At 36.7% G+C, this 72,089-nt stretch overlaps 2 protein-coding genes and 1 long non-coding RNA gene across 7 annotated transcripts; 2 read left to right on the top strand and 1 right to left on the bottom strand.

The window, feature by feature from the left end:
- The first annotated feature begins 29,966 nt into the window (after positions 1 to 29,966).
- On the top strand, positions 29,967 to 34,289 carry LOC133801050 (uncharacterized). Its single transcript, XR_009876715.1, has 2 exons — positions 29,967 to 30,086; positions 34,059 to 34,289. It is a non-coding gene; the product is annotated as an uncharacterized LOC133801050 (long non-coding RNA).
- A 7,685-nt stretch (positions 34,290 to 41,974) lies between these two features.
- Positions 41,975 to 44,967, top strand: LOC133801775 (developmental and secondary metabolism regulator veA-like). Of its 2 annotated transcripts, none has more exons than XM_062240027.1 (2): positions 41,975 to 43,617; positions 44,188 to 44,967. In XM_062240027.1, the coding sequence occupies exons 1-2, from the start codon at positions 42,805 to 42,807 to the stop codon at positions 44,689 to 44,691; spliced, it is 1,317 nt and encodes a 438-aa protein (XP_062096011.1). In that variant the 5' UTR covers positions 41,975 to 42,804; the 3' UTR covers positions 44,692 to 44,967. The 2 variants fall into 2 exon arrangements, with proteins under 2 accessions (XP_062096011.1, XP_062096012.1); XM_062240028.1 differs by having other exon boundaries at positions 41,975 to 43,621; positions 44,204 to 44,967.
- A 13,604-nt stretch (positions 44,968 to 58,571) lies between these two features.
- On the bottom strand, positions 58,572 to 69,541 carry LOC133800704 (uncharacterized). Of its 4 annotated transcripts, XM_062238733.1 has the most exons (5): positions 68,786 to 69,541; positions 67,593 to 67,661; positions 65,281 to 66,443; positions 59,451 to 59,519; positions 58,572 to 58,833 (listed from the first exon to the last, which is right to left on the bottom strand). In XM_062238733.1, exons 3-4 carry the CDS (start codon positions 66,431 to 66,433, stop codon positions 59,452 to 59,454), a joined length of 1,221 nt encoding a protein of 406 aa, XP_062094717.1. In that variant the 5' UTR covers positions 66,434 to 66,443; positions 67,593 to 67,661; positions 68,786 to 69,541; the 3' UTR covers positions 58,572 to 58,833; position 59,451. The 4 variants fall into 4 exon arrangements, 3 of the variants coding, with proteins under 3 accessions (XP_062094717.1, XP_062094718.1, XP_062094716.1); XM_062238734.1 differs by lacking the exon at positions 59,451 to 59,519 and having other exon boundaries at positions 68,786 to 69,539; XM_062238732.1 differs by lacking the exon at positions 58,572 to 58,833 and having other exon boundaries at positions 58,834 to 59,519.
- Between the last annotated feature and the right edge of the window lie 2,548 nt (positions 69,542 to 72,089).

Raw genomic sequence — 72,089 nt, 5'->3', positions numbered from 1 at the left:
GAAGGCTAGTTGGGTCAAAATAGAAGTAATAAAGGATCATGCTCAGTTTCTTCATTGTAAAATTCAGATTTGGGCTATAGGCTAGTCTTTTTGTCTCACAGTAGTGTATGGCTCTAACCAGTTGGAGGCTAGGAGAGTTCTTTGGTCTGAATTATCTGCTCTAACCTTCCCTGTTAAGCCATGGTTAATTGTTGGAGATTTCAACGCTGTCTTTGACTCAGCAGACCGAATGGGGGGTAAGGCCATATCTCTTAAAGAGCTAGAGGATGCTAGACAATGGCTTGATCTCGGTTTAGTGGAAGAAATGAAGATTATGGGTTCCTTTTATACTTGGTCGAACAATCAAGATGGGAACAATCATATTTTTTCCAAGTTAGACAGAGTGTTTTTTAATGAGGATTGGCTCGACTCTTTTCCTAATGTCAGTGCCATAGCAAGTTGGGAGGTAGTTTCAGATCATTGTGCTATATTTTTGAAGCATATTCCAGTCCAGAATAAGGGAATGCGTCCTTTTCGGTTCTACAATATGTGGATTAGCCATCCTAAATTCAAGTCAACTGTTTTGAATAGCTGGAATAAACCTTTAAAAACTGAGGGTTGCGGTCTGGAATAGATTTCCAAGAAATTGCATCAGCTTAAGTTTTAGTTGAAGAGATTCAATTGGAGGGTTATTGGAGACATTGTCAAAAATTATGAGGAAAGCAAGAATACTTACCAGCAAGCTAAAATTAGTCTTTTTTCTGACCCGACCAATCAGGCCTTGAGTGTTGCTGAGAGATCCTCTTATCTGGAGTTTAAGAAACAAGAGGCTGCTTATGCTAGTTTTCTGTACCAGAAGAGCAAGATAGATTAGATCCGATTTGGTGATGAAAACTCAGGCATGTTCTATGCTAGTATGAAGAAAAGGAAAGCCCATAACAGAATTGTTTCTTTTGTTTCCGACAATGGTAGAGTTGAAGCGGATTACCCAAAGGTGATTAATCATTTTATTCATCACTTTCAATCTTTCTTGGGCTGTTCTAGGGCAGCTTCTGGACATATTGAATCTTCATTCGTGAACTTAGGTCCGTTTCTGAGTCTAGATGACCAAACTGATCTGATTAAGCCTTTCACTTCTCAAGATGTCAAAACAGCCATGTTCAGTATTAAGGCTGTTAAAAGTCCTGGTCCAGATGGTTTTGGAGCTGGTTTTTTCAGAAGTTTATGGTCTGTCATAGGGAAAGAGGTGTCCATTGCAGTGCTTGAATTCTTTGACACAGGTTATATCCCGAAGGCTTTGAATAATACCATTTTAACTCTTATTACTAAAGTTAGTCAACCAACTAATGCCTCAGAGTATAGACCAATTGCTTGCTGCAATACTCTGTACAAATACATATCTAAAATGCTTTGTAGCAGATTGACATCTATTCTTCCTAAGTTGGTTAATCAAAATAAAGAGGCTTTCGTTAAGAATAGATCTCTTGCCCATAATGTCCTTATTCTTCAAGATCTTCTTAAGGGTTATAATCGCAAACGAAGTTCTCCTCGTTGCTTAATGAAGATAGATATCAGCAAAGCCTATGACTCCATTGATTGGGATTTTTTAGAGAACCTGTTGAATGCTTACAAGTTTCCTGGCAGATTTATTAGGTGGATTATGATATGTCTAAGAGGCTCCTCGTATTGCATTCTCATGAATGGTCAGCTCCAAGGTAGTTTTAAGGGGGGTAAAGGGCTTCGTCAAGGTGACCCCATCTCTCCCCTTCTCTTTGTTCTAGTCATGGAATATATTACGCGAGCATTTCATGGGGCTGCTAAGGACAAGAAATTCAGGTTCCATCCGTTATGTAAATCATTGAATTTAACTAATCTTTTCTTTGCGGACGATTTACTTCTTGTTTGTAAAGCTCATGCTAGTTCTATTCAGATTATTCAACAGACTTTTGGTTCCTTCTCAGCTGCTTCTGGTTTGTACATCAATAGTTCCAAGTCCCGCATCTTTTTTGGGGGTATCTCTAATACTGAGAAGGAGTATCTGCTGAGTCTTTCTAAGATGACTGAAGGGAGTTTTCCTTTAGTTTATCTTGGCATGCCTTTGAGACCTACAAAATGGAAAGCTATGGACTGTGATCTCATTATTTCGAAAATTAGGCAAAGATTACATGGTTGGGCTAGTCGTAACTTGTCTTATGCTGGTCGTGTGCAGCTTATTCAGTCGGTCTTAATGGGGACAAGGAATTATTGGGTGAGCATTTTTCTTCTTCCTAAAAAGGTCATCAAAGAAATAGACTATCTTTGCAGGAACTTTTTATGGGGTGGTACAAGCACTAGAAGTAAGCTCCATCTTTGTAACGACCCAAATTCGCTATTAAGGCTTAAGGGCCTTGAGTAGTGTGCCTGGAGGGCATAATGGGATTCTGTGTGTGAATTCAATGAGTTTAACGCATGGTTATGATTTAGAGCATGTTATATGACTATTTGATTATTTGAGATGCATGACTATGTGGTTAGTATGCATGTTTAGGTAAAATAAATATGCATGGGGACCCTGTTTGTGTGATAGGGGTAAATTGGTAATTTTAGCCCGCTGAGGGCATATATGTGATAATTGTATTATGTGATCTGTACCACGTGAGTGTGGTATTTTTATTGCGATGCACGTACCGAGACGGTCCTAGAGAGAAAGTTAACTTAAAAGTCACAACGGGATTTTATACCCGGCTCGGGAGGAGCCTAGGGGTACTTTGGGAATTTTGTGGTTAAGTAGAGAATTAGCGGTTAATGGTTATTGGTGATTTAGTAACCTGGGTAACCATTAGTTACTGCTGAGAGTAACAAGTTTAGGTGAAAGAAATGGTAGAATTGCAATATAGGAGAAAGGACTAGAGTGCCCTTGAGGTTTAGTTAGCAAAGGGTTTTGATGAAGGGGTAAAATGGTCATTTGGCTGGGAATTAGATATGTTGCAACTGGGTAATAAGGGGTACGCGGTTTGGGGCTTGGTCATATTTTGGTTTTGTTAAAGAATAGAGAGAAGAAAAGCTAGAGGAAAAGCTAGGGCAAGAAGGAGAAGAAGATGAGTGGAGGAGCTGAAATTGGAGACTTAGGAGATGAAGGAAGCTTAGGGTTGGATTCTTCATTCAAGGTAAGGGTTCTATGTAATTTAAGGCTTGTTTCTGTTATGGTTTGAGGAATTTAAGCATGGTTTAAGTTTGAGTTTTGGGTTTTTATTTTCTGAAGTTGAAATCAAAGATGTGGATTTTTGGGGATTTGATTGTGTGTTTGGGTTTCTTTGATGATGTTTCTGAGTTGTTAGATGGTCTGTGTGGGGTTTTGATTTGGTTTTGGGGCTTGGGTACCTGCTTGGGATGATTTGGAGTGGTGTTAGCTCGGGGAAAATGCAGGGAGAAACCCAGAAATCTGGGTTTCGCGTAGGAGCGCCGCGGCCCTGTTCTTGGGCGCCGCGGCGCGAGGCTATTTCTAGGCAGAGGGAGGCTTCTGACCTGCTGGGCGCCGCGGCCCTATTGGGCAGGGCGACGCGGCCCTCTTGGGTAGTGCTGCGGCGCTAGGCCATTTTCAGGACTTGAAATTTTGCATTTTTGAGCTTTTGCTCCGGGGGTTCGGGGGATGTTTCCAATGATTTGTTTTAGGAATTTGGGAGTCCCGAGAGTGTGGGATTGGTCCCGGGAAGTGGTTTTGAATTGATTAGTATTAAAGGATGTTTTATGTGTGTTGTGACTAGTCTATTGGAGAGGCTCGTGCTAGAGGACCGTGCTCGTGACTTTGGTGCATTGTGAAGCTCGGGATACAGGTAAGAAAACTGTAGCACCCGAGAATAGGGCATGGGCCCATAGTGTTATTACAGGGCATGGCCCTAGATTGTATTGTGTGCTAATGTATAACCTTAAATGAATTATTATATGTTGAATGATTATTTTGAAATGTATTATATGTGTGATTATAGTGCAATGAACGGCTAAGGCCGAGAGCGGCAAGGCCGAGAACGGCGAAAGGCCGAGAACGGCAGTGGGGCCGGAAGTAACACTTAGCACCTGGGATGCTTATAGTCAGGGTAGGACCTAGTGGATAAATGTGATATCCTTACGGTGAGGACCGAGACCCCAGGCTTTGGTAAGGTTTCAGGGGCGGCACGGCCGTGTTTGCTTAGTCTAATGGTTGACCTGTTTATCTGTGGACTATCTGGTATGATTAACTGTATAATTTGCATATGTTATGTGCTGCATGAGTTTTCTTGCTGGGCTTCGGCTCACGGGTGCTCTGTGTTGCAGGTAAGGGCATAATTTGAGTCAACCAGCCATGAGTACGGAGAGCGTGAAGCGACGCGTACATGTTTGGCCTGCCCGACTGCTTTGGTTGGGGGTTTATTCGAGAAATGGCTGTAATAATCTATGATTTTTATAACTGATCAACTGTAAACTTATTTCAAGATGTAAATAGTTTTCAAACCTTATTTTGGGATCCCAAACGTTTAATGCTAGAAGTTTTTAATGAAACAGCACATTTTTAAGGATTACAGCCTTATCTTTTATTTAGTCACACTTTCATTTTAAAAACCTCGGTTAGCAAGTCTTTGCACACTGTTTTGTCTTAAAACTCACTTGGTAACGGCTCTAAGGAAGTAGGGCGTTACAATCTTGCCTCTTGGGATCTTGTTTGCAGACCTAAATCTTATGGTGGTTTAGGATTTAAAGAGGGTTCTCTCTGGAATAAAATCAATCTTGCTAGATTCATTTGGGCTATCTCTACTAAGCAGGACATCCTTTGGGTTAAATGGGTTAACAGTATCTATTTAAAAGGAGTCCAGATTTGGGATTATGTGTTACATATAGATGCTAGCTGGTACTGGAAAAAATTGATTAAGATGAGCAAATTTCTGTCTAACTCGATATTGAATGAAGCTGTCATACAGGGGAAATTCCAGCTGGGCAAACTGTATTTAATGTCTATTCCTGGTACCCCTATTAATAGTATGAAGGCTGTTTGGTGCAAACTTTCAGTGCCCAAACATAGGTTCATTCTTTGGCAGGTTATTAACCAGAAGCTTCTCACTAGGGATCTATTGCAGCACTGTCACATACCTATTCTATCTCCGTACTGTCCGGTCTGTGAGGTTGAGCTGGAATCTCACTCTCACCTATTTTTTGACTGTATACTGTCCAGAAGAGTGCTTCAAGCTGTAGCAGGCTGGTTGTGTGGTTTAATATGGCCTGAAAAGTTCAAGGACTGGAGCAATTGGCTGAATGATTCCAGGAATGGTTGCTTGGCTCGGGTAGTCTCAGCCACTTTGGCTGCAACTGTGTACTATCTTTGGCTTAATAGAAATAAATGCTGGTTTGAAAGGTTCTGCTATTCAGTGTACCATATCGATTTTCTTATTAAAGAATCGGTTAAAGCTAGAGTTCTTAGCCTAAGTTTTAGTGCTAAAAAGCTGACTTTGAGGGGGAAATTAATGATCCATTTTTTCTCTAGTTTGTAATTGAGGGGGAGTGATTTGCTCCGGCCTTTTGTTTGTATCAGTTAGTTTGATCAATAAAATTTTCCTTTTCTTGATAAAAAAAAAAAGATTACAAAGAATTTGGATTTTAATTATGGCATAAAACCCCAACATATAATTGTTTTTAATCACTATCTATATAGTTATTTTTAGTATTTTTTACATGAAAAAGTTGCAACTCTATTTTTTTTTACATGACGATATATAGTGTAGTTACAAGTAACTTCTTACAGATTTTTAGAAAATTATGAATAATTAAAAATGTTGAAATTAGGATTCAAACAACTTGTTGGACGTGTGCTTGTTTCGATATTTATACACGCGTGCAACATGTTATTTGAATATTGATTTCGACATCCTAAATTATCTAGAACTTCTTGAAAATTTGTGGAAGGTCCTCTTTAACTATGTTTTACACTATTATGTAAAAATAAAATAAAGTTGCAACTTATCCATATACCGAAAATACTAAAAGTACCCATAGATAGTGATTAAAAACAATCACTACCCAATAATTTTCCTATATATTAATGTGATACATGTAGAAGTATATTATAGGAATTAGAATCCTAACAAATTAAATATTTGCTTCCTTGTATAGCTAGCTTCTTCTTTAAAAAAATAACTAATATAATGAGATATGTTTTTATCAGAGTAAAATAAAATATATATATTAGTGTTGGTGTAGTTTCATCTAAGAAATGGAAAATTTACGTTTAGTAAATTAGTAAAATATTTTACCATTATTTTATGATGGTTATTATTTGACACCTTAAAGTATCCAATATTACATAAGGTAACACCTTATGAGTAGTTAATAGTTTTAATATTACTATTTAAATTTAAATATGTGAGACCTGATATTGAATTGCATCAACAACTATATAACATCTCATGTAATGTTGGGAACCACTAATTAATACACCACTCTTATTGTAGGGATGTCTTAGTTAAGCATCAATAGTGAACAAACTAATTAAGTATAATTTTTATATAATAATGGTGAAATGCTAACATATAATATGATTTTGTTTTTTGTTTTTTGGATAAAGATCTCACCTCAAAAGAGGGAGCAATTCATTAGATAAAAACAGTATCAACTATAATACAATCAAAAGGCCAAGCCGCAGAAAGGTAGCCTAAACCAGTAACACAATAGTAACTAAAATAGATAACAAACATCAGCTCTAAAACTAGACTTCAACAAACTAGACCATAGCAAAATAAGTGAAACAAACACAACACCTGAGAGGCAAAACTAGAAAGAAAAAAATTCATGTTATGGAGGATAGTAAGCCTTATAATCATTGAAGATCTCCCTATCCAGCCTCTTCCATTATTCAACTTTGCCAATCCATTGATTCTTCCTAGCAACCACTACTAGATTATGCGGAGCAAAATTGGATTCCCTCGGGATTTTGATCACTTCCCAAAGCTTCAGTTGGTTACAATGAGTTTTGAATTGCACTTCAAGGTCTTCCAAAAAAGATGATTTCATTTCAACCTTAACCTTAAAAGAATCTACATCCCAAGCGTAGTCACTCTTAAACACCACTGCGTAAATATCCAACTCCATTGCCACTCTAGCTGCCAGAATTAGCACAAAAGCCTTCGTCGACAATGGATCCATTTGAGGGACCTTGTCAACCATTGCATGAATTATGCTGCCATCACTGTCATGCCCAAGAGCTTCCAGATACGTTCCAACTTCTGTAATCGCTACATCCATTGAGAAACAAATCCAGCCATGGAGGGATTTGACTCCCAAAGGTCCTGCTCCATTTCATGCAAAGCACCCCATTCTTGAATGTTTCTACTAATTAACCCACTAAGCTTGTCAAATGGAAAAGCGGGATCGCCATGAGCTATTGAGTTTCTTTCCCTCCATATCATAGAAACTATCGCTGAAGCTTTTAGCATGAGGTCATTGAACGAGAGTGTGGAAGGTCTGTTAGAACCATTACCAAGGAATTGGAACCAGTCCTTTCAACTAGATAAACTCAATCTTTCAGCGCTAAGGCCCCAACAATTCAGAAACCACAGTTTTGCCGAGATTGGGCACAACCATAACAAATGGAAAGTATCTTCTCCCGCTTGCACTACAAGAAAAAAGATTATTTGTGGCGAATATATATCGCCGCATATAATAATGGTTTCCGCCGCAAATATAAAAATTATGAGTTAAGGGTAATATTAGCAGCCATATGACGTTATTTGCGGCAAAAATATTAGCCGCAAATAATAAAAAAATGGTAAATAATATTGGAGGGAAAATCTCGCGGTCATTTATTCAGCAATTATTTGCGGCAGTATTATTATTATTTGAGACGAATTATTTCGCCGCAAATACATTTAGGGTTTCTAAATGAGTTATTGAAACGACGTCATGTGCCTTATTTGTAGTTTTTTTTCCTTGGTTATTTGCAACGAATAGGTTCGCCGCAAATAATGGGTCGCATAAACAGAACTGCCCCCCTTGTACTTCCTCATTTCTGAAACTTCTCTCTATCTCTCTCTCTCTCTCTGTTCGAGTGCCCCACGACCGCCCCTAGCCACCGCCCCCACCGTGGAGTGCCCCCATGACCGCCCCAGCCACTGCTCCCACCACTGCCCCAGCCACTGCCCCCACTTCTCTCTCTCTCTCTACACTATTTCTCTCTCTCTCTCTGTCCGAGTGCCCCACGACCGCCCCCAGCGCCCCACGACCGCCCCCAACGACTCTTTGGGTATATATTTTTAGTTTTTAAATTTTGTTTTGTATTTTTCTCTCTCTAACTCTCCCTTTTCTCTGTATTGGCATAATCGACACCACCCACCACCACCAGCGGCTCCGCCTACTAGACAAAGGTATATATATATTTTTTAAAATTTCTTGTGTTTTTTTTAATTGTTAATTTTAATTAAAATAAATAATATTAGTTATATTGTAATTAGGTTGTGAGAAATTTTTGTGGCAATAATATTTTAATGTTGTTAAATAATAAATATAATTAGAGTTACAAAATAAAATAATGAATTAGATTATAAATTTTTGTTGTTGTTAAAGTTAGAACACATGTATAAGTTTTATTTGTTTATTGTTGATTTGAATGTTTTATATGTTAATTAGGTTTTTATTAGTGCATGTTAGATTCTTTTTTTGTTTTTATATATGGTATGTAATATTATTGGTAAATGTATATTGTGATTATATCCTTGGACTGTTCTGTGACTGTTATTAACATATTTTAAATTTTTGGTTAGGTTAGAATATAGTTGTTATGCTACTAAAATTTTGGTAGGTTTAGAAAATTTAAAAATTTAAATTAATTACTTTAATTTATAATTAATAAAATTGTAAGAAAAAAAAAAGATTAAATTGTAGGTAATAAAAGTTTGACTAAAAAAATAATAATATCTTGTTTATATTATTAGTTAAATTACACAATAAAAAATAAAATTAATTTTTTTAATTCATAATTAACATTAACAAATAAAATTATCACTAAACATTTATGAAAACTATTATTACAGATTAATACAATGTCACATCAATTAATAAAAGAACTAATTTATTTTCAATATATAATTAAACTTTAACAAATAAAATAAGTAACAAAATTAAACTATAGGTAGTAAATTTGGACTATCAAAATAAAAATAAATTTGTTTTGCTTTTCTTTGATGATAAGACTTTTTTTTTTTATAACCAATTTATAAATGTCATAAAACTTAATAAATCATAAGACATCATAAAACCATTTTTTATTTGTCTTAATTTTTTTGGTAGTAAGATTTTATTACTAAAGATAGAATAGAACGACTATTATCACATAGTGATAATTTTTTTAATTATTTGTAATCACTAAATACTTTAGACCCGTTCGGAGAGGCTGAGGCAGTATACCTTTCCGACTTATCCATGACTTTTTTATCCGCATGGATAGTTTGGGTATGTACTCTTAATATGAAACAATATTAATTATGATTTATTCGTGTATCGTAGATGTCGATCGATAAGAGTTGGGCATTTTTGAGAAATTGTAATAGTGATGAGTATTGGAACGGTCTCCAAGTATTTATGAATTTGGCGAAGCAACACAAAGACTATGACGGAAATATTAGATGTCCATGTCTGAAATTCCTAAACTTGAGGTTCCATTGCCCGGATACGGTAGAGGAGCATATCTTTCGATGGGGTTTTTAAGAAAGTTATCAACAGTGGATTTTCCATGGAAAGTTGAACGAAGTTGTTGTCGATGAGTTAGTCGAGGATAATGAAGATGCAGATGAAATGATCGATGTCATTGACGATTTCATCTTACCGACAAATACAAAGTAAGCAGAGGAGGCAAATAGCAGTCGAATGGGTCAGTATTATGATGAGTTGTTCGACAAGATTGAAGCCGAGTTGTATCCGGGTTGCGATTAGATATCATCCCTTAACTTTTTGGCAAAGTTGATGCACTTGAAAGTTAAGGGGAAATGGCCAAATAATTCCTTCGATGAATTATTGAAGTTACTAAAGTTTGCATTTATGAAATATAATACAATTCTTCCAACACACTATGATTCCAAAAAGAAACTGAGTAAGTTAGGGTTGCGATACCAATCAATTCATGTGTGTAAATATGATTGCTGCTTATTTTATAATGAGGATGCAACTAAAGATTCATGTCCGATATGCGGGAATAGTAGATGGAAAAATGAAAGGACGAAAGGGAAAAAAGTTCCGCATAAAGTGATGCGTTACTTTCCATTAACCCCCAGATTAAAATGAATGTATAGCTCAAGGCATACAGAAAAGGAGATGGTATGGCATTATACGGGGAGATCGAAAGAAGATGGGGTGATGCATCATCCTGTTGATGGGGCTGCTTGTAAGGAATTTGATGCCAGACATCCATAGTTTGCAATAGATGCTAGAAATGGCGATGAATGCGGATGAATGTTTTATTAACGATGATGATGCAGATGATGATGATGATGATGAAGAAGGAGGATCAAATGATGAGGAAGAACTGCTTGAAGACATTAGTGATGACAATAGTGATAATTTGAATCCCATTAATCTAGCTTCAAGTATTGATGATAGTGATTACTCTATGTAGTAGAATTTTGTTTTCATATATATGTAACAAAATGTTATGTTTAGAAATAATAATATGTCTCTTTTTATTAAGCCAATGTGTATCTCACATAAACACTAACTAATTTTGTCATATTTCAATAAATGTTTTTGTTATAAAGATGTCAGCAGATGTCGCACACTCTCATGGTGGAGATGCAGGAGGTGATCCTCCCCCTAATCCTACTAGGATCCCTTCATCTTGTTAGTAAGGTAATGAAATTTAGTCTTTTTTAATTTTAAAATATTAAGTGATCGATTTTTTATTATTTATCAATGTTTTTTATTTTTTTCTACAAATAAATAATACAGCTCCGCGTAAAGGGCGTGGAGGAGGAATGGGTTAGGAACTCGAAAAGGCAAGACGCAAATCTGGCAAACCAATTCCAATAACTTTTGACCCAGACACTTATAAGCCATTGGGTAAGCATGGAACATGGTTCGCATATTTAATCGGGAACACCATGACTAACAAATTACCACCATATTTTCCGAATTGGAAATCAGTGCCTGATCAATATAAACAGTTGCTTTATACAACTGTAAAGGTAAATAATTCAAATATATTTCTAAATAATATATGTTTTGGAGGTACGCCGTTTTACTAATATTTTTTTATTTTCAAAATGTAGTATTATTTTGATATAGCAGGGTGGCCAGACTATGATCATATTATTGAGGCTATAGATGATGATGAAGGCGTCAAATATTGTGATAGGAAAACACGTAGGAAGGCACACTTCAAGAAAGTTTATGGTAATGATAAAAACTTAGAGCGGGCCCTCAACAACCCCCACAGTGGTGTTAATGCTCAAGATTGGAGACAGTGCATTGACTTATGGTTGGATGAGAAATCAATTAAATGGGTAGAAAAGAATCAGGCCAATAGGGAACTGATGAAGTATCCTTCTACTCAAGGATCGAAGTCGTTCGTGGCGGCCCGTCATGATAGAGTAAGTAACAAAAAAATAAAAAAATTCTTTATTAATAAATTATTTATTTAATAAGTTGTTTCTTTGTTTTCAGGCGAACCCAGAATCTGGGAATGTACCGGGTTACATTGAAAGCTGAAAGCAATTCCACACCCGCAAGGATAAAGAAGAATTCATCAATGAGCAAGCGAAAACGGACTATGTAAGACTTATCTTATTGTTTGACCTTAAAATCACTATGATTTGGATGTATTACTGATATTTTTCTATAAAAATAGAAAATGATGTGCAAAGATTTTGAAGCGCAGAGCCAGCAAGTCCCGTATTCTAATTCTGATGAAGGAAGTTCGGTTGACGAAAGGATGATCATGAAAAAAGTGTTGGACAAACGTCCCGGGCATGAACTAGGGGTTGGTCGCACATTAAAGGGGAAAAAGGCCTCCATTAGTCAATCTCAGACTCGGGCACAGTCGTCGTCATACACCCAGCTCGCTTAATCCAATGATAATAATAGCATGACGGGACATGCGATGGCTAACTTGCTGAGACAATACAAAGCAAACATTGAGTTCCTGTCTCAGTGCTTCCTCCTGAATCCCGCCCACCACCTCAAACAATGAGATCGGATAAAGTAACTCAATGATGGGAGATGTATGCAGCTGCACCTTCACAAGCTCCACCACTGCCTCCACATATGTTCGGAGATGACACGCCTACACATGTTCCCCCGCCATTCCCACCTCAATCTACATTTCGAAATGGCACGTCTTCGTCAGCACCTCCGCCATGATCTCCACCGCCCCCAGTCATTTAGTTTCCAGATGACTTAGACGATGATGATGCGACCAACTTAGGATAGATTATATAGTTATATAAATATTAGTGTTTATTTGTTTTAATACTATTAAGACAATTATTAATATTAGATTGTGTAACACCTTATTACCCAGGGACGGTTACGACGTGCATTTTAAACAGTGCTAAACTCGCTAATCGAGTCATTTGGCCATAATCGTGTAACAAAGTATGATTAGCGGTTTAGGGTTAAATTTTTTGGTTAAGAAACAACATTTCACTAAAACGTTTACTGTATATATTAGGATCACAAAAATATAATTTAAAGGTTTAGCCCTAGTTCCTCTTTAAACCCTCGGCCGTGGCGGTCGAGCAGCCGCATATGCACACATCTTCACCTAAGCTCTCCAACTCAAGGATGGTCCAACTTTCTTTTTCCTTTACCTGCACCACAGAGCACCCATAAGCCGAAGCTCAACAAGAAAACTCAATATGCTCATGAACAGTAATAACATGTTACTAAATAATAATGTGCATGCCTAGCAATTATAACCCTATTCATGCATGCAAATAAGTCCAGATAATGATTGTGGGCCCTGCCCTTTATATGGATGACTATCAAGTCAATCCTAATCAAATGAGTGATTAACACTTTGAGATTCTGATAGTCATGCTGGGGCTTAAAGCCCAAATTAGATGAGTGCTTAGCACATTGAGGTTCTGATAACCATGCTGGGGTGTGTAGCCCTAATCAGATGAGTGACTGATGAGTAAGTCACTAACTTAAACCAGATGAGTGACTGATGAGTGAGTCACTAGCTTAAATCAGATGAGTGAATGATGAGTGAGTCACAAGCTTATATCAGATGAGTGACTAATGAATGAGTCACTAACATGGGCTCCTCACCCTTAGCCATGTGACGATGGAGCCACCTGGGCCTTTTGGCCCAGGCTCTAAGTGACTAGCCATTAGGCTAAGACAAGCGCTTTTAGTTTTCATCGAACTTGAGGTCGGTCAAGCACTAATGCTCATGATGTTCACTCAGTGCTTATGTTGATTAGATCTAATTATTTCGGCTTGTGTTGAACACATCAGTGGCATTCTTGACTCTTAAGCCAATACCATACGACTCGTGCCGATTTCTGACCCATGGGTCAGTGCCACACACAAGTAAGCAATGCACCCAGGCATATATCATATGTCAAATATCCAAATGTAGGGCATTCAACATGCTTACTTAACAATCACTAGCATAATTATGATCATGCAAAATTACAGAGACTCAAGCTCTGATCAATCTCATATTCAATATTTACGTCATGCCCTAATCACATGTTTCTCATGCATTACATACTGAGTGCAGTTTTCTTACCTTTGGTCCAAGCACATATTACCAATAAACGAGCCACAAGCACGATCCTGATTCCAAGCCCCTAGCGATAACCTAGTCACAACCATAAACGGTGTTTCAATGAGTTCAAGTTCTAAAACCCAATCCCGGGACCAATCCCGTGCTCTTAGGACCTCCAATTCCACCAAACAGGGTGGTGGAATCATCCCCCGAGCCCTCAGGTCAAAACCCCAAAAAGTACCAAAAAATCACATTCTAAAGGCTGTGTAGTGCTACAGCGCTACCTTTGGGCACTACAGCGCTACAGACAGACCCAACCGCCCCAAACAGAGCTCCTAGCGCTACTACCCTAGTGCTATAGCACCCAACCCAGAATTCTGGGTTCTCAGCTTCGTGTTCTTCGAGCTTCAAAGCTCCAAATCCGACCCCAACCTATCCAAATCTCAAAATAAAAGTTCCCAAACATTTTAATATCCCAAAATCAATAAAACCCAAGCTTCAATTCGACCAAAAACTCATCAAAACACAAAATCCAATCCAAGCTTAAAAAATTTAAAAACTTAGAATTTAAAACTTGAATTACCTCCAATTATGTGTTTTTCCAACTAAATCCTCTAGCTAATAAGCTTCTAATCTTCCTTGGAATCGCTATGCCTCGATCCTCGCTTAAATCCAAGTCCTAGAACTCAAGTTTCCTTCAAAAATGTGATCGGGTGTCAAAAATGGAACTTTGAGGAAGAGAGAACGTTCTGAACGTTCTTTTTATTTCTTAACAGGCTACTTCAAGCTTAGGTAGCCTCAAACAAATCCTAATGCTTGGGGTCCCAAAAACGTCCCCCGTGGGTAAAATAGTCAAAACTTCCAGAATTTCTCCCTGATCTTACTAACTCCCAATTTATCATCAAATATTTATTCCCATTAACCAATATCTCGGTAATGTGCTAAATACCCCTTGACTCACTCCGAGTCAAGTATAAATCCTGTTGTGACTTTCCCACTAGCTTATCTCCTAGGATCGTCTTGTGCTGAGTAACCATAGCATAACCAAATAATAATGAAGCACCACACACATGACACATATATGCCAAATATGCCCGAAATGGCCAAAATATGAAAATCACCCAATTAATCAGAAATGGTTCACATGCATATTTAATACACCTAAATATGCATATATTCATTTAATTGCATAATAAATCAATTATGGCCATCCCGACCTCCTAATCAAAGTCCTAAGCATTATTAGGAATTTGGGTCATTACAACTATCCCTTCCTTACAGAAATTTCATCCTCGAAATTTATCTGAATTGCCCGGAATATAAATTCTGCACAATTGATTCCAGTTTCCAGTACGTTCCCTCGACCTCATTGTTTCTGTATCATACCTTAACCCAAGGTATAGCTTTGCTTATCAGAACCTTGTTCTTTTGGTTAAGATCTGAACTGGCTACTCCTCATAGGATAACTTAGCCTCAATCTCCAGATTCTCATGACTCAACATATGAGTCTCTTCTAACCCATGTCCTCTACATGGAAATATAAAATACATTGTATACAGCCGACAGTGCCAAAGGTAAGGCCAATCCATAGGCAACCTGATCAATCCTATGAAGGATTCAAATGGTCCTTACTAATCTAGAGCTCAACTTTCTCTTAACTCCTTACCCCTTTCCATGGTGATACTTTAAGGAAGATACAATTTTCTACTTCGAACTCCATGTTCCTGCTTTTCCATTTACTCTGAGAAGTGAGCATCCAAGCTCTAACCTTTTCAATAACCTCAATGGTCCCCTGAACTACCTTAGGATCCAAAATCAACATCTCGCCCATCTCATTCCAATGACTGGGTGATATACATTCCTTACTATCCAACGTTTCATAAGGTGCCTCTCCAATACTGGATAACTCTCTCTCTTTGATTTACCATCAGTCTGAGGATAATCAACTGTACTAAGTTTCAACTATATACTCATCGCCTTTCTTAACCCTTCCAAGACCTGGAAGTAATAATAGAGTTTTCATCTGATAAGATAGACCTTGAATTACATGAAGGTGTACTATCTCTCACACATAGAGAACTGAATACTGATCATCTGTGTTACTCATCCTCATTGATAGAAGTGAACTGACTTTCAAAACTGGTCTATAATAACCCAATCCAAATCACGCTAACCCACTCTCCTGGGTAGCCCCACCGCGAAACCTATCGCGATATTTCCTTATTTCCATTATAGAACACTCAAAAGCTGCAATGGCCTTACTGATTTCTGATACTCTGTCTTGACCTGCTAACAGGTTGAGAACTTTGCCACATATTCTGTTATCACTACACCAAATACCCATTTTCATAACATAAAAATATAATAGTCCTCAAAAAGTATTATGGTATACTTATATTTGGTAAATGGAAAAAATGGCGGTAAATTATTTTGGGTCCCCGCCTATAACTTGTAAAAGTTATAATTCTTTTTTAATTACATTGTTTTATTATTTTCCCTGTTTTCTTCAATCCCCGTTATCTTCTTCGGCTACGTCTCCGAAGTCCATCCCCCGCATATACTCTCTCTCTCTCTTCTTTTTTTCCTTTCTTTCTTTCTCTAGTTTCCTCTTCTTTGACAAAATCCTATTTTGCTCAAATCTTCTTCCTCCCGACCTAGGATTTTCAGAGAAGTCTGTTAGGATTTCTAGGGTTTCTCGAGCTGGATTCTCTCTCTTTCATTAGACGACTCTCCATGCACCGCTGGTTAAGCGGCTTCATTGACAACTAAATCATTCTTGTATTCCATTTCTTTTTTCTTCTTGAATCTTTCTGGCGTTCTGGTGTTCATCGGTTGAATTGTTTTTAGTTATGGTTTCTCGATTAGGGAAGGGTTGATTGATCTCTTCTTGAGCTGTTGGTTCTCTTTATTGAGGCCTTTTTCGATTTGAATGTCATTGGGGGATTTGATGGCCTCTAGGTTTTCGCAATCTTCGGTACGGTTGTTTCGAAACAGTTGGAAGAAGAGTACGTTTCAAGCCATGATGATGTTGATTTAAGTTCGCAGAGAATGGATTCAGAGAATGCTAGTAGTAGTTATGGCAATGGCACGACTGCCACTACCACGAGTATGGCTTATTTGCCCAAACAGTGGTTTTGTGTGAATTTCGGCATGAGGCTTTTGAGGCTTGTCTTCCCATCGGTCCATCAGATAGTGGTTTAGTCTCGAAATGGCGACCTAAAGATGAGTTTACTCTTATCTTTTCAACTAATTTAATTTATTTCTCTTAATTGTTTGTTGAAATGGGGTTCTGTGATGTACCTTCATCAATTTGAAATTCAGTTGATATATAACATTGGTTGTGCCAAATTGTGAGTAGAATAACTACTAGTTTTTGTAATCCTTTGCTTGCAGATCCTTTTTCAATGGCATCGCAGAAAGCTCTTAAAACAATTGGGAAAAATTTGAGTGCTCAATACGAAAGGTGGCAACCAAGGGTGAGGATATTATTGGCTTGTACAGAGTTCATATAATATTGTCTTAGATTGAATTTTATTTACCTTTGAAGATCTTTGAGCAGGCACGATATAAGGTCCAGCCTGATCCGGTAAGCCTTGAATTTTGGATAATTATACATATATATGTGTGTGTGAAGAGAATGTGTTGACTACTTTGAGCAATTCCATTTTCTACTTCAGCTCAAAATGTTTGCTGAATTGCGATGATTCAATTTTTCTCAGATTGTAGCTAAGACCTCTGCTACTACTACTATGGTTGTTCCTGTGGAAGAAGCCATTGCAGCGCTATCTACATTCTCACTCGAGGTTTTTCCTGTGAACACACTTTTTTTCATTTCTATTCTTGCGGAAAATGATTAATTCTTTTTTTATATATATGTATGTATGTACGGGACTTAAATTTAGCTGGTGTATTATTTGTAATTTTTCTGGTTAAATTTTGTTTGAGATGCGATTATCATGTTAGCTTTTTGGAATTTGAGTGGCAATTGAATGAATTTAGCTTGAGAAATGACCTGAATGCATGTACATTTTAATCAATACATGTACGAGGGTTGAGATTTGAAGTGCAGTTCATTCTGTTTTTTATTTCTATATTTGCATAATAATTAATAAATATTCATAGGATGAGCAAGCAGAAGTGCAAGGACCAGGAATTTGGGTGTTAACAGAGAGAGCTGCAACTGAAAGTCCAATTGATATGCGAATTTTTTATTTTCATCGTTTTTATTTATTTATTTTTCTATTTTGATGGTTATGTGGGAATAATGATGGAATGTTGCTTTTTATGTCGTGGGACATAAAAAGCTCAACTTAAATTTCATTAGTGCTACTTCAACAAGTTTAGTTATCACTATCCTTGCTTGAAAAATTATAGCTATATTAGTGTTTTAAGTTAATAGAATTTTGAAGTCTAAATGAAAACTTGCCATGGTTTTCTTAGTGTTAAATGGTTGTGTTTGCAAAAGTTTGAAGTATATCTCATTTGTAAACTATTACTTCATTGTTGTAGAGTATAATGATGTTTCTGCATATCGCCTATCTCTATCAGAAGATACAAAAGCTCTTAACCAACTGGTATGGAGCTCTTTTTGTTCCTAAGGGTATTCTAAGAGCTATATTCATATAAATAACATATAATGTTACTTTAATGCATTTATTTATACAATAGTTACAATGAGTGATATAACTTTTTTTTTTTTTTTAAAGTACTGATATAGTTTTGTTTAGAGTAAGACTTATGTTTATGATTATGTTCCATTTTCACATTAATGTCTTCAACAAAACTAAATGACATGTCGACCTTCTAATCCACTTGGCTTTGGTGTCAAACCAAAACAAAGATTAATGAAGACAAAATTAACCCCAAAAAAATAAAAATGTTCAATCTTTTCATCTCTTAATCAGAATAGTTCTCATTTGAAATCCCTTTTCAGCATCATCATCTGGAGTAACCATAAGAAACACAAGTGGTAGCACTCCCCTCAGTTACTACATCAACTCAGAGTAGGCTCTTTCCAAATCATAAAAATGTTAATTTGTTTTGAGTCACATTCTGGCTGTTGGAATCTTCAATTTTTCACTTTTCATTTCAATTTTTCGATTTGTACCCAAGATTGTTGTCTAGTTTTAGTTCAGAACATTTGGATTTTTATTAATGTTATTTTTCTTGAAATGTTACTTCTTTATTTTGATTGTGTCGGCAAACTTTTGATGAATTGACCTCTTTCACCCTGCTTTTTAAGTCAGTTTAGCAAGCTTAGAATAAGATTTTAAATTTTAGCAGCAATAGAAAATTCTTCACGTCAAGATATATATTTGCTCAACCTTTAATTCCTAATATTATATCTTCCAATATAGTTAAAACTTTCAAGAAACTACTTTCTCTATTGTCTGACATATTGAATGAAAATGGGATTGGGTAATGAAAATAGAAATTCTTCTTAATTTCTAACCATTCTCACATTCTAGGTGCATATGTAGCAAACTCAAATTTTTGGGTCAAAGCATAGTTGGCTAGTGATGAAGGCATTAGTGGGCATATTCCTGTGAGAAGGCCAAAGTAGAGTTGAATTACAACCCTAGAAGCTTGAAAGAAGGGCTGGAAGAGGTTTTGTCGTGGCGTATGAACTTAGGCAGGTTTTTATTGACCCCTCTGTTGGGGTTTTATGCCCTAATTAAAACCCAAATTCTTTGTAATCTCATTTTATTATCAATAAAGAATAGAAATCATTTTTTGACTTGGTTAATCACTTTGCTCACATGTTTTATTTTCATGATTATTTGTTTAATATAAACTTCTATTAAATCCCGAGCATATAACTAATCTTATTTATAGTGACGTAATCACAGTGGAATATAAATATGATTATATGTTCAAAATAAGTTAGTCCTAAGATTAGTCAGTGCACCGGATTTACACTGACTTGCCAATCTACGATATGATCTACTTACACATTACAGTGTTATGTTCTTTCCAGAACATTAGCAAAGTAGATAAGATCGGATGTATTTGTTACATCGGACAGGACCGATATTGACAGTTGATGAGATAAGTAAACATACCGTTATTATCTATTCTAGTCATATCATATAGTTGACCATAGGTCAATTCAATCTCAATTCTGAGTGGTTAGTATTCTAACTAATTGTATTATTTGAGTTCTTTGACTTGTTCGTTACCAGCTTACCCTACGGACTAGCCCATACTTACATCTTGGGAACTCGGTAGTATAATTGAGTGGGAGTGCTAATCATAGATATGAACATCTATAGCTTCTAATGAAGAAGTGAAACGATGGTTTCCTTTTAGTTTGGTTCAAGGTGTTAAATGATAGAGATCTCATTTCAGTAATTAAATTAGTTTACTGAAATATCATTTACAAGGAACTAAGTGTTTTAAGGATAAAATACAATGAGGGGTAAAACGGTATTTTAGTCCTATCTCATTGTAGACCGTCTATAGAGGATTGAGTGACAATTATGGTTGTAACAATGGATAATTAATAGCGTATCTATATTTGTTATAGAGCGTTCTATGAATTCAAGAGTGCAATTCCAAGTCTATAGTGGAGTCACGATGAATTAATAAGTTAGTAAATTTATTTGTTAGATTTATGATAACTTATTGGAGCTTGATTTCATAGGCCCATGGTCCCCATTGTACATTGGATAAAATCATCTAGATAGTCTCAATTAATTGATTTAATCATCAATTAGAATTATCAAAGTTGACCAGGTCAATTTTGGATAGTTTCACAGAGTTGTGTAATTTTGAGAAGAAAAGATAAATTATGGCAGATTTATTAATTAAGATAAATTGGTATCTAAATTAATAAATAAGTTTAAATCAAGGTTCAAATTATAAATAATTAATTTGATAAAGGATTTAAATAATTATTTAATTAATTAAATCAATAGAAAATAATACAGGCCTTGATTTTAAGTCTAATGGGCTTATAATCAAATGGGAAATTTCACGGACCTATAGCCCATGATAATTTCGACCTAGGGCTTCAAAATGGCTGCTATTTTATTGATTTTTTAATTAAATTAAATGGCCTAATTGAGTCTATAAAAGGAGTGTTATAGAGAAGTCAAAACAAGGGTTTTTGATAAGTCAGATTTTCTGATAGTTTTATATTCTCTCTAAACACAAGTCCTTTTCTAAGCCACTTTCTTATTTTCTCTTATTCTCTCTATATCTATCTCATGTGTTGAGAATTGCCCACACTAGTCTAGGTGGTTCTAAGGATACATTGGAAGATCGTGAAGAAAATAGAAGATCGGTTCAGTTTCTTAATAATACTCTGCGACAGAGAGGATACAAGAGTTAGAGAAACTGAAAGAAGGACTCTTAATTCCGCTGCGTATACTGTAAGTATTATATTATTTGTTTCTCTTTGAATTCAATTTTAGAAACATGTTTTAGGCTATCTCGTATTAATTTGTTTAATATTAGATATACATGAAAATAAATAAAGATCCTGTATAAGTTTTTTCCAACAACTGGCCTCAGAGCCTTTAGTAATCTTTATTTTCATGCATGAACATGTTTAAAATTGGATTTTTTGATATGTTTGAATAATTGGATGGTTTTTCATGTTTTTATGAACATATTGATTTTATGTGATTTTTAGCAATTTTAGGTTATTTTGTTGTATTTTCTATGCTATTAATTTTTATATATGCTTTATTTTGTGTAAAACATGGTAAAAATTAATTAGAAAATGGTTTTGGTTTGAAAAATTGCGCAAAAAAAAAGTTTTGAAAAAATTTGGCCTGGCTCCTGTGCGCGCGTGCGCGCACCCCGCGCGCCTCCCGCGCACCCCGCGCGCCGCCCGCGCACGCCCGCGCGCACCCCGCGCGCGCGCCCATGCACACCAGCACAATGAACAGTACCACGGGTACTATTCATCCAATTTTTTTTTTTTCAAAAATATTTTTTTTTCAAATTAAAATTGTAGAAATTTATTATGTATAATCAAAACCAAAAATATCTTTTTCGTTTTATCTTTTAAATTTTTTAAAATAAGATATTTTGGTTAGTTGAGATTTAAATAATTAGATATTTTCTACAAAGATTCAAATTCAATTTTAAAATTAGACTAACAACTTAATTTTAAATCTTTTAATATATTAAAATATTAGAATTATGATATCAGATATTTAAGATATTTTCATTTAAATTCTTGATATTTTTATTAAATCTTTATTTGAAAATATAAATATCTTTTTATTCTATAGTTTTTAATATTTAAATTATTTGAAATTTAATATTGTTAGTTAGATATTTTTATGGATATTTGAATTTGTTTAACTATTTGAGATATTTTAGGCTTGTTATAACTATTTTTATTTTATTATTTTTAAATGGTTAAAATATTAGATAATAGTTGTAACAACACAAGATATTTTTTGAAAATAGTTTAGATATTGATTTTAAAATTTAAAATTGGTTAAATTTTGAAAAATATCATTTTTTTTCAGCCAATTAATAAAATATTTTTTTTAATAAATGGGATTTAAATTAACTTTGGTTAATTGTTGATAAATCCTATTTAAATTAAATTAATATTTTTTTTTCAAATTAACCTAAAACCAAGTTGATTGTTGATAAATGAAATTTAAATTAACTATTGTTAATTGTTGATAAATTTAATTTAAATTGACTTATTTTTTTGTAAAAATTTAATTAATTTGATTTTTTTTTTGATATATTCTAGATAATTAATTGTGGTATTTTTGCAAATGAAATAAATTGTGGTATTTTTGCATAAATTCATAGAATTGCTCATATAGAAACATGATTAGGCCCATCCAATTATAACATGTCTGTTTGCACTATATGTGGTATTTTTGCAATTGGGCTTAAATGCATATAGTGGCCCATATGTTTGTTAGATATATGGTATTTTGCCAAATAAAATATTCATAAAATGATAGGTTTTATTTGGGCCCATTAGAAAATGTAAAGTTTAAATTCCTCTCTTGTGGGTGATTCCACTTGTGAAGGCCCATTTGCTTTGCATGACTATAGTGAACCTAATCAATTAATAACAATTAATAAAACGAAGGTTTAAATTCCTGTCTTTTGGATCTTGTATGGAAGATAGGGGGCCTTTGTAGTGGGAACGATATACTGGACCCAGCCCTCCTCCATACAAGCCCAAATGTTAAGGCCCATTTACTTGAGTTAGGCTTAATTGTATAGGTTCATTATATTAGTTAAACCTAAATATTGATTAGCAACAAATTAATTCTAAATTAATTGAATTTGTTTCAATGTGACACTTTAGAATTAATAAGAAATTATAGGGCTTTGGTTTTAAAATTTTTAATCTGTTTAATTTTTTTTGGAAAACCATAGTCATTAATTTTCTAAAAATAAATAATAAAAATACTATTTTTAATTTTATAATAAGCTTATTTTAAGAATTTTATTCGATCTCCGCCGTTGGTTTAACATAGTCAATAGCTTAATGGGGCCTCGAGGCGCTTTGATTCGTCCCCCTACGGAAGGTGTTCATTAGTTATTTTGACAATGTTAGATTTCTAAAGATAGATAATTATAGGTCAAATTCTACTAGACTCACCCCTACGGTGACTACTAGGACTAAATCTATGATTATTGAAACCGTGGGTCTAGCTCATAAAATAAGAGATTTTGTTTTCTTATTTTGATCGAATAGTAGGTTATTAATAATGGTGTCCATTATTAAATGAGTTTACAACTCTATTTAACTAGTGGTATTTTTGACTCTCGCCAACCGGGACAAAGATATCATAGATTAGTTAAAAACCTAACGAAATAGAGATATGATTGTTTTTGGTATTTTTTCTCATATCTTCATATTTTTGGTATATGTTGTGCTATTTCTTGAAATTTGTGTGATTAGAAGTTTTATTGAGCAAATGTGATTGATTTCTATTTTATTGATAATTTGTAGTTTTAAGCTAAGTAGTGTCTGTGTCTACTCCCATCCTTTCTCAACTTTCGATGGAGAAACTCACTGGAGAAAACTTCCTTAATGGGAAGCAGAATATTAACATAGAGTTGATTGGTGACAACTCTGAATTCGTCATGATTGAGGAATCCCCAGAACGAGCACCGTGTCTGCACGTTAGTGATGGTCAATGCTCGTGATGGTACCGTAAATGCTTGGATAGCACCGTCTCTGCACGTTCGTGATGGCACCATAAATTCTCGGATTGCACCGTGTTTGCATGTTCGTGCTCAACTCAACTATGGTCTGACACAGCTCATGAACGAGCTGCAGATTATTGACCCTGTCATGGGTGGACCTAGTAAAGGAGGTGAAAATAAGACTATTGATGTTGCTGTTCATCTAGCTAAGGCTGAAGCTAACCCAGCTTCGTCTTCGAAAGCTAGAAACAAAAGGAAAGGTGGACAAAACAATAACCCCAGGCCTGCAAAAGCTGCAAAGGCGAGTGCACAGACGCCTAAGGGGAAAAATAAGAAAAACAAGAAAGGTAAAGGTAAATGTTTTCACTGCAAAGAAAAGGGGCATTGGAAACAAGATTGCCCCAAGTTTCTAGCAGATAAAAACAAAGGTAATGATTATAGTTCATTTATCTTAGAAACATGTGTTTTAGAGAATGATAACTCCGTTTGGATTATTGATTCTAGATCTACTAACCATGTTTGTAACTCTTTACAACTTCTTGAATCGTGGGAGGAAGTGAACGAAGGCGGCTTAAAGCTTAGAGTTGGGAACGGAGCGTTCATTGCGGTCCAAGCTAGAGGAAGAGCTCGTCTGAAGTTCGGAAATAAATTTTTAATTTTAAAAGATGTATTTTTTATTCCGGATTTTAGTAGAAATTTAATTTCAGTTTCCATGTTGCAATTAGAATGATTTGTTATGACTTTCACAAGTTTTAATATATCTATTTCTTTCAATGGATCACAATTGTGTATTGCATGTTTGGAAAACGGGCTTTATATTCTGCAACCTAACGAACCCCTCGCTCTTAACAATGATTTATTCAAAGTAGCTAAACCTAGGACCAATAAACGTCAAAAGACCGATAACAATAATATGACGTATTTATGGCAGTTGAGACTAGGTCACATTGGCTATGATAGGATTCAAAGACTTACAAAGGACAGACCTTTGAGGGAACTCACCTTAGGTGAATTACCTGTCTGTGAATCTTGTCTAGAAGGCAATCTGACCAAGCGTCCATTCTCTGCAAAGGGTGATAGGGCCAAAGAACCACTTGGTTTTGTGCATTCAGATGTTTGTGGACCTTTGAATATACAAGCCAGGGGTGGTTTTGAGTATTTCGTCACTTTCATTGATGATTACTCTAGATACTCATGTCTTTACCTAATGCATAGGAAATTAGAAACATTTTCAAAGTTTCAGGAATTCCTAGCAATGGCTCAGAACCAATTAGGTAAAAGGTTAAAGATCTTGCGATCTGATAGGGGTGGAGAATATTTGGATATGCAGTTCCAAGATCATTTAACTGAACTTGGGATTTTATCACAACTTACTGCCCCAGGTACTCCGCAACAAAATGGTGTAGCGGAACGCCGAAACAGAACTTTATTGGAAATGGTTAGATGCATGCTTAGTTACTCAACTCTACCAACTTCGTTCTGGGGACATGCAATTGAAACCGCAAATGACATTCTCAATGTCGTGCTGTCAAAATCAATCCCCAAAACACCTTTAGAACACTGGAATGGTCGTGAACCTAGTTTACGCCATTATAGAATCTGGGGGTGTCCCGCTCACGTCCTGAGGAAAAAGGAGGGAAAGCTAGAACCGCGAACTGAAGTTTGCATGTTTGTTGGCTATCCTAAAGGTACTCGGGGTGGACTTTTCTACAGTCATTCAGAAAAGAAAGTGTTTACTTCTACAAATGCTACTTTTCTAGAAAATGACTATGTCCAGAACTTTAAACCTCACAGCAAAGTAGTATTAGAGGAGATGGTTAAAGAATTGACTCCAACCAATGTTCCATCGTCATCAACGCGTGTTGATGATGAAATTCCCACTCTTCATGTACAACCGACGCAAGTCGATTTAAATGAAGAAAGTACCACTGTTCCTGAGCAAATAGTCACGGAGCCTCGTCGTAGTGGGAGGGTTTCTAGAAACCCAGTTCGCTATGGTTTGGATGGTGAAACCAATATGGTTGTTGGTGACACTAGTGATGATGATCCATTGTCTTTCAAACAGGCAATGGCTAGCCCAGAAAAGGAACTATGGCTCGAAGCCATGAAACAGGAAATGGAATCTATGTACTCAAATTCCGTCTGGGATCTTGTGGAAGCACCTAGTGACTTTAGGGCCATTGGGTGCAAGTGGATCTACAAGAAGAAACAAGGTGTTGATGGAAATATCGAGACTTATAAAGCTCGATTAGTGGCAAAGGGTTATACCCAAAGAGAAGGCGTGGACTATGAGGAAACTTTTAGTCCGGTAGCCATGCTCAAATCCATTCGCATCCTCCTATCCATAGCAGCCGCTCTCGACTATGAGATTTGGCAAATGGACGTCAAAACAGCTTTTCTTAATGGAAAGCTTGATGAGGTCATTTATATGGATCAGCCAGAAGGATTTAAAGTATCTGGACAAGAAGGAAAAGTTTGTAAGTTAAATAGGTCCATCTATGGACTTAAGCAAGCTTCTCGTTCCTGGAATCTTAGGTTTGATGAAATAATCAAAACCTATGGCTTTGAACAAAATATTGATGAGCCCTGTGTTTACCAACTGAAGGCAAATCAAATAGTGGTATTCCTGGTTCTTTATGTAGATGATATCTTACTCATTGGAAACAATGTTAAGAAATTATCAGATGTGAAGAATTGGCTGAGCACTCAATTCCAGATGAAGGATTTGGGTGAAGCAAGTTATGTTCTAGGTATCCAGATCATCAGGGATAGAAAGAACAGACTCTTAGCTCTATCTCAAGCAGCTTACATAGATAAAGTGCTTGAACGTTTCTCAATGAAAAATTCCAAGAAAGGGCGTCTACCGTCCCGCCATGGAATTCATCTTTCAGAAGCAGTCTCCCCAGACTCCTGAAGAGGAAGATGTAATGAGAAAAGTTCCTTACGCATCTGCAGTTGGAAGTCTGATGTATGCCATGTTGTGTACTAGACCAGATATCTGCTATGCAGTGGGAGTAGTGAGCAGGTATCAGTCAAACCCAGGACCGGAACATTGGATAGCAGTTAAGCATATCCTGAAGTATTTGAGACGGACTAGGGATTATATGTTAGTCTACAAGGGTGGTGTTCTAAACCCTGTAGGCTACACCGATTCAGATTTTCAGACTGATGTCGATGACAGGAAGTCTACTTCTGGAATGGTGTTTACTCTTGGGGGTGGAGCTGTGATTTGGAGAAGCGTAAAGCAGTCTGCAATCTCAGATTCCACCATGGAGGCTGAGTACATAGCTGCATCAAAAGCAGCTAAGGAAATAGTCTGGCTAAAGAAGTTCTATTCGGATCTTGGTGTTATTCCAGAAATGGATAAACCGCTTGTGTTGTTTTGTGACAATACAAGAGCGATAGCCAACTCAAAAGAACCTCGAAGTCACAAGAGGAGTAAGCATATAGAAAGGAAGTAACACATTATTCGAGAATATGTGGCCAGGGGAGATGTGAAGGTTATGAAGATTGCAACTGAAGATAATCTTGCGGATCCGTTTACAAAGACACTACCAGGAGCTACATTTGATAAGCATATCAAGGAGATGGGATTAGTATAATTAAGGCATTTGTTTCAATTAGTGCAAGTGGGAGTTTGTTGGGGTTTTATGCCCTAATTAAAACCTAAATTCTTTGTAATCTCATTTTATTATCAATAAAAGAATAGAAATCATTTTTTGACTTGGTTAATCACTTTGCTCACATGTTTTATTTTCATGATTATTTGTTTAATATAAACTTCTATTAAATCCCGAGCATATAGATAATCTTATTTATAGTGACGTAATCACAGTGGAATATAAATATGATTATATGTTCAAAATAAGTTAGTCCTAAGATTAGTCAGTGCACCGGATTTACACTGACTTGCCAATCTACGATATGATCTACTTACACATTACAGTGTTATGTTCTTTCCAGAACATTAGCAAAGTAGATAAGATCGGATGTATTTGTTACATCGGACAGGACCGATATTGACAGTTGATGAGATAAGTAAACATACCGTTATTATCTATTCTAGTCATATCATATAGTTGACCATAGGTCAATTCAATCTCAATTCTGAGTGGTTAGTATTCTAACTAATTGTATTATTTGAGTTCTTTGACTTGTTCGTTACCAGCTTACCCTACGGACTAGCCCATACTTACATCTTGGGAACTCGGTAGTATAATTGAGTGGGAGTGTTAATCATAGATATGAACATCTATAGCTTCTAATGAAGAAGTGAAACGATGGTTTCCTTTTAGTTTGGTTCAAGGTGTTAAATGATAGAGATCTCATTTCAGTAATTAAATTAGTTTACTGAAATATCATTTACAAGGAACTAAGTGTTTTAAGGATAAAATACAATGAGGGGTAAAACGGTATTTTAGTCCTATCTCATTGTAGACCGTCTATAGAGGATTGAGTGACAATTATGGTTGTAACAATGGATAATTAATAGCGTATCTATATTTGTTATAGAGCGTTCTATGAATTCAAGAGTGCAATTCCAAGTCTATAGTGGAGTCACGAGGAATTAATAAGTTAGTAAATTTATTTGTTAGATTTATGATAACTTATTGGAGCTTGATTTCATAGGCCCATGGTCCCCATTGTACCTTGGATAAAATCATCTAGATAGTCTCAATTAATTGATTTAATCATCAATTAGAATTATCAAAGTTGACCAGGTCAATTTTGGATAGTTTCACAGAGTTGTGTAATTTTGAGAAGAAAAGATAAATTATGGCAGATTTATTAATTAAAATAAATTGGTATCTAAATTAATAAATTAGTTTAAATCAAGGTTCAAATTATAAATAATTAATTTGATAAATGATTTAAATAATTATTTAATTAATTAAATCAATAGAAAATAATACAGGCCTTGATTTTAAGTCTAATGGGCTTATAATCAAATGGGAAATTTCACGGACCTATAGCCCATGATAATTTCGACCTAGGGCTTCAAAATGGCTGCTATTTTATTGATTTTTTAATTAAATTAAATGGCCTAATTGAGTCTATAAAAGGAGTGTTATAGAGAAGTCAAAACAAGGGTTTTTGATAAGTCAGATTTTCTGATAGTTTTATATTCTCTCTAAACACAAGTCCTTTTCTAAGCCACTTTCTTATTTTCTCTTCTTCTCTCTATATCTATCTCATGTGTTGAGAATTGCTCACACTAGTCTAGGTGGTTCTAAGGATACATTGGAAGATCGTGAAGAAAATAGAAGATCGGTTCAGTTTCTTAATAATACTCTGCGACAGAGAGGATACAAGAGTTAGAGAAACTGAAGGAAGGACTCTTAATTCCGCTGCGTATACTGTAAGTATTATATTATTTGTTTCTCTTTGAATTCAATTTTAGAAACATGTTTTAGGCTATCTCGTATTAATTTGTTTAATATTAGATATACATGAAAATAAATAAAGATCCTGTATAAGTTTTTTCCAACACCCTCTCCTTTCTAACAGCCAGGTTTTTGTATAATAATGCTTTATGTATAATATCATATTCTAACTTTTCATACATGAAAATCCTTTGGTGTATGCATAATATGAAAAGCCTTTGGTGTAGAGTTGTATGGTACGTTCATATGCAAGACCTGATTCTGTTTTGGAAAGCCTTTCATTTTATTTTACTTTTCCATAAAACTTGTGGAAAGATTTTAAAGCAAGACCTCATCTGTTTTTGGATTGACTCTTTTAAATTTAATGGCGCATGATTGAATTGTGAAAAATGCTAAGAGACTACATGTGTTGGGCACTTTCTCTTCTGTTGAAATTTTCTGGCTCCTTTGTTTTTAAAGAGAATGTTCTTTCATTCTTAAAGAGTTTTGGGTGAGAGAATTATCTGCATTTAAATTGTTGTTCTGATTTTTCTATTGAATGAACTTTCTAAAATTGGCAACAATGTTATTAATTGACTGTGAGAAAAACGAGAATAAATATTTCTTAACTACAGTAGGTATGTTTAAGAGAATGTAATTAATAATTTCATGTGATCAGCTCAATGGTGCTTTATATTGTATAGACTCCAAAGTAATACATGTTGTGATATGCGATTTAAAATGTTGCAGTGCTGGATTTCACAATGCAGCTGATGGAAACAGGATTTGAGAATGATACTATTCTTGCATTAATTGTATTTTCTCTACAGTATATTCTTGTAAACCATGAATATTGGAAAGACAAGGCGAAGCATACTCGCTGGAGAATAACATTGAAGGTACACCTTTAGTTTTACTATGGAATTTGAGTTGGTTCTCTATTTCCATCCCTTGATTATGTGTACTATTTTTTAAAGAGTACGAGAAATTAATCTGGCTTTTTACTTCATTTTAAGCAGCATTACCTTTTAAGTCTCTGTTTATCTCCTTTTGCTCCAATATTTTTACTGTGTAAGACTTAAACATTTGAGGCTAGTGATAAAATGACATTGGCTGTTTCATTATTCTAGGTTATTGGGATAAAGGGGCAGCTTCCAGGACCGATTCTCAACGTCACTACCAACTGGAATGTTGTTGCTAATGTCAAGAATAACCTTGATGAGCCATTTCTTATTACATGGTATAATGTCCGTGTGCCATTAACGTATGAGAATTGTTTTTAATGTTGACAAATTCAAATGTATACTTTGTTTTTTTGCATAATGTTTAAATGCAGGAATGGAATACAGCACAGGAAAAACTCTTGGCAAGATGGATCAAAATGCCAGCAGTGGGGTGAGCTTTTGCTTCTATTTTTTTTTCGTTTGCATTTTTTCTTGTTTTGAAATTGGAAAAGTCAGGAACACGAGTTGGACAGTTTCTCTTTTTTTCCTTTTCTTTTTCTGTAGTATGGATTTTGGAGTATGGAAAGAAAACAGCAGAAACACTTACAACAAATGGGATGGGGTTGCTCGCAGCACCACACAGGCAATCCTGTCTTGTAACTATAACCAAATTTAATAGTTTGATCAGCAAAACCTCAATTTGATTCTTGTCATGACAATGAAATAGTGCATCGACCAGTTTTTTTTCTCAGCTTTCATGGTGCCTACATTGAACTCATTAAAGAGAGTTAGTCAAGAGCTTTATTTATATAGAGAATGAGTAGTACATAGGGGGTAGTTATGAAACTAACTACCATATAACAAACTCTTCAGCAGACAAACTAACATAACTAAATAATATTAACAACTAGTGCTTTCAGAAGTGAATCATGTCTTGTTAACAGAATGATTTTCCCTGAAAAAGATGCGATTTTTACCTGTGTTTTGGGGGTAACAGAAGTGTTTGTACATTAGTAACAAGGTTTTAGTTGCTGGCATAGTCTGGTGGCCATATATTTTCCCAATGTCCCCACTCAAGGGCCTTAAAAACAAAAAGAGGTCTTAGATCACTATTGGGTTCCATGACTAATGAGTTGATTGAGTAATCAAGATAATGATTTAGACAAAAGATTTGTTTTTTTAATCAACTGGGGCTCACTTTTGTGTTTGGTGTTCATCAGGGTTATAATATACTTTTCTTTCATCCTTTTTATTTATCTTTTAAAAGGTAATCTAATTTCTGTGCTGTATGTTAGTATTTGATGTTGAATTGGTCCACTGTTAAGAGTGCAAGTTCTTACTGTATGTCCTGAAACAAGTTCTAGCTAGTGATAAATCATAGTTATGATTAGACTGAGATTGGCTATAGTGCATGCTTAGATTCAGGACATATCGCCTGGAAATTTGGTACCTAATAGACTTTGGAGTCCTATGCCCCAGTTGGTGCTTATATTGGAAATCTAGTACTGGTTGGATAAAATGGGATTATTGGCTACACATAGGGTTAGAGACTCAATGGGATGCAACAGACTTATTTATTTCTTTAATTGGTCAAATTTGTTAAAATTCCATCAGAGAGGCTTTAGTAGTTGCAATATAATATTCTCTAATTGTTCTGAGATTCCTTGTTTACTTTTAATTTGATACTTGTGTTTCTTATGTTTTGGGCATGAAAACTATGGTGTTTCCCTTTTTTGGCTCCTATACTTGTGTTACAAGAAATTCAATGAAATTATACATATAATGAATTATGTTTGTGTAAAAATTATTTATATAAATATACAATTAATTTCAGTCACATTTTATTACAAGTGGTTTGAATCATATTCAGATTGAAAAGAGAGAATAAAAAAGATAAGTGAAGGGACTAAACTATAAGTTGCAATCAACATGAAGGGACTAAACTATAAGTTGCATCCATTCCATATATTTCATAAGTTAATTAAAGTATGTGATGATTCTCAATGAATCACTGATAAGTGAATTGGATATATGGCAGTTTAGTTAGTTATATAAACTAGTTCATATACTGTAAACTTTAGGATAGAAAAGTTCAAAAATTTCTTTACTCTGTCATGATTTTGTGCTTGACTAGTACTAGAGAAGGTGAGGCTTTTAACTATCCAGAAGCTGTAATAATAACTATTGTCCTTTCTCATTAAACAAACTGAAAAAGGTTGAATAAAACAAAAAAACATTTATACTCTACTGTCACAAAAATGTACAAGACTATTTCTGGATGATCAAACAGAATTAACTTAGACAATCTTTAAGTAAATGGCTAACTCATTAGAAGAGCAAACATTTCTCTCTACTAGCTGGACATGAATCTTAGGTTTGAGACTGAAGCTTTGAAACTCCTTTAGCCAATTAAATTCTAACTTCTAAGTAAAGTTGCTAGCTTTGAAAAGCATACCAAAGGCTTTTGTCATATTTTTTTGGCCTATGTAATTTTCAGAGATTACACCCAAAAAGAAGCTTCTGTTCTCCTTTTTATTTTTTTTTATTTTTACCCTAACAGAGGTGAAAATCAATTTAGCAGAGGTGAAAATCAATTTATTTTTATAGAAGCTAGAAGCTAAAAGTTAGATAAGAAAATGAGATAAAAATATGTGAGTCTTGTCTCCATGAAGTTTAATAAAAAGGTCCAATTATTATGAGACATGTCTAGAATCCATTCTTTTTTGTTTTTCCTCTTCTTTTTTTATATAATTCTTTTGGCTGCTCCTTCTCATGATTAATTCAGTATTGATTATATTTTTTAGCTCATTACAAGTGTTGAATCACAAATATTCAACACTTGCATATATTTAGATAAAGTTTAGTTCATTCATTCTCTATTCTCTTTGATGAATGTGGTGCTATTTGGAGAGACCAGTGATAAGGAACACAACATAATGAAAATTTCATATGTTTGCCATAATGGAGTTGTATTGTATTGTATGTATTTGGTTTCGATTCATGTTAGGGTGATTGGTGCAGGATAATTGGCCTTCTGTGATGTTTGCAATGGCAGGAGGGGTGGTACTTAGCCTTGGAAATCTCTCAACTCAGTATGCTTGGACTTTTGTTGGCTTATCAGTCACAGAAGTGATCACTGCAAGCATAACAGTTGTTATAGGTCCTTTCTTTCATTCTCTCTCTCTCTGACCATTTCTAAATGTTGATGTTTGTCTGTGTTGCTCTTATAGATACTGAATTTTTTGCTTCTGTTGCGATCTTTAATGGTGACAGGAACAACCTTAAATTACTTTTTAGACAATAGAATTAATAGAGCCGAGATCCTTTTGCCTGGTGTGGTTGCTTCTTGGTTGCAGTTTGCCTTGCTTCTACTGTCCACTCATCTAATGCAGCTGATAATAAAGAAAAGCTTGAAGGTTTTTAATCTAAAGAGGGGTATGTTTCATTCATTAAATGTTAAGGTTATCAAAGAATTATCTTGTTTCCAGGTGACATTCTTCTTTCTTTTTATTAGAAAGAGTTCTTTTTTCTAACTTTATTTTTAGTTTTATTGCAGAAATTGGGCTAAACCTTATATTAAAGATGCTTAAGAAGTTTCCAGGTGCATTTTTATTTTATTGTTTTTCTTTATGATTTTGTTGTATAAGAAGTCAAAGTGTGATTCTGTTTTTATTCTTTAATTTTTTTGGGGATATATTGACAGAATTTAGAGTTCTGGAATCAATTCTTCCTCACATACTTTTTGATCATTGAGAATGATATATTTGTTATCTTGATACATTTCACAAGCCTTGTTTTAAGTTGCATGTTTTGTTGCTTCAGTCGTTGTTTTTCATGGTAGTACATCTTGCTATACCCTGCTGTTTCGTCAAGTTTTGGAGTTATTATGTTCTTAATAATAAAAGGACTTTTTTTTACAATGTGCAGGTATATTGAGATGATTTCTTTGGAGCAATTCTTGACAACATTTGTAGTTGAGGCCTTTAGAATGGAAGAATGTATTTCACTAATTTTTGTATACATTTCTTGTTTTGTATTTAGTGATAAAGGAATCTGAATTGGGCATAAATTATGTTGTAATATGATTTCTTAAGCCTAGACTAGTAGACTAAATATTGTAATTACATTTGAGTAATTAATAAAAATCTATTTATGTTACCTTATTTGGCTTCAACTTTCATATTTGTTTTCCTAGTTTTGTGTAAGTAAAAAAAGATTATGTTTCTTTGAGCTAATATAACACATGTGTTATACTAAAGTGTATTATAACACAAATAATGTGTTATACTAAAGTATAGTATAACACAAAAAATGTGTTATACTAAAGTGTAGTATGACACAAAAAAAGTGTTATACTAAAGTGTAGTATAACACAAAAAAAATGTTATACTAAAGTGTAGTATAACACAAATTTATAAGTATTGAAATGTGTTATATAATCGACTATAAATAACATAATTAAACACTTATCTATTTATTAAAATAACACATAAATTGTGTTATCATTGACAGTATAATAACACATCTGTATAACAATGATAAAGTGTTATGTAAAGTACCTTGACCTACGATAACATAGTCAGTCTTAACACATCAAAAAGTGTTATAGTATGTTTTGATAACACATTTTCGATGTTATTAAAAGCATTTTTTCTTATAGTATGTCCATCTCCATCCCAGGCCACCAATATAAAGCTTTCAATTTCTAATACATTTTTCATGATGTTTGGATGAAGAGAACAAGAGAATAGTATGAGATTCATCAAGAATCTCCCATTTAATCCCAGCGTCCATCGAATTCCAAATCCGATCTCTTTTACCACAATAACTCATGTCTGACACTGCATAGTCCTTAGCTATCTAGCTAAGACTTCCCCCTCAATTTTCCCATCTGTGGTTCACTTAACTATGTTCCTTTAATCCCTTCTACATGAGTAACTCAGACATAACATTGGCCCACCAGTCACTCTACTCTAGTTCTAGTCATATCCTTCAAATAACATGATACATAGGCAATCCCTTTTGCACCATAATCTAACTCATCACAACATAAACCATGTGATCTGCATAACAAGTCTATGCTTCTCTAGATGCAACAAACAAAGAAACAGCATGGTACCAAAACCAGTTAGCACAATACAAAAATCAGAACTAGAAAGTTGACCTGCCACCCCTGAGGAACTAGCCTCAGTCTCAGTCTCTGACTGCATCGGAGCGAACACTCGAGTTGGAGTCGAGATGTCCACCCTCTTTTGCTCATTCTTCCTTCGCCTTGGGAAATCCTTCTTGAAATGCCCAACCATTTCACATAAGAAACATGCCTTTGCTTGACATTCTCTCAGATGACGCCTCTCACACTGAGTGCATTCTGGGTAAGTCCTCCTGTTCTTTTTCTTACTCGCTCCGATAAATGGAGGTATCAATGCTTGAGCTCCATGCTCTCTGGAACTTTCCTTCTCAATCTGATTTCCTGTGCTTTCAAGAGCAAGAGCCTTCCCTACCACCTGAGCGTAGGTAGAGATTTCATGCACTGAGGCAACTCTAATGCCCTGAGTTATTCTGGGATTCAATCCCTGGATAAACCTTTCCCTCCGAGCTACATCCGTGAGTACCATGTCAAAAGAAAACTTGGACAACCCATCAAATCTGTTAACATACTTGGTTACTGTTGTGTTTCCCTGAACGAGGTTCAGAAACTCATTCATCTTAGCAGTCTTGGCTGCATCACAGTAATACCTTTCATTGAACAGCTGCCTAAATTCTTTCCAATCCATCACAACTGTATCTCGTGTCTGGGATACTACTTCCCACCATGTCCAAGCATCATCCCACAATACATATGTAGCACAGATCACCCTATCGCGACCTACCACCCCCATACTGTCAAGAATGGAACTGATCATGCCCATCCATTGCTCAGCTCTGAATGGATCTAGGCCTCCCTCAAAGACTGGAGGGTAATACTCCTGGAATCTTCCACTGAGAAATTCCCATCTGTTCTCAACCCTAGGCTGAGCCAAAACTGGTGCCACTCTTGGCATAGCAAAGGAAGAGCTGTTCCCTAACAGATTCCGCTATTGCTTCAAACACCTGATCTCTTCCTCTTGCCTCTGCAATCTTAATTGCAAATCTGTAAACATTTGCTGGAAATTCTGAGGGGCACATGAAGAACTGAAACCCTGGCTGTAATTCCCAGCCTCTGTATAACCACCACTAGGTCTCATTATCTTTCTTGGATACATACCTGCTGGTTGAATCTACAGTCAATAACTTGACCCATTAAATATGATGAACATATTAAGAGCTTTCCCCACGGGAACAATCTTACCACACTACATTCACAAACCACTGCAGTGGTAAACACATGCCCATAGCATTTATTCATCAATTCATAATCCCTGCTCTTCCAACATTCACACCATGCCTCCAACTCTAGCATGAGAATATCACATTTATATAATCATGGAGCAGTTAATCATATAATCACATTCATATATGTTCATGGATCATGTAAACATATAATCATTTAATATTCAAGAGCCAGGCTTTATCAGAATCTCATGCTCCCTAATACAATGTGCAGGTAAAACATTTACATTCTATTTAAGCAGTTAAGCACATAACTACAGAGTGAAGTCTTTCATGACGAGTGTACATGCTCAGCTTGTCTTCAGGAACCCTTAACCTTGGCTCGCTCTGATACCATGTTTTGTAATGCCTTACTACCCATGGATCGTTACGGCGTGCATTTTAAACAGTGCTAAACTCGCTAATTGAGTCATTTGGCCATAATCGTGTAATTAAGTATGATTAGCAGTTTAGGGTTAAATTTTTAGTTAAGATACAACGTTTCACTAAAACGTTTACTGTATACATTAGGATCCCAAAAATATAATTTAAAGGTTAATTACAACAAAATATTTACAACCAACTGACCTAAGCGGCAAAATAGGGTTTAACCCTAGTTCCTCTTTAAACCCTCGGTCGTGGCGGTCGAGCAGCCACATATGTACACATCGTCACCTAAGCTCTCCAACTCAAGGATGGTCCAACTTTCTTTTTTCTTTACCTGCACCACATAGCATCCGTGAGCCGAAGCTCAGCAAGAAAACTCAATATGCTCATGAACAGTAATAATATGTTACTAAATCATAATGTGCATGCCTAGCAATAATAGCCATATTCATGCATGCAAATAAGTCCAGATAATGATTGTGGGCCCTGCCCTTTGTATGGATGACTATCAAGTCAATCCTAAGCAAATGAGTGATTAACACTTTGAGATTCTGATAATCATGCTGGGGCTTATAGCCCAAATCAAATGAGTGCTTAACACTTTGTGGTTCTGATAACCATGCTGGGGCATGTAGCCCTAATCAGATGAGTGACTGATGAGTAAGTCACTAACTTAAACCAAATGAGTGACTGATGAGTGAGTCACTAGCTTAAACCAGATGAGTGACTGATGAGTGAGTCACTAGTTTAAACCAAATGAGTCACTAACATGGGCTCCGCACCCTTAGCCATGTGACGATAGAGTCACCTGTGGGCCTTTCGGCCCTGGCTCTAAGTGACTAGCAATTAGGGTAAGACAAGTGCTTTTGGTTTTCATCGAACTTGAGGTCGGTCAAGAACTAATGCTGATGATGAGTCATTTAGTGCTTGTGTTGATTAGATCTAATCATTTCGACTTGTGTTGAACACATCAGTGGCGTTCTTGACTCTTAAGCCAATACCGTACAACTCGTGCCGATTTCTGACTCATGGGTCAGTGCCACACACAAGTAAGCAATGCACCCAGTCGTATATCATATGTCAAATATCCAAATGTAGGGCATTCAACATGCTTACTTAACAATCACTAGCATAATTATGATCATGCACAATTATAGAGACTCAAGCTCTGATCAATCTCATATTCAATATTCACGTCATGCCCTAATCACATGTTTCTCATGCATCACATACTAAGTGCAGTTTTCTTACCTTTGGTCCAAGCACAGATTACCAATAAATGAGCCACAAGCACGATCCTGATTCCAAGCCACTAGTGATAGCCTAGTCATAACCATAAACGGTGTTTCAATGAGTTCAAGTTCTAAAACCCAATCCTGGGACCAATCCCGTGCTCTCAGGACCTCCAATTCCACCAAACAGGGTGGTGGAATCATCCCCCGAGCCCTCGGGTAAAAACGCCAAAAAGTACCAAAAAACCACATTCTGAAGGTTGTGTAGCGCTACAGTGCTACCTTTGGGCGCTACAACGCTATAGACAGACCCAACCGCCCCAAATAGAGCTCCTAGCGCTACACCGCCCAACCCAGAATTCTGGGTTCTCAATTTCGTGTTCTTCGAGCTTCAAAGCTCCAAATCTGACCCCAACCTATCCAAATCTAAAAAATTAAAGTTCCCAAACATCCTAATCCCAAATTCAATAAAACCCAAGCTTCAATTCATCCAAAAACTCATCAAAACACAAAATCCAATCCCATCTTTAAAACTTTAAAAACTTAGAATTTAAAACTTGAATTACCTCTGATTATGTTGTTTCCCAACTAAATCCTCTGGCTAATAAGCTTCTAATCTTTCCTAGAATTGCTATGCCTCGATCCTCGCTTGAATCTGAGTCCTAGAACTCAAGTTTCCTTCGAAAATGTGATCGGGTGTGAAAAATGGAACTTTGAGGAAGAGAGAACGTTCTAAATGTTCTTTTTATTTCTTAACAAGTTACTTCAAGCTTAAGTATCCTCAAACAAATCTTAATGCTCGGGGTCCCGAAAACGCCCCCTAGGGGTAAAATAGTCAAAACTTCCAGAATTTCCCCTTGATCTTACTAACTCTCAATTTATCATCAAATATTTATTCCCATTAACCAATATCCTGGTAATGTGCTAAATACCCCTTGACTCACTCCGAGTCAAGTATAAATCCCGTTGTGACTTTCCCACTAGCTTATCTCCTAGGATCGTCTTGTGCTGAGTAACCATAGCATAACCAAATAATAATGAAGCACCACACACATGCCACATATATGACAAATATGCCCGAAATGACCAAAATATGAAAATCACCCAATTAATCAGAAATGGTTCACATGCATATTTAATACACCTAACACATGCATATAATCATTTAATTGCATAATAAATCAATTATGGCCCTCCCGGCCTCCAAATCAAAGTCCTAAGCCTTATTAGGAATTTAGGTCATTACAGATTGTATGGATTATTTTCAATTAATGGAGACTACATTTCTGATTATAAATTTTATTATATATTAAATTTTAATTTTTTTTAATTTTGTTTATTTCTGTTATACTATTTGCGGTGAAAATATATTGTATTTGTGGAGAATTATTTGCCTCAAATAAGAGTCAGACAAAACAAATCACCCATTTTTGCGATGAATTATATGACTATTTGCGGCGAATCATTTTACATTTTCGCCGCAAATAAGGGTCAATTACGACCAAATCCAAAATTATTTGCGGCGAACATACCACCGCAAATAATGAGGCTATTTGCGGCGGGAATTTTATTCGTCGCAAATAATGGTTTTTGCGACGACCTTTTTGCAGCAACTTATTTGCGGCGAAGCTTTGCTGCAACTAACATTTGCAGCGAAATTTGGGGGTATTTGCGATGAATTTGATTGCCGCAAAAACCTCAATTTCTTGTAGTGTTGGTTACAAAGGCTGCATTTCGTATCAGTACCATGCAAAAAACATGCTAGTTTTACCTTACAAGGAATGGCGTCCATCACAATCTGCCACCACAAGATCTTATGCCTCTCATAGAACTTGCTTTTCCAAATTTGGGGCCATATTTCACACGCATTTCCACCATGAGTTGCAATCTTTAAAGTCGAGCGAACAGTGAATGATCCTAAGGGTTCTGCTTCCCAAATCCACGAATCCTCCTTATCCTTTTGAGGGAGAGGAATGTTGAAGATGTGCCTAACCTCACAAGGGTGGAACCAGGTGTGCAACATGGCCTCGTCCCAACACCCCTCCTTAATGAATTCGAACACCCAGCTAACTTCCATGGTGGCATCGAGCTTAGGTGATTGTCGCTTATCTCCCTTAGGCAACCAATCGTCAAACGATATCGAGGTGCTCTTGCCATTCCCTATCCGATGACAGACTCCTTTGGCCAGTAAGGGACAAGTCTTCATTACAACTTTCCAGTTATGGTTGATTCATATTGGTTCATAGTAAAAAATGCACTGACTTCTCACATATTTAGCTCTCAACAACTCATGCCATAATGCTTATTTTCCCATCAACAACTCCCAAGCTCTTTTGGCTACAAGGGTAGCCAAAACTAAGCCATTAATATTGCTGACCACTTGAAGATGAAAAGAGTTAAAAATGATAGTTGCTACCTCAGTCTATCGCTGCTAAACTCGAGTGCAACTACTAATGATTTTAACTTCATCCTAGACAAAGTAAAAGCTAGGATCCAAGGCTGGAAGTTGAAGTTACTCTCCAAAGCGGGTAGAGCTACTCTCGTTCGTTCAGCAGGTGGCTCTCTCGCCTCCTATGTTGCGGCTGCGGGGCCTATCCCTATTACAACAGTCAGGAAAATGGATAGAGAATTGAGAAGTTTCTGGTGGGATGATAAAAATGGAAAACAAAGTCTTCATTTGGTAGCATGGGAGAGACTTTGCCGTCCTAAGACCATGGGAGGTCTAGGCTTTCGGTCTGTTAACATGGTAAACCAAATAATATGATATTTAGCAATATATGTATATGTATATAGATCTAGAGAGAGCAAGATCACTTGAAAAAAGGGTTTATAAAATAATAAAATAGAAGATTCATATAATCATCATGTCCGAGCCGCAGAAGTATCATGGCCAATATATGCATGCAAGATTTATTTTATTTTATTTTATTTTATCTTGTGTCCTCCATCATCACTTCTTCACCAAACTAATGCTCTTTTTTGTAGCACGAATCTATAGTTCTTTTTTAATAATTTGTCTGATTCTCTCGTAAACTTTCTTTAACATGTTCTTAATCATTACTATGAGAACTTACTTCACTTAATTTGTCAACTAAACCAAGCTTTTGTCGATTCTTTTTAATATTAACATTCAACTTTATATATATAATTATATATATTTCTATTGAAAACATTAGTTAATGCTCGAACTCAAGATTCAAGAAATATCTAATAACTAGCCTCCTGTTTTTTCACCTTTAAGCTACCAAAGCAGGTGATGATATTAATTATTTTATATAATAAATAGTCTACTAACCTTATTAATATTACTATTTTCATTTTTTATTTTTAATAAACAGTATTTTAGCTAGGTATCATATATATGTTTCTTTATACTTTAAAACAACGTATACATATATTTACATTTTTATAAAATTGTATATACTTAATAAGAAGTTATAAATACGGCAAGGAAAACATGTGTGTTTGCCCCTTCTACAAAATTCAAAGAAAAAAGTTAGCCTTTGCATCTACAGTATTCTTGGCATAGGACAAAAAACAAAAATTATATATATATTTTAAAAAAAAATTATAGTGCCCCTGAGAATTTAAAGGATAAACATAAACATGTAGTAGAGAAACTACTCCTCACAACTTTTTATATTTATTTACTTTTTGCTAAAAAGTCCTCCAACAACTTTTTCTTGCAATAAATTACACACGAAACGGGTGGTGATGATTGAAGTGAACCACGTGTATGGTAGTGGTAGTCATACTCTCAGTCGACTTTCCAGTGTGCCAGCAAGCACTGTATCTTTCTCTCTTCTAAACATTTCTCTCTCTTTCTCTTAAATTTTTGGGGTTTGTTGATATGTCAGTTTGAATGGATTTGCTTGGCCTTTTCTTATAATGGTACTCACTCTTCTCCCTCTCTCTCTTCCTCCTCTCCCTCTCTCTCTCTTCCATACATCTTCACTATCCCTCATTTCTCTCTCTCGTAGATTTCCTCACTTTGTGGGGGGAGCTAGCAGTGGTTTGAATAAGTAGATTTAGATTTGAACTTTAAGCTTTTGGAGATTTCTTTAGGATTTTAAAAGACCATATTTTGCCTAGTTATCAATCAATATATATATCCTATCCTAGCGCTTAACAAAAAAAGGTTTGAAATTTTTAAGTAAAGTACTTTTGACGGAAGAAAAAAAATCATATTGTAGATGGAGGAACACAGCTCATGATCTTACCTTCTTCTTTCTCACCTATCCATGTATAGTTTTCCTAACATATAATTTGAAAAACGAAAAAAATAAAAATAAAAACCAACCCTTTACCCCAAAAAATACATTATTGGAAACTTCAACACTTGTGAGAGTTTAATAGTCATGATCATTTCACTCACTTACTTATTATCTTGTTTTTAGGCAAAACTCATTTGCAACCTCTTACCTAAATTAGCAACCTTAGTTAAGATTTGACTAGTTTCAGCCTTTTGGGAGAGAGGAGTTGTTGTAGTAGTGGTACTTTCTTTCACCACCATAACCCACATCAAAATCAAGGCCATCGAAGGGCAAAAGACAGATAAACAAAAATTGCCAATACACCAAATATTTTCTCATCCCAAATCAAATAACCTTGGTCATTTTTTTAGCATTTTCTTTCTTGGCCAAAAGTTTTATGTTTGCGTTCGTGCATGTGTTTTTGGAGATTATAGGGTTTTAAGTACATATACTATGGCTGATCAAGGTACTAACACAAGTAGTACTACTCTATTAAGAGACTACAGAAAAGGGAACTGGACAGTGAGTGAGACAATGATTCTGATCGAGGCAAAGAAGATGGACGACGAGAGAAGAATGAAGAGAATCACAGGAAACGACAATGATCAAGCAAGGAGCAGTGGTAGTACTACTCCCACCAGTAATAAACCAGCCGAGCTTAGATGGAAATGGGTGGAAGATTACTGTTGGAGAAAAGGGTGTTCGAGGAGCCAAAACCAGTGTAATGACAAGTGGGATAATCTCATGAGGGATTACAAGAAAGTGAGAGATTATGAGAGAAAAATAGCTGAAAAATCAGCAGGAGGAGGTGAAGATCAATCTTATTGGAAGATTGAGAAGAATGAAAGGAAAGAAAGGAACTTGCCTACCAATATGTTGCCTCAGATATATGAAGCTTTGGTTGATGTGGTTGAGAGAAAAAGTCAGAGGCTATCGGGTGGAATTTGTGGAGTCTCTTCCATACCCAGTTCGAGTCCAAGTATTGGGTATCAAATGGTGGAGAGAACTATGAGTAGTGGTGGTGGTGGCGTTCATCATCATCCTCCTCATCATCAGCTACAGCAAACTCCATTAATGTCTTCTCAGGCGCTATTAATGCAGTCACACCACATTTCAGCCACACCAATTACAGCATTGCCACTTCCGCCGCCGTCGGTTACCGTTACTGTAGCAGAGGTAGCGGTGGCGCCACCGCCTCCTGTACAAGTACAAGCTCAGCAACCTCCCCTTGCTCTTCCTTACTCGCAGCCAATAATATTGCCCACAGTAGGTATTTTCACTCTCTGTCTATATATCTATCTATTGCTATATCCCTAAAGGACTGCCCTTTTATTATTATTATTATTATTATTATTATTATTATTATTCATGAGAATTTAACAAATGCCATTTTTTGTTGCGTACATTGCCATCTTTTTCGTCATCTATGTCACTTTTTCTCACCCCCGTGAAGGAAAAAAAGAACTTATTTCTTCTTTTGTGGAGCAAATGTTTGATATTTCACTATCCGGGTCTTATAATAATATGGAATTAATCATGAAATGTACTTTAGCTAAATAATGAAACACCTCTTTTATTCTGGTTATTATTCCATGGAAACAAAGAGTTGAAGGTCATTGTTAAGCAATGAATCATGACAACTATTAATAGTATTGAATTCATTGATCTTTATTTTGAAAATCATTATATGGGTATATTTTGAAAAGAAGGTGATTAATATATTTATAAATATGAATATATATATTCATATATATGATATTGACTTTCATCATAAAATAATTAGTATATATATATTGATTGGTTGAATCTATGGTTGCATATTTAAATCGTTTGGAGATGTGTGATAGCTCAGATTCTGATACAAGCGAGCATCCACACTCACCAGCAAAGAGAAGAAGAAAAGGACCAGAACAACCATACCATCTTCATCCTCATCCTCATCATCATCATCCGCTTCAGCCTCAGCCTCAGTCCCAGCCTCAGACCCAACCTCATCAAGGACCAGTTCCTCCTCCTACAACCAGTGGCAGTGGGAGATTAATAAGTAGTAGCACAGCTAATATAAGCCCAACCTCAAGTGATCATCAACAGCAAGTAGTGGCCACAGCTATCTCCAAGAGTGCTTCCATCATAGCAGAAGCTCTTCATGCATGCGAGGAGGGAGAGCAGAAGAGGCATGAAGACCTTCTCAGCTTACATGAGAGAAGGCTTGAGATTGAGAAGTCAAAGAATGAAGTCAACAGACAGGGCATTAATGGACTTGTTGAAGCCATTAACAAGCTCGCCAATTCCATCCAAGCTTTGGCTTCTGATCATAGGAACCAATCTACCTCTAAATAACCTACCTTCTTAACTAGTTAATATTTTATATTATATATAATTATTATTTATTTCTTCCTAATAATATTTATATATTTATTTTTATATATCGTTATAATATTTTCTAGCTGTTAAGCTCTTATTTCTTCTTATTATTTGTTAATGGTGGTTATTTTGTATTAATTTAATTCTCCCATTTTGGTTGCTCTTTGTTTTGTACATATAATTCATACTTCAAACCTTATTGTGTACCCCATTTGGATTTTCATTAATCTAATTATATTTATTTTGTTTTTAGCTCTCCATTTTTTTCTCCTTTTAATTTCATACCTTACATTGGGTCTATTTTTTTTAAAGAGTAATTATTTGTGCACCCAAAATATGCACACAAATATTATACACAGTGACGTATCACTGCTTTTTAAAATAATATGTAAATATTTTAATAGATTTGATTAATTATGCTATACTGCAATATCACTGTGTAATATTTAAGTATATATTTTAAGTACACATATGGTTACTTTTTTTTTTTAATCTTAAAAAAGATGGTACAAATATTCTTTTTCAAATTCACTCTCAATAATTCTCACCATATGGTATGAAAAAAAATATATATTTAATTCTCAAAGTAACTCTTAAGAAATTATGACCATATCTAACACATTTAATAAAATAAAAATAAAATTCCAACTAACTATTAAATGAAAAGAAAAAGGAAATATCATCATATTTCTTCCTTACCTAACATAACTTTCATGTATGGCTCACAAAATAACAAATATTGTCCCTTAAGCGAGGTGCCCATCTTTTTCCTTTTCGCACGGTATCAATTTTTTCTTCTTTTTCAACATATTTATTTTGATGTAAATTATTTTAAAATAAAATCATATAAAAGAGATTCTATTAGCATCTATAGAGAAAGTATTTCCCACGCGCCCTCGTACTAGGGAAAAGAGACACAAGGCAACATACCGAGCATTTATTGGACAGTAGAGTACACGCGCCACTTGAGAGAATGGTGAAACCTTGTGTAGTACCACTTATCATTTATGAGGTAGAAATTAGATAGAGAGAAAGAGAGATGTTAGTACTGAGCAGAGAGCAGTACTAGTACTGGCAAAAACAGGAGAGAGAGAGAGAGAAAATGAAAATAGAGTTCCCAAAAGACTGGTCAAAGGCGACCGGTCAATGATCTGTCTGACTCTGAGGAGGATGCTTTGGTTTTGGGGATCAAATTACGATTATGCCATCATGTTTTTATTTGTTTATTTATTTTCACCTTGGGGTCTCTTTGTATTGTATTATTCCCTCTAGTGAAGACTAGTTAAGGCTGCTCTTTACAATAGTTGGAGTTCGACCTGTATTTATTTATTTTTCTTTTCTTTTTTCTGAGTCACTAAGAATGAGAGGTCATTATTGGCTAATTTGGTAGTCTTTTGTGTATTTCTGACAAAAGGGTCTGCTCAAATTTTTTCTTCCTTTTTCCTTTCGGGAGTATTTACAGAGAGGAGGAGCCTGAATATAATGTGCTTCTCAGCTTTTCTTTTCTTTTTTCCTTTTCACTTTTTTATTTTTACCAAAGTTCATGGTATTATTATGTAGGTGAGGAATAGTAGGTGGGCTAACTTTTGGAAATGAAAAATAAATAAATAAATACATTACAGTTTCATAATGAACACAACAAAATAATTGTTTATTCACAACTTAATTTATAGAGCAAAAGTAGTAAATTTATACATTAGGTAATCTCATAATATCATAATTTTTAATCATAAAAGATATAGTTTAGTGTTTTTAAGTATGTTTTCAATACAATTTCTTATAAAATGTAATTTGATACTTTACTGTGAAAGAGAATTATGTAACTTAGGCATTTAAATAAGTGTACGCTAGCCTGAACACTTCTCATTTACATATAATGGAATGGAACCAAGTAACTTAATTTGATTAGTAGAAATATTGGAGTATTTTGGTGCATATACCATTACTTATTTTAAATTATCATATCTTTCATTTCATTTCATTTCATTTTATTGTATTTTATTTTATTTTTCGTTTTATAAATTGATTTTATTTGTGGATCCTGCCAGTCACAGAGTCATAACTTTTCTTCTCATTCGGACAAATTCACGACAAATGGTCTCATGACGTTAAGGACCATCAGCTCTTTATACAGACTGAGTGGTGCAGAGAAAACAAAACCTGCGAAAAAAACTTGATATTGGAGCTAATGAAGCCTATTTTGGAAGAAGAGAGATGGACACATTGACATATGGAGAAAGTTGTGTGTGTCTGCTTTTTTTTTAAAAAAAATAATACTTGTTTGGAGATTCCATGCTAAATATTTGTGGTTGGAGACTACTTATTTAATCTTTAAAATTATTTATTGAAAATATAAGTATTTTAGTGATATTTTAATTTTTTTTTTAAAAATATGTGTTATTTTGACATGAAACCTAAAATTTACCATTAATATTTTTTAGCCATTGTAGTTGATCGAAATTCTAATTCAGAACCTAACTAGGAATGATCTTATCAAGTCGAAGAAGTACTACATTCGAGCACAGACAAGCTTGGTCAATTGAATGGAGAATTGATTCCACGCTATCTGAACGGTGAGCATTTAAAAAGATGCTACCGATGAACACCACTCTTACAGGGGTGGCTTATATAATGAGCAATCTTGTGTACAATAGTTATCAGTCATTTATAAGATGTAAAAGTTGATTGGCAAGTGGTTAAGGACCCCAAGATCCTCAATTACTTGTGGGGCGCATAAAACATAAATAAGTGCAAGGTAAGTACATAAAAATATATAGAGATATTTGTGGTAAAATCCCTGATCTTTTTAAGTCGACACACATATACTCCAATAAAAAAATTTGACATAAAAACCCCGATTATTACCTTTTTGTTGCATATGAGCATTTTTGCTATTATGTGCTAACTAGATCTGTTAACTGCCAGCAATGACACACGTGTCAACACTCTATTGGACCACGTGTTAAATACTTAAGGGATATTTGTGTTAGCACTTAACGTCCAAAAGTGAATGGTTGCAACAAAAATGTAACAGTTGGGAGTTTTGTCGTCAATTCTTTTGAATGGGGAGTATATGTACGTCAACTAAAAAAGAATAGAGAATTTTGCCGCAAATATCCCAAATAAATATAATGAATACACTACAAAATAAGGACACAACAAAAAATTTCAGCAATTTTTTCAAAAGAGTATTGTGCAAAAAGTATATAACAACTCAATTAATCGAGCAAAGAAGTAGAGAGGAAGAAAATAAAAGTTGCATGGGCAGCATATTGTCTTTGCAAAACAAGCAGTAATGTCGAAGTTGCAATTAAGTAAAAAATAAATAAAGAGTGAAGAAAATAAAAAAAAAAAATTCACAAAGTTGGAGGACCAGCAGTAAGAACTTTAGGACTAGTGGAAGAAATTGTACGAGGGGTTTGGTCGTTTATTACTTGGTCGACCTTAGTTACATCAGCCTAGTCGACATCATTATCCGCCTGCAAGCCACCTTCAATTTTAGCTCCAGCAAGCAGGGACCCTCCTCCAATCTTAGAAGACTCACGAGCAAGTTGATCAATGCACTTTGCTAGTTCAGTTTCTCTAAGCTTGTTGTTGTTGGGAATGGTGCACTGAAAGCATATATAATAGACATTGTTTTTGTGAAATAATGAAAAGAAATGAATTTGTTTTCATATATTGATTGTTTTATATTATTATTTGAATAATATTTTATAAAATATCAGAAATTTTTTTAATTTATTATTGTGACTACAATCTTGTATTGAATGAGAGAATTAAGATTATAGGGAATAAATTTAAAACAGTTCGCTTTAAAATAAATTTAATAAGGAATCTTTGGATTAAATATTGTTAGTACGGTTTATTAGTATTATGAATACATGTGATATAGATTTAGATAACTAATGTAGTAGGAAATCTTAGTGAATGTGCTATGTATAATGAAATTATACAAAACTAGACCCGCTATATTATTAATGCTTTATTAAAATATCATTTATCATTGTTGCGATAATCTCAATGTGCAAGTATACACAATCATAGAAAAGTAATAATAGAGTTAAGTAAAGTATCGTCCCACAGAGATTGTTTATTAACTACTAATAATTAATTTCCTAATTCTATTTGGCTAATAAATTCTAGATTCAAGAATATCAAGAACAGAAACAAGAATTAAAAATAATAATAATTAACTAATAACATAAACAAATAAAAGCAAAATTAATTCAATAGATGAAAACATAGGGTATTTAATTTCATCATATATCCACTTTATTATTTCATCAATACAATTTCCCTATTCTTTCTCTTATTGTGATAATGTATTTACTAATACAATCTATATTCTTATTAGGATATATAAATCTCTTAACCTATATCCGAATTTCCTACATCTCTGTGATAAATTCCAAATGTTTACCGAGTTTTTCAGAAACATAGAAATATATTAAGAAGTAAAAGTTGAAAAGAAAGAATTAGAGATGAACAATAAAAGTTTTTACGTGGTTGGGGCGTTAAAGAGCCTTAGTCCATAATTCAATCGTATTAGGCCTTAGAGAGATTTTCACAATGGAGTTTTTTACACGTTTTAGCAAAGTAATTGCTTACAAAAGAAAATCTAGGATCCCACCTACAGTGCACAACTTGCCCTATTTATAGGCAGTCAAACACAGTGAACTTGGGCCGAATTAATCCAGGCCCAATAGGGATGTAAACACAGTTTGCTCGCTAATGAAGCCATAATACAAATAATGTTACATAATAAAATGTAGTTAATCTGGGCCCATTAGGCTGGCTAAGGCGTGGCCAAGCTTTACAGCTACCCATTGTACGTTAGCTCAGACTGGTCTGCATGGGCTTCTAAGGGGATCCTGGGGACAGGATCTGTTAGAGTAGTGGCAGTACTGTTTCCTAGGAACACTGTATGTTCCATGCATACCCTCTTCTGCAAGTTAGTTGAGGAGTCCAACTGCCAAATTTCGCGGGGACAAGTCAGCATTGAGGCTAGCTAGGCTTGCCCTATTCAGAAGTCTTGTTCGAGTTTGTTCACTAATGTCCCAATTCACTTACTGGAGTCCTGGTTCGTTCATCCAGGACTCGGGTTCATTTGCCAAGATGGACATCGTGACATTGAGTATCTTCCCTGGATTCTTGATAAGGTCTATCTCCATTGACTAGCTAGTCTACCACCTCAATTGGCATCCCGGAGGATATTGATAGGTCGGGACCGGGAAGAGGAGTCGGGCCTGCATCTTAGTCCTGGTTCCTTTGTTATGATCGCGCCCATCGAACGTTGTTTGGCTCAATGGTGCTTGGGCTATCTAGGGTTTCATCCTTCCCCGTTCACCAGGTTCAGGATGAGCTCGGACCTCTTAAGAAGGCCCACGAACCCTTTGGGTCATGCCATGTGTCATGGGTGGAAATTAGGGATAATATTTACCCCCAAGTCTTCGTTCCTGTTTGCACGATGGAGACTTGGCTCGCTCTCTCGGATCAATCTCAAATATCTCGGTTCGTTTACCAAGGGCCAGGTTCATTTACTTGGGGGCCATTTGGGCAATCCCCATCCTTTCAAATTCTCAATGTTTTAGACACGTGTTTTCAGGTAGATGGTGCGTCTACGCCACTCGCGCCCTAAAGATCTGGAAATAATCTTTTGATTGCCCAAATGACTGATGGGTGTCAGTGCAATTCTCGAGACGTCCCATCTGTACGAAAAAGGTTTATTGGTTACTCAAGTGGGCTGTTTAATACTTCTGCACCATCCGGAACCATTGGATGGGGATAATCTTGATATTTTTTAAAATGGACCGTTGGATGAGGTAGATGCAGATCGTGGATTGACGAATCCACAATTTAGTGTTCAATTAGGCCAATTAATGCCCCTGCATCCGGGACCGTCGAATGGGGATAATCTTGGGATCCCCACTGTGGACCGTTGGGATCAAATAGTGGATTTTTACCCTATAAATACCTTGACAGTCTCATTTCCAAACTTTACTGTCCCCATACATTCAAACTAGAGAGCAAAGAGAGCTTCGTATGTCCACCATTACTGACGAGATTCTCCGACGATTGACACACCTTCCAGTCCACCTATGTTTGACGATACCTTTTTTCATTCAACCAGCAAACAACTCTGTCCTGGTTCAACCAGCTGACGAACTACTACATCGTCTTCTTAGATTTAGGACTGAGATTCTACCAATTTTATCACCTGAAAATTTACGAATCTCAAATCCAGTACCTCATAGTAAGTTTTCTGGTTATTTTTTCATATTTTTGTTCCTTTTTAGTTGTTTTTATTGTCACGTTTCCTGCGACCATAAAACTATTAGGGTCGTGACCACTGTGTAGGGTGGTTCTAAGTAAGATTGTGGTAGGCATGAACCATAGATTTTTCTAGGTGATAACTCATATTAGTATGGTTGTCCCGGATAAATTCGGACGCCTCAAGAATTTTTTGGGTGAGTTAGAAAAACCTTTGACCTTTAGTTCCCAACTCAAGATCTTGGGATCTTTATTGATCCCAGATCCGGGTCTAGAGAGGACCTCTCCAAGCAGTTTTAGGAGAACCCCCATACCTCTATCAATTTTCTTCAGTTTCGGTGTTAACTACTTGGTTCTCATTTTCTTTGTCGCTTCTAGGTCCTTGATCATGAGTCGCGGCATGGCTTTATATGTGGAAGACGTTGTCTAGGCGAGCCTTGTAGTCCTGGAGGGGTCCAAACTTCCCACTAGCAATACGTGGGAAATGGACGAGGAGAATAATGAGTTACGGAATTACCAGATGTTACACTAGCTGGAGAAAGCCCTTGGAGTAGAGGCGACTTCGGGACCTTTCTACAACCGACTGGCCTAGAAAGAGGAGAAGGCCCATACTAGCGTGGGTATTTTCAGGGCCTGGAGCATAGGCCATATCAACGCGGGAGCTACTCTCCCGCTCCACAACTACTTCACGCGATTCTTCAAGTTTGTGGGGATCGTGCCATTCCAGCTTCTCCCCCAAGCATACAAATTGCTCGGGGGATGGCGAATATTCTACACATCAAAGGAGATCCTGGCGCCCACTCCCACAGAAGTGTTGTATTTATACAAGCTGGAGCTGCAATTGAACTCAAAAGACAAGACGCGGGATGGGTTTTACAGACTAAAAGCATGCGACATCAGTCCGGCTCCATTCAGCACATGGAAACACCCTTTGGATGTCAAGCACTATTGGTTCATGACATCTGGGTTCCTCCTAGTGAAGAACCCCACTTTGGTGCTGGACTTCCAGTGTGTGGGTAAGTTATCCTTCTCCACTTTCTATCCAGCCTTTAGTTTTGTTTATTGGACACTCACAATCATGGAACACAGGTCCATATGCTCAGACCCAGCTCAGTGAATCGATCTTGGAGCGAAAAAAATTCTACGCCACTTTGAGTGCCAAGGAGCTGGACGTGAGGGGCTTCGTAACTACGGAGAATCTTTGTGTAACGCCCTACTTCCTTAGAGCCGTTACTAAGTGAGTTTTTAAGACAAAACAGTGCAATGAACTCGCTAACCGAGGTTTTGAAGCAAAAGTGTGACTAATAAAAGTTAAGGCTGTAATCTTTGAAAATGCGTTGACTCAATAAAAACTTCTAGTATTAGACCATTGGGATCCCAAAATAAGGTTTGAAAACTATTTACATCTTGAAATAAGTTTACAGTTGATCGGTTACAAAATCATAGATTATTACAGCCATTTTCAAATAAACCCCCAACCAAAGCAGTCGGGCAGGCCAAACATGTACGCGTCGCTTCACGCTCTCCGTACTCATGGTTGGTTGACTCAGACTTTGCCCTACCTGCAACACGGAGCACCCGTGAGCCGAAGCCCAGCAAGAAAACTCATGCAGAACATAACATATGCAAATATACAGTAAATCATAACAGATAATCCACAGAAAAACAAGTCAACCATTAGACTAAGCAAACACGGCCATGCCGCCCCAGAAACCTTACCAAAGCCCTGGGGTATCGGTTCTCACCGCAAGGATCTCACACATATCCTCTGGGTCCCGGGCCCTGCCCTGACCATAAGCATCCCATGTGCTTAGTGTTACTTCCGGCTCCGCTGCCGTACCCGGCCTATGCCGCACTCGGCCCTTGCCGTTCATTTCATTATAACCACATATAGCATAAATCAAGCAACATTCAAACAAATGCTAATTCAATTAAATCTGCACCCTAACATGTAATGCAGTATAGGGCCATGCCCGGCAATCATCTCATCATGCAACATGCAATATAGGGCCGTGCCCCGCAATCACACTATGGGCCCACGCCCCATCCTACGGGTGTTATAGTTTTCTTACCTGTATTCCGAGCCTCCTGATGCACTCAAGCCGCGAGCACGGTCCTCTAGCACGAGCCTCTCCAATATCCTAGTCACAACACACATGAAACATCCTTAAATGAGCTTCCAAGCCAAGCTCTAGTACTCGGAACGTTGAACTTCACCAAAAATGGTAAAAGACTCAACCCCGAGCACCCTAGGTTAAATTCCCAAGCCTAAATTCTCAAAATCCCAAAATTCCTTAAGCGCCCCGGCATGGCCCAACCATGCCGCGGCATGGCCCCCAAACAGGGCCACAAAAACGCCCAGAAACAGGTAAGGGCCGCGGCCCTACAAGGACCATGCCGCGGCCCGCCCTCCATCCTCAGCACAACTTAGCCTTCAAGGGCCGCGGCCCTCCAAGAACCATGCCGCGGCCCGACCCTTCGAACCCAGAAAAACCCACCATTTTCAAGCTTAAAACCTCACCTTAAGCCATCCCAAAGCTCCCAAATCAAAACCAATTAATAATCACAACATTAGTATCAAGATCAAAACACAATCACACCTAAAAATCTCATCTAGAGTTTCAAATTCCTCAAACTTTAAACCAACCATCCTATCTTTAAATTCACACTAAAACTTTGAGAAATCAACCTTGAACCCAAGAAATAAAAGAATATAAATCTTACCTTGAGTAGTCCTAGCTCAAATCTGGTTTTTGGTTCCTCAAATCCCTTTGAATCTCCTCCTAGGTCTCAAAACTTCAGCCCCATCTACACCTCTTCTCCTTTCTTCTTCTTCTCTTCCAATTTTATCAAGGCATCAAATGACCTTAAATACCCAAACCGTGACCCACTAAAACCCAGCTGAGAATTGCCTATTACCCTTGCCAAATGACCATGCTACCCCTCCAAATGATCCTTTCTCAACTAATTCCTCAAGGGTACTCTAGTCCTTTCACTAATATTTCAATTCTACCATTTTCCAACTAAACTTGTTACCCACAGCAGTAACTAATGGTTACCCAAGTTACTAAATCACCAATAACCATTAACCGCTAATTCTCTACTTAACCATAAAATTCCCGAGGTACCCCTAGGCTCCTCCCGAGCCAGGTATAGAAATCCCGTTGTGACTCTTAAGTTAACTAGCTCTCTAGGACCGTCTCGGCACGTGCATCACAATAATAAAACCACACCCACGTGGTACAATTCACAGAATACAATTATCACATATCAATACAGTTATGCCCAACATGGCCAAAATTACAATTACGCCCTTCTAACACGATCCGGGCCTACATGCATACTAGTAAACATAGCCATGCATCTCAGTTAAACAAATAGCCAAATAACATGCTTTAAATCATAACCACGCATTTAACTCATAAGATCACACAAAAATCCCAACACGCCATCCTGGCACACTAATCAAGGCCCTTAAGCCTTATTAGTGAATTCGGGTCGTTACACTTTGGCTAGTCAGGTTGATTGCCGCGAACCAGTCGATAGATGCTCCCAGCTTCTGAGGGCTACAATGCGAGAGGGATCCCGCCCTGAGGGAAGAGCTGGCCTTCATCCACATAGAAGTAGTGGAGGCCGTGGCCAAGGCAGACGTGGACAAGGCAAGGAAAGAGCAGGCTTATTTGACGAGGGGAGGCAGCCTAACACCGGAGCTCCTGAAGCTAGCATTTCGGGGCAAGGTAAATTGCCTCCGATTTTAACTTATTCCCCTCATTTTGAGGGCTTAGTTAGGAATAGACAACCGTAACAAGATTATTTGACTGGGACTGTTAGCAACGTGGGGCTTCCTTGCCCCATTGTTATAGACATGCTGACCCTCATGCAATCATCTTGGTTCCTCCAATGCTGTAGCTTTTTGGACCTAGATGACATGGGGGACCGAATTCATTCTTTTTCCCTAAGGGAGTTGAGTCGTGCCCGTTCCTTAGATAAGGGTTTGTCCCGGAGGACTTTAGACTTAAATGTTTCTTTTATTTTTGAATTTTATCCCCATTCATGTATTTTGATGAAATTTTTTATTTTTCTGTCTATCTCAGGTGATCCGGAGATGTCAAACCCTGGGAGATGTCCAACCCTGTGGCCAAGATGAAGGAGATGATTGAGGCCAGGGCGGCCGCAACCAAGACTTCGGCAAAGAGGGCCGCCAAGGGCCTAGCCAAGAAGAAGGTCATGGAGCTGATCCTCGGGGATTCAGAGCCAGTCCTGGAGGCTTCTGAGAGGTCCTACCCCAGTCTGATCCTCTCCAAGTTATTAATTTGGAGCAGGAGCCTTTCGAAGGAGGAGAGGCGACCAAGAGGAAAACATACTCGGTTGCCGCTGGGTCTTCGAAGTGGGCCTAGAGGAACAAGACCAAGGATCCAGCCCTAGCTGAGGAGCATTCCTTCAGGGAAAGCCTCATTGTTACGCAAGAGGTCCCGGAGGCTCTAAGGATTCCCGTCAACCCAGTCCTTTCCGAGGAATGGGACTTGGTTCTCTAGGAGGAGAGGATGAAAATGGTGTCCTGGGCATGGGACGATGGTCGGGACAAATGGAACGAGGTGTACCGTGCCCTGGCCATCTGGCGAAAGGTGGAGTTTGTTGAACATCCGGAGGCCTTCAATGCTTCCCAACAGATCGTGGACTGACTTGTAGCCGAGATCAAGTTTCAGCTTAAGTTGGGGCAGGACATGGCTCCACTTGCTGTGGATTTGTTGGCCCAGGTGGGGGCTACCATGTCCAATATTTAGCTCAAGCGATATGCCACCTTGGCTAGCTAGGATGCCCTTTTCATATCCCAGACCATTCATCATCAGGTCACCGCAGTAAGCCATATGCCCGTTTAGTCTTTTATTTTACCATCCTGATTCCTTATAAATTTTCTAACATTGATTTGTTCCAGGATGCCTTGTTGGTCCATAGGAACGCGGATCTGGTGGCTGAGATGGTTGTGAAGCTGGAGACAGCCTAGATGGAGTTGGAGGGGGCCGTTAATTAGCGGGAAGCTGCCAGGGAGGCCCTTTCCAAAGAGGCTACTCAGATTGAAATTGAGTGTGAGGAGGCTGCCCAGGTTCAGGCTCAGTGTGAGGAAGCTTTGTCCAAGAAGGACGCCGAACATAAAAATTCAGTAGACAACTTGGAGGCGGAGCTACGTCATGTTCATGGATCGGAGGCTTTGATGAAAGCCCTTCTCGAGGTAGCTGAGGCCCAACTTCGCCAGGAGCAGGAGAAGGTGGCAAACCTTGAGTCCTGGAACCAGGCTTTGGAGGGCATGGTTCAGCTGGATATGAAGCGGAGCGAGGAGGCTCATCTGGATAAGGATCAGGTTGACAAGATGTTGACAGTCACTTTTGACGAGGCCATTTACATGGATTGGCTCCAAGATAAGAACATGAATCTCTTCCTCTATCTGGATCCGGCTGCAAAGAGGGCTGAATTCAAAGACAAGGAGAAAGCTGATGCGGCACTCCTAGATGGGAATGAACAAGATGAGAATGTTCCGGATGTCCTGGATCAGAACAAAGCCTAGGCCTGGGCCTTTGTATTTTAGTTAGGGCTTCCTTTCTGTTTTTTGTAGTTGTATTACTTTTATGGACACAGATGCGTCCAAGACAATTTTTATCATCCGTATTGTTATATAATGATTTTTCTCTACGTAATAGTTCCCACTTTATATTTGTTTATTTTTTTTCTAAATTCACTAAGTGTTTTATCACTCTGCATGAATCCAAGTTGAATATTGGGTCCTAGTTCCAATGGCCAAGAACACTAGGGGAATATTGTAGAAGGTATTTAACCTGTCCCGAGACCCACGTTCGGGTCTTGACGTCCTGGACCGTTTTGGACTTAACCAATATAACTTAACTGATTTATCTTGACTCTATGTTTCAAGTTCCAACGACCTAGACCGTTAGAGATTTGTTTTAGATATGACTTAATTAATTAACTCATTCTGAACCCGAGATTCAGGTTCCAATGGCCTGGACCATTAAGGAGTTAGTAACTGTCGTCTATTTATTTGTCCCGACTCTGGTGTTCAGGTTCCAATGGTTTGGACCATCAGAGATTAGTTTATCAACTTATTTGAACCTGAGGTTCAGGTTCCAACGACCTGGGTCGTTTATAAGACTAACTTTAACAAAATAAAACCTAAGATTCACGTTTCAATGGTTCTAGGCCATTCTAAGGAAAGCATGAATATGGATTTAGTTATCTGGGACCACATTAGGTCTGGACTAATTTTTAGGAGTTGGGTTTCGAACCTTCGGACCATACGGGTCCGGGTTAGGATTGGGCTTTGAGCCTTGCATTCTTTTAGGTTTTGAACCCCCTGGACGATATGGGTCCAGGTAGGACTGGGCTTTTAGCCTTGCATCCTTTTTGTTTGGAGTTAGGTTTTGAACCCCTCCGGACCATGTGGGTCCGGGTTAGGACTGGGCTTTGAGCCTTGCATCCTATTGGGTTTTGAACCCCCAGTCTATACAAATCTAGATTCGGACTAAGCCCTAAGGTTTGCATCCTTGTTTTTTTAATCCTGGACTTGTATAGATGGCCTTACCCCCCAAGTGACCAATGAGTCTAGTCTTAGGTCACTTGTTTGTGTAAAAATTGAAGACGGACGTGAACTTTATCTATCCTTACAAAATTTCTTATGATGTTTTGTATACACCATTTCCATTAAACAAGAAATTGCCCTAGGGCATACATTGTTAGAAGAAAAAATTAGAAAGGAACAGAATCAAATCCTCCTGACTACTGATAGGACTGGTGGGGGTGTTCTATGTTCCAGGCCCTTGGGACATCCATTCCGTCTAGTCGCCTTAAGTGATACGTTCCCAGACATATTTCATTTTGGATTTCATTGGGTCCTTCCCAGTTTGGTCCCAGAACCCCCACTCTTGGATCTTGAGTTGCGGGGAAGACTCTTCTAAGGATTAGATCGCCGGTTTTGAACCTCTGGCTCTTAACTTTAGAGTTAAAGTGTCTGGCGATCTTTCCCTGATACATCTTCAACTGCACCTGTGATTCCTCTCAAATCTCCTCAACGAGATCTAGGGATTCTTGGAGTAAGGCGTTGTTCTGGAAGGGATCGTATGTGTCCCGTCTGCGAGACGGGACCACCGTTTCTATTGGGATGACCGCTTCAAATTCATACACCATTAATCAGGGAGTATGTCTGGTTGATGTTTTTTTTGGTGGTCCGTTAGGCCCATAGGACGCGAGGCAACTCTTCCAGCCACTTGCTCTTACAGGCTTGTAGCTTTATCTTTAGTGTCCCCTTCAAAATCTTGTTCACGACCTCTGTTTGCCTGTTTGCTTGAGGTCTTGCAACTGCGGAGAAGCTTTTGACGATACCATGTCTTTCACAGAAGTCGGTGAAGTGGACGCTATCAATTTTCTTCCTGTTGCTGGACATGATTTTGTGGGGGAGGCCGTATCGGCACACAATGTCGTTGAGGACAAAGTCCAGGGCCCTTTTGGAGGTGATGGTGCTTATTGGTTTAGCTGTAACGCCCCGATTTCCCGAGACGTTACTTAGGGAGTCCATTTAAAAATAATAAACAATAAATACTTTAAGACACTAAGAGAACATATGTATTTAAAATTTAAGCAGCAATGAGATCTCATTATTTAAAAATAAAAATGTTGGACGCTAGGTTTAATAACAAAACATAAGGAAAATAACCATTCAAGTCTGAAAATTTAAAAACATAACATTTATTTCTAAAAACATAAAATAACTGGAGCCCAGCCTCTAACATGTTTCGTCCATGCCTCGAGCCCGCACCACTCACTGCTTTGCTTTGCCTTTACCTGCACACAGAGTACCCGTGAGCTAACGCCCAGTAAGAAGAGCTATGTAGGACATAACTCCCCAAACCAGAAAACATAAACTTTCAACTAAACATAAATAAACATCATAAGCACAATAATCATCGTGTGATATATAAACACCATATCACACTAACATAATGTGAGTTACACTCACACACATAAATACTAACAAGTCATGTTGATCGGACATGAAATGTAATCTGCCTTGCCTGCGCTGTACTCACACTCGGCATTCCCACGGTGGCTACTAGTCTAGCCTGCGCTGTACTCACACTCGGCCGTTCCCTCGAGACATCGTTGCCCTGCCTGCGCTGTACTCACACTCGGCAGTTCCGTGGTGGCATCCTATTATCATGAGTTATACACACCCAAGATAATTCCTGCAAGTGCTATACTCACACAAGCAGCTAAAATCTAGTAGCACGCCTACTCTATCCTCTTAGCATGTCTACTAACTAAAATCTCTAGCACTATCCTCATGCTAGTCAACCTAATGCAACAATTCAGGTCACAAATATAATTACATAACTAACAAATAAGAAAACAAGGTTGTACGCATAACGTACACCCTATGCGCAGATGTCCACTCTTCTTACCTTACACAGTGCGTTTTCCGCTGACGTGTCTCGAACCACTCGCTGCGTCACCTCGATGACCACTAGCTCCTAGACGTCCAATTACACAGCGAAAATTTAGGAAAAAAATAAAATAGGCGTTAAGGTTTTGTTTCGAAACCTTAATTATCGAAATAATTTAACTATGCCATTTTAACATGCATGACACGTAAATTAAAACAATTTTCCACAAAAGGTCCAAACCATCATGTCACATACACAAACAATGATGTTTCTAACATATCGCATGAATTCATATAATTACTTTTTATGTGAAATTACCAAAATACCCTTTAATATCATAATTACATTAAAGACTCAATAATTTTATAAAAATTATCATATGACAACAAAATTTAATAAATAACTTTTCCAGAACCCTAAATAATCAGCAAATTCTCATATACGACCAGAAAAATAATTTTTAACATTTATAAATTATTTTTCCTCAATTTCTCAAATAAAACCCAAATAATATAAATAAATACACAACCAAGCCCAAAAATCAAACTAACATACAGAACTGTTTAAAATTCCAAAATAAACTTATAAAAATTATTTTAGAATTTTCTGGGCAAAATAACTAATTTTCTTAATTAATTTATAGAGAAACTAATTAATTAAAGAAAAATTAATAACTGATTAAAAATAGAATCTAACTATACAGATCGGTTTCTACACCCTACAGTAACACACAAAAATTATCTAAGGTTCAGAACAGTAGCATTAATATTTTTTTATATTTAAAATATAACATAAGCCAAATAAATCATGAAAATTTCATAAATGATACAAATTCGAAATAAAATTACAGAGAGCCTTAGAATCTCATTTTAAACATATACAAAAATTCTCAGAATTTTCAGAATACTTTAAATAATTTTCCACATTTATTTTCTTAAATCACACATTTAAAAGTAAATAATTGAAGAAAATTATCAAATACGATCAAAACTTAAATCTAAACGTACAAAGTCATTCTAAAACATACAGATATCATTGAAACATAAAATCATATTTTTCTGAACAATAAAAATATTTTTCATAATTAATCTTTATTTAAACTTCAATAAATCATAATAATTCAAAGAAAAATCAGAAAAATATGAAACCAGTTGGAAAATGCTCTAAAATTAATGTACTAATTTTTAAGATTGAAAAACCAAAAAAAACACCTCAGTAAACACCCAGATCGGGTTCGCCGGAAATATCGCCGGTTTTGTCTTCTTCTCCGGCGACGGCGACTCTATGGCTGACTTTTGCTGCTTTCCAATCCTTCTCTTGCTTGGAAAATGATCCCCTTATGTCCAGAACTTCAAATCAATAGACCCCAGCCCAAAAAGATGTCCGTAACCCCTTGTTCCGAAGTCTTCTTCTCCAAGTCCGGTGTACCGCCAAAAATGGAGCTCAAAATTAGTTTTTCTTGCTCTAGACCATTTCAGCCCATTTCTTCACGTCAAAACCGATTATTGGAGTCCCCTAAGCTTGTTTATCACCACCCACACACACCATACACTCTTGAACACACTTAAATCCAAAATTATCCAAGAATATGCATTTTCTTGGATAAAAATGGTGAATCACAATCCGAGGCTTTATAAATGTATTTCTCACACTCAAAATGTTTATTTCCTCCCCTAGAATGATTCTACAATGCTCTTTACTGCCCAGATTTTTCCCAAGTGCAAGAACTCAAAAATTTCTTCTCTTTAAAAAAAACGATAAGAACACTCTCTCTCTTCAATCCTTTGATTCCCTCAATATTCCCACGATTTCTTCATCAGATTATCATGGTAACACGTTTTGGAAATAGGTTTTAAAAAAAATAAATTAGCGTTTGAAGTGGTAAAATCCTCTTTTCAAGGAATTTATTTATTTATTTTCTTTAAAAAAAAATAAAATAAATTGACTAAGTTCCACAACTGATATTATCAGTTAAATTTCAAAAATTTAATCAATTTTATGAATATTTAATCATGTTAAAACAGAAGAAATAAAGTCTCTAAAATGCCCCTTGAACCAATCCCAAACTTGAGGGTATTATGGTCTTTTCACAAATTCTAATATTTAATATTATGGTAAATCAAAAATTACACATAATAAGATAAAATAATTTCAAGCATATTATTATTACTATTATGCTCATAATAGTAATAATAATTACTATTATAATTTTTAAATAAATAAAATAACTTAACCCGAGCCATTATTTATTCACTTGACATTATTCTCATGTTGTGATTCCACAAAAACTCAAACATGAGAAACCATGAATTTTATTTCCATTGGAAGTCATACATATCCAATAATCCATCAAAGGAAAAGAAAAAAAAAAATGACAAGGATGCACACAATGGGAAAATTACGAAATTGCCCTTCCGGGAAAACGGATATTACAATTATCCCCCCCTGAAAAGAAATTTCGTCCCGAAATTTTATTCAAACAACTCGGGATACTGCTGCAGCATATCAGACTCTAATTCCCAGGTTGCCTCCTGAACAACACTGTTCCTCCACAATACCTTTACAAAGGAAATGGTCTTATTCCTTAGAACTTTGTCCTTTCGATCGAGTATTTTCACTGGACGCTCATCGAATGACAAATCCTCCTGCAAACCCAAGGTCTCGTAGCTCAGCACATGCGATGGGTCGGATACATATTTTCGAAGTTGTGACACATGAAATACATTGTGCACCCCGGACAATGATGGTGGTAAAGCTACCCTGTAAGCCACATTGCCCACTCTATCCAAAATCTCAAAAGGTCCGACATATCTGGGACTTAGCTTTCCCCTCTTGCCAAACCTCTTCACCGAGATTCCTTTCCTTGGAGTCACACGAAGAAATACATGATCACCAACTTCAAACTCAACATGCTTGCGCTTTAGGTCTGCATAAGACTTCTGTCTACTCTGAGCTGTGACCATTCTAGCCCTGATTTTCTGAATAGCCTCATTGGTGTGTTGCACTGCATCGGGTCCAAGTAGTTTTCTCTCTCCTAGTTCATCCCAGTGAAGTGGGGACCTACACTTTCTTCCATACAACATTTCATATGGTGCTACCCCGATGGTAGATTGGTAGCTGTTGTTGTACGAAAACTCAATTAGTGGCAAGTATCTACTCCAGGATCCCTGAAAGTCAATGACACACGCTCTGAGCATATCTTCTAAGATTTGATTTGTTCTCTCAGTTTGACCATCCGTTTCTGGGTGATAAGCTGTACTGAACTTCAACCGAGTTCCCATCGCTCTTTGCAAACTCTCCCAGAATGATGATGTAAACCGAGCATCCCGATCACACACAATAGAGTACGGTGTCCCATGTAGCCGTACTATCTCATTCATGTACAACTCGGCGAACTGATCCATAGAATAAGTCATGCGCACTGGTAGGAAGTGAGCTGACTTAGTATACCTATCCACAATTACCCAAATTGCATCGTGCTGTTTTGTGGTCCTAGGTAACCCCGTCACAAAATCCATAGATATCTCATCCCATTTCCATTCAGGAATATTCAACGGTTGCAATAGCCCCGCTGGTCTTTGATGTTCTGCCTTAACCTGTTGACAGGTTAAGCATTTTGCCACATATTCCACTACATCCTTTTTCATTCCCGGCCACCAATACAATACCTTAAGGTCATGGTACATCTTAGTGGTCCCGGGATGAACTGAATATGGGGTAGTATGAGCTTCTGCCAGAATCTCTTTCCTCAGCTCATCATTGTTTGGCACACAAATACGCCCCTTGAATCTGATTAGTCCAGTATCTGACATAGTGAAATCCTTGGCATTCCCATCCTGCATCTCTTGCTTTAGGTCACTTAACTTCTTGTCTGCATTTTGTCCTTCCCTGATCCTTTCTAACAAGGTGGACTGAAGTGTAACCTTTGCAAGTTTTCCTGTGATCAGTTCTATACCAGCGCGTTCCATGTCTTCTAGGATCTTCCTTGATACTCCTTGTAAATAAGAAACCATTCCCGGCCCTCTGCGACTAAGTGCATCCGCCACAACATTGGCTTTACCAGGGTGGTATAGTATGTCGCAGTCATAATCCTTGACTAACTCCAACCATCTCCTCTGTCTCATATTTAACTCCTTCTGGGTGAAGAAGTATTTGAGGCTCTTGTGATCGGTGTAAATCTCACATTTCACCCCATAGAGATAGTGACGCCAAATCTTCAGTGCAAAGACAACCGCTGCTAATTCCAGGTCGTGTGTCGGATACCTCTGCTCATAATCTTTCAGTTGCCTAGAGGCATAGGCTATCACCTTACCAGACTGCATCAGTACACATCCCAACCCTTGTTTTGATGCATCACAGTAAACCACGAACTGCCCGTCCTCTGAGGGTAAGCTGAGTACAGGTGCTGATATAAGCCGACTCTTCAATTCCTGGAAGCTCTGCTCGCATTTATCTGACCAATTGAACTTCAGATTCTTTCTTGTCAATTCTGTCATCGGTGCGGCTATCTTTGAAAACCCTTCGACAAACCTCCTATAATAGCCCGCCAAACCCAGAAAACTTCTGACTTCCGAGGCATTCTTTGGTCTTGGCCATTCTTTCACTGCAGCAATCTTTGCAGGATCTACTTTCACTCCTCCATCGGTGACAATATGACCCAGAAAACCAACCTCAGATAACCAGAACTCACACTTCTTGTATTTGGCATATAGCTGATGTTGTCTTAATCGTTGCAAGGTCAGACGTAAATGAACCTCATGTTCTTCTTCTGTCTTGGAGTAGACCAATATATCATCTATGAACACAATGACAAACTGATCCAAGTACTCCTTGAAAACCCTGTTCATGAGGTCCATAAAAGCTGCTGGGGCATTTGTGAGTCCAAACGACATCACCAGAAATTCGTAATGCCCGTACCTGGTTCTGAAGGCTGTCTTTGGTATATCATCATTCTTGATCCTCAATTGATGGTATCCCGACCGAAGATCAATTTTTGAAAACACCTTGGTCCCCTGAAGCTGGTCAAACAGATCATCGATTCTTGGCAAAGGATATCTGTTCTTTATTGTGACCTTATTCAGCTCCCGATAATCAATACACATCCTCATAGACCCGTCTTTCTTCTTGACAAAAAGCACTGGTGCGCCCCAAGGAGAATAGCTCGGTCTGATGAACCCCAACTTTAGTAATTCCTCCAATTGAGTTTTGAGCTCTTTCAATTCTGCTGGTGCCATTCTGTATGGTGCTCGAGATACTGGCGTTGTCCCGGGCATCAGATCAATTACAAATTCTATCTCCCTGTGCGGAGGTAAACCTGGCAGTTCTTCTGGAAAAACATCGAGGAACTCAGCTACAACTCTTGTCTCTTCAGGTCTCCTTTCTGTCTCTTCGGTTTCATTGACCATGTTCACGAGATACCCCAAACATCCGTGTTGCAACATTTCTCTAGCTTTCATCGCTGATATGATAGGAGTTCTGGGTTTCTTGCTTATGCCTTCGAACTCAAACGAATCTCCACCTTCCGGTGCAAAGACCACTTTCTTGCGTTTGCAGTCGATAGATGCACCGTATTTGGAAAGAAAATCCATCCCCAGAATTAGATCAAAATCATACAAATCTAATACAATCAAGTCTACATACAATTCCCTCCCACCTATCCATAAAGGTACAGCTTTAACCCAATTTTTAGATATTACAATTTCCCCAGAAGGTAACATAGTCCCAAACCCCACATCAAATATTTCACTAGGTGCATTTACAACATTTACAGTTCTACTAGAAATAAAAGAGTGTGATGCACCAGAATCAAATAAAACTTTACATGTGATATTGGCCATAGGGATCTGACCTGTTATGACGGAAGGACTTGCCTCAGCTTCAGCTTGGGTGATGGTGAAGACTCTGGCTGGGACGTACTTGTCATCCTTCTTCTGTTCTTCCTTACTGCCAGATTGTTCCCATGTCGGACAATTGCGCTTCACATGACCTTCCTTCCCACATTTGTAGCAAACTCCAGCTCTGCACTCACCAAGATGGCGTTTTGTGCACTTAGGGCAAGGTGGAATGTTTCTGCTACCATTTCCACCAGGACGGTTGTCATTGTTGGGCTTGGGCCGTTTATCATTTCTGGCTTGGCTTGGCTGGTCCTGTACCCTTTTCCTATTGTCAGTGGAGGTGGTTGCCCCACTCTTCTTAGCATCTCTTCTAGCAACATTATCTTTCCAGATTCTCTCTTCGCTTCTTTCAGCCGTAAGAGCCATTTCCACCACTTCAGCATAGGTGAAAGCACCTCTAGAAACAATCTCCACATCCCGAGCTATCATTGGTTTTAGACCTCTCACAAACCGGTCCGCTCGTACCTTGTCAGTAGGTACAAGATCCTTGGCAAACTTCGCCAACCGATCGAACTTCTGTGCATATTCTGTCACCGAGAGATTACCTTGAGTCAGCTTGGTAAATTCATCCATTTTTGCTGCTAACACTGCTGAGTTGTAGTATTTATCATTAAACACTTGTTTGAATCCGTCCCAATCCATAGTGTTAACATCCCGTGATTGCTCCACTACCTCCCACCAAATCCGAGCATCTTTTCTCAGCATGAAAGATGCGCACACCACTCGTTCATTTCCTTGAACTCCCATCATGTTCAAGATCCTCTCCATCCCACTGATCCACTCCTCTGCCTGGACAGGATCGATGCTGCCTTCAAACACTGGCGGGTGTTGCTTTCGAAACCTTTCAAACAAAGGCTCCATACGATTCTCCGCAACTGGTAACCCTACGATGGCAGGTGGCTGACTAACCATTGGTGCTTCAGACCTTACAGGTGGCCCAGCTTGCTGCCTCAGTTGATTGATCTCTGCGTTCTGTCTTTGAATGGTCTCTTCCATTCTCGCAAAACGTTCCTCCCATCCTTGTGGCGGTTCGGGCTGTGCTGCATTCATTGCTGCTCTCCCCCTACCTCGACCACGTCCTACTCTGACTGATCTACGAGGGAGCATTCTCAATTTCCTGAACCACACACGTAAATAACTTATAATGAAAAGGAATTATTGCGGTAAGAGATCATTATAAGAGAACACTAAGTACATAAATGTGCATAGTCAAAAAGCAAAAATTCTTAAGTAATCTTTAACCGCTTACAGTACAGTGAGTCGAGCTCGTCCTTGGCGATGAACTTTACATGTTAGGGCTTATCACAGATTCTTTAGGACCGTTTTTCTCTGATACCATACTGTAACGCCCCGATTTCCCGAGACGTTACTTAGGGAGTCCATTTAAAAATAATAAACAATAAATACTTTAAGACACTAAGAGAACATATGTATTTAAAATTTAAGCAGCAATGAGATCTCATTATTTAAAAATAAAAATGTTGGACGCTAGGTTTAATAACAAAACATAAGGAAAATAACCATTCAAGTCTGAAAATTTAAAAACATAACATTTATTTCTAAAAACATAAAATAACTGGAGCCCAGCCTCTAACATGTTTCGTCCATGCCTCGAGCCCGCACCACTCACTGCTTTGCTTTGCCTTTACCTGCACACAGAGTACCCGTGAGCTAACGCCCAGTAAGAAGAGCTATGTAGGACATAACTCCCCAAACCAGAAAACATAAACTTTCAACTAAACATAAATAAACATCATAAGCACAATAATCATCGTGTGATATATAAACACCATATCACACTAACATAATGTGAGTTACACTCACACACATAAATACTAACAAGTCATGTTGATCGGACATGAAATGTAATCTGCCTTGCCTGCGCTGTACTCACACTCGGCATTCCCACGGTGGCTACTAGTCTAGCCTGCGCTGTACTCACACTCGGCCGTTCCCTCGAGACATCGTTGCCCTGCCTGCGCTGTACTCACACTCGGCAGTTCCGTGGTGGCATCCTATTATCATGAGTTATACACACCCAAGATAATTCCTGCAAGTGCTATACTCACACAAGCAGCTAAAATCTAGTAGCACGCCTACTCTATCCTCTTAGCATGTCTACTAACTAAAATCTCTAGCACTATCCTCATGCTAGTCAACCTAATGCAACAATTCAGGTCACAAATATAATTACATAACTAACAAATAAGAAAACAAGGTTGTACGCATAACGTACACCCTATGCGCAGATGTCCACTCTTCTTACCTTACACAGTGCGTTTTCCGCTGACGTGTCTCGAACCACTCGCTGCGTCACCTCGATGACCACTAGCTCCTAGACGTCCAATTACACAGCGAAAATTTAGGAAAAAAATAAAATAGGCGTTAAGGTTTTGTTTCGAAACCTTAATTATCGAAATAATTTAACTATGCCATTTTAACATGCATGACACGTAAATTAAAACAATTTTCCACAAAAGGTCCAAACCATCATGTCACATACACAAACAATGATGTTTCTAACATATCGCATGAATTCATATAATTACTTTTTATGTGAAATTACCAAAATACCCTTTAATATCATAATTACATTAAAGACTCAATAATTTTATAAAAATTATCATATGACAACAAAATTTAATAAATAACTTTTCCAGAACCCTAAATAATCAGCAAATTCTCATATACGACCAGAAAAATAATTTTTAACATTTATAAATTATTTTTCCTCAATTTCTCAAATAAAACCCAAATAATATAAATAAATACACAACCAAGCCCAAAAATCAAACTAACATACAGAACTGTTTAAAATTCCAAAATAAACTTATAAAAATTATTTTAGAATTTTCTGGGCAAAATAACTAATTTTCTTAATTAATTTATAGAGAAACTAATTAATTAAAGAAAAATTAATAACTGATTAAAAATAGAATCTAACTATACAGATCGGTTTCTACACCCTACAGTAACACACAAAAATTATCTAAGGTTCAGAACAGTAGCATTAATATTTTTTTATATTTAAAATATAACATAAGCCAAATAAATCATGAAAATTTCATAAATGATACAAATTCGAAATAAAATTACAGAGAGCCTTAGAATCTCATTTTAAACATATACAAAAATTCTCAGAATTTTCAGAATACTTTAAATAATTTTCCACATTTATTTTCTTAAATCACACATTTAAAAGTAAATAATTGAAGAAAATTATCAAATACGATCAAAACTTAAATCTAAACGTACAAAGTCATTCTAAAACATACAGATATCATTGAAACATAAAATCATATTTTTCTGAACAATAAAAATATTTTTCATAATTAATCTTTATTTAAACTTCAATAAATCATAATAATTCAAAGAAAAATCAGAAAAATATGAAACCAGTTGGAAAATGCTCTAAAATTAATGTACTAATTTTTAAGATTGAAAAACCAAAAAAAACACCTCAGTAAACACCCAGATCGGGTTCGCCGGAAATATCGCCGGTTTTGTCTTCTTCTCCGGCGACGGCGACTCTATGGCTGACTTTTGCTGCTTTCCAATCCTTCTCTTGCTTGGAAAATGATCCCCTTATGTCCAGAACTTCAAATCAATAGACCCCAGCCCAAAAAGATGTCCGTAACCCCTTGTTCCGAAGTCTTCTTCTCCAAGTCCGGTGTACCGCCAAAAATGGAGCTCAAAATTAGTTTTTCTTGCTCTAGACCATTTCAGCCCATTTCTTCACGTCAAAACCGATTATTGGAGTCCCCTAAGCTTGTTTATCACCACCCACACACACCATACACTCTTGAACACACTTAAATCCAAAATTATCCAAGAATATGCATTTTCTTGGATAAAAATGGTGAATCACAATCCGAGGCTTTATAAATGTATTTCTCACACTCAAAATGTTTATTTCCTCCCCTAGAATGATTCTACAATGCTCTTTACTGCCCAGATTTTTCCCAAGTGCAAGAACTCAAAAATTTCTTCTCTTTAAAAAAAACGATAAGAACACTCTCTCTCTTCAATCCTTTGATTCCCTCAATATTCCCACGATTTCTTCATCAGATTATCATGGTAACACGTTTTGGAAATAGGTTTTAAAAAAAATAAATTAGCGTTTGAAGTGGTAAAATCCTCTTTTCAAGGAATTTATTTATTTATTTTCTTTAAAAAAAAATAAAATAAATTGACTAAGTTCCACAACTGATATTATCAGTTAAATTTCAAAAATTTAATCAATTTTATGAATATTTAATCATGTTAAAACAGAAGAAATAAAGTCTCTAAAATGCCCCTTGAACCAATCCCAAACTTGAGGGTATTATGGTCTTTTCACAAATTCTAATATTTAATATTATGGTAAATCAAAAATTACACATAATAAGATAAAATAATTTCAAGCATATTATTATTACTATTATGCTCATAATAGTAATAATAATTACTATTATAATTTTTAAATAAATAAAATAACTTAACCCGAGCCATTATTTATTCACTTGACATTATTCTCATGTTGTGATTCCACAAAAACTCAAACATGAGAAACCATGAATTTTATTTCCATTGGAAGTCATACATATCCAATAATCCATCAAAGGAAAAGAAAAAAAAAAAATGACAAGGATGCACACAATGGGAAAATTACGAAATTGCCCTTCCGGGAAAACGGATATTACATTAGCCTCGACCCACTTGGTGTAATAGTCGACGGCTATAATGGCGTATTTTACTCCACCCTTCTCGATTGAGAGAGATCCTAATAAATCGATTTCCCACACTGCAAATGGCCAAGGACAAGTCATCAGGGTTATTTCCATTGGAGAGGCTCGTGGGATCTTCGCATACCTTTGACACTATTCACATTTGCGGACGTAATCAACAAAATCCTTCTTCATTGTTGCCCAGAAATATCCTTGACTTAGGAATTTCTTGGACAAGTTGAGTCCGGCTGTGTGATCTCCACAAAAATCTTTGTGCACTTCGTGCATGATTGCACTCATTTCTGTCCTAGATACGCATCGAAGATAGCGCATGGACAACCCCCTGCGATAGAGTTTGCCATCCATCATGACGTTGTTTAACGCCCAAACATGACTTCCACTTAGCAGTAGTCGTAGTATAGATGGGCGGTCGATTCAACAAGGAGGTAAAGAAACAAAGAACAAATAAAACAGTTAGAAGGTAACTAACGTGAAAGTAGTAAAAGAAATTATATTTTTGTGGTTTTGAAGAATTGAAATGAAAGGAAAATAAATGATAATAGGAGTTTGGTGAGGCATCGGGGTTCCTCAATATATTTTGGTCACCTATTTACTTTGATAATTTGCAAATGTATTTGAGTAATAAAATCTCTTAGTTGAAGTACATGCATATGTTATTGTTATGAGAAACCTAGAATCGACATAATACCATTGGCAATATGCTAATAAAAGACTTCTCACAAAATAACAAACTAATATCTAATGCTAATACTATTGTTATGAGAAATCTAGAAGCGACACTATACCATCTTGGCAATAATGCAGTAAAAGACTACCTACAAAATAATAAAATTAATATAAATTATTTTAGTAAAATTACATAGAAAAAGCTTGACTGAATCTATATAAAATTAATAATAAATATTAATTGCATAAATAATGATAGAAATTATAAAACTAAAATATTTGAACATTAAAACACTTTTATAAATTCAAAAAAAAGATTACAAAATATAAAGTTTCACCCCTATCCTCACCAAAAGAAAACTCTAGCCTAAGTTAAAAGTCATTCTCACATTTTCCATTGAAAATGTGAGAAGACTAGTCTTAGAGATAAAATGGAGAAGATGAAATAGAGAGAAAAGATGGTAGGGAGAGAAGTGTATAGAAAATATGTGTTTTTCAAATGAAAATTACATCCTATTTATAGGTGTAGAATACAAATAAACTATGGTGGAAATGACATGTGGCAAGCTACCATTGGTTGAGAGGGAAGCACATGGATTGCTAATTTTTGTTGAAAAGAAGACACTTCTATTGGTTGAAAATGAAACACATGGATTGTTAATATTTGTTGGAATGAGTTGTAATTGACTTCTCTTATTAGTGGAGAAGAAATTGCATGGATTGGTGACATGGCATCTTCATGAATTGGATTGGGCTTGACTTCTTAAAAATGCCAACTTTCTTCATTTTCTTCCACTTTTACTTCCTTTTCTTTTTGCTTTATTTTATTCAACCAAAATTGTATCATTTTCCTACAAAATAAAAACAAATTAAATATTTTCATTTATAAAATATATCACATCAATTCATTGAAAATATGAATTAAAAATTAATTTATTTTGACAATTAAAATCAATAAATGTGCATTTTTGACCCTTAATCACAACCCCCAACTAGCTTATTGCTAGTCCCTAGCAATTCAAGCGGATAAAAAATTATTACCAAGATGAATTAGTGAACTAAATTATGCAAAATCATTTAACAAAATGTTTAGTGAGAATTTAGAAAATGCTATTTAAAACTATCAAAGTTGTAATTCAAGAGTTTTGTGTGTGTGCACCAAACCATATCGTTCTTTTCAAAATTTACAACACAAACAATATTGAAAAATCACTAAAGAATAAAGTCTCAACTCCAAATCCTCACAAAGGTATTGAAAGTATTTTTATGGGAGATGGTTGACACTCTTGAAGTTGGAAATTTATCAATTAACATTAAAAAATGGATGCTATCGTTTTAGGACAAACAATGTTAACGAATATTGATCAAAA

Source organism: Humulus lupulus, chromosome 9 (genome assembly GCF_963169125.1).
Source record: "Humulus lupulus chromosome 9, drHumLupu1.1, whole genome shotgun sequence".
Classification (NCBI taxonomy): Eukaryota; Viridiplantae; Streptophyta; class Magnoliopsida; order Rosales; family Cannabaceae; genus Humulus; species Humulus lupulus.
Note: the sequence above shows the minus strand (reverse complement) of the source record. Positions and strands in the feature narration are given on the sequence as shown.

Bases quoted from the DNA above. Each gene is read 5' to 3' on its own strand.
- LOC133801775 (XM_062240027.1), top strand. From the start codon at position 42,805: ATGGCTGATCAAGGTACTAACACAAGTAGTACTACTCTATTAAGAGAC. The intron at 43,618-44,187 runs GTAGGTATTTTC...AATCGTTTGGAG, and splicing joins AGCCAATAATATTGCCCACA to ATGTGTGATAGCTCAGATTC.
- LOC133800704 (XM_062238733.1), bottom strand. From the start codon at position 66,433: ATGCTCCCTCGTAGATCAGTCAGAGTAGGACGTGGTCGAGGTAGGGGG. The intron at 59,520-65,280 runs GTCAGATCCCTA...TTGGACGTCTAG, and splicing joins AAGTCCTTCCGTCATAACAG to GAGCTAGTGGTCATCGAGGT.